Genomic DNA, 72,089 nt, shown 5'->3' on the forward strand with positions numbered 1-72,089 from the left:
ATTCTCATCCCAACTATAAGCAGCGTATTGAAACACTGTCATACCAGAATTATTTACCAATTCAGATCATTTTCTGAAATCAATTCCACTAAATACTCCACAAAACCAGTAGATACAAGAAATATAGGATAACTTGATGTAACATTTGTACCTCAGAAGAAGAAGAATCGAAGACCCAACCTCCTTCATCAGTATCTAGAGATGCCAGATTACCTTCTTTATTCAGAACAAGCAAACCATGTCCTATTATACAATAAAGGGGTCAACTTATGATAAGAACAAATAACAAAAGTTCTTTTAATTTTTGGACAGAAATTGCAATAAATTGAAATAGCAAAAAAATTGTTGTAACGCATAAGAACATCAGTAGAAATGGAAATTAAGAAGAGAAAAAAAAATGAATGAAAGTCATCACAAAGGCAATGCAAAATGAATAATAAAATACAACGTAAAATATATATCAGTATAACCCCATTGCAATTTGCAAATATAATAATGAGGGGATTCCTTCTCCACAAGCTTTGTGACTGATTTTCGTTATTACACTATGAAAGGACTATCACTAAGGGGAAAGGAGAATGTAAAGGACTTCAAAAGCCCCAAATATTCCCCAAAGGCAATGCAAAATGCCTTCGTGATTGAATACCTGCCCACCAAGGAGAATTAAGGAGCTTCAGTGAAAGCAAAAAAAACAAGTCTGAAGGTATAAATATGGAAGAAATAATTGCTTTCCTAAGTAAACATTGTGCTACTTGGTAATCATAAAGGCCTCAACTCAAAATTTGAAGTAGCATGTACTATACCCTGCATCAGGCCTTTTAACTTTGCAAAATTGTCTGCATTCTCCTGAAAAGGCATCAAAGTACCAGTGCGAATAATAATATGCATCCAAGTTACATTATCAAATTAAATCAATAATTGAAAAGTAGGATGATGCGTATCAAATATTTTTTAAAGCAGCCCAGACATCTTCTACCATAACGCTTTGTTTAATTCATCAAAAATAAATTCTGGAACGAGGAGTTTGACAATTTGTAGAAAGCAAGATAGAGACATTGAAATACCTGTGACATTGTTTCTCCAAAGAGACTGCAATTTTTCTCTATCTGATTATGGCAGAATGATTAACAGAAGAAGAAATTTTTAAATTAGCACACGCAGCACACTGCATTGTTGTGATACTCTCTAAATAGAAATTGGCATAGAATAGAATAAAGAGAAGAATTCTATATATCTCATACCTCATCATCACTATCACAATCATATTCACCTTCAAACTGAAAAGTGAGAGCGAGTTAGAGAATGAGAAAGAACAGGTTAAAACTTAAAATATTGTAAATTCACTCCAGCAAGTTATGATCAGATAATCAAATAGTAGCATGAAGGTCAAGTTATGACTAGGTAAACCAATCTATCAATAAATATTTCATGATATCCATGGTACATGTATGCCATTCAGCATGTAACTTAATCCATAATAATCAGTTTATCCCAAGAAAGTAATCCAGCTTCCTCAAGAATAACACTAATAACAAATACCGAACCTGTTGGTACTTGGTTTCCAATTAGAGAATAACACTAATAACAACTAACAAACCCTAACAAAGCAAGATGCAAAATAATAAAGCAAAATGCAAAATAAAAAAGCAAACCCTAACATAGTAAGAAGCAGAAATTACACAAGATTGTAAAACCCCAAATATCAGAACAACAAATCCTCAACAAATTTGCAAAACCAGAAGTTTCATACACACCATTGATCTCTGTTTAGTGCTTATGTCTCAGTTCATCGTCACTACCATCTCAGTTCTCCATCGCGGTTCGTCATCACTAAGGCCAACTTGTCGTTCTTCACTATTTTTCGTCATGGAGAACAAAGAATGAGCGGTTTTGACCCAGACCAACTGAGTGGTTACGAGAGGGATAGAGAGATTCTGAGACAATAGAATGTTGAGCCGGAGTGGTGAGTGGTTCCGATCACATCTTCGCATCTCCACCCCATATCAGTCACCGTCGCACCTCTTTCTCGCCCGTAGCTTAGTTCCCGTCGTAGCTCGCCTCGCCTCCTCTGTTCTGTTACTCTCTACCGGTCGTGGTTCTGTTACTCAATGCCTCCTTGCCATTAGCCGTCGTCTGTCCAGTGCCGGTGCCGTAAATGAGTGTTTGAGAGATTAGAGTGTTTGGTTTTAGAGAAAAAGGGGCAAGGGTTTTTCAAGAGGATTAAAAGGGGAAAAGGATTTTTACTTTTTAGAGACATTAAAATGGTTTCAAATAATTAGAAGGGGAAAGGGAAAGGGTTTTTGCGCGATGGTGCAGTGAGAGGGTTTCTGCGCGATGGTGGGTGGTCAGTGGCGATGGTGAGTGTGGTGAGAGGGTTTCTTCACGGGTCAGTGCAAGGATGAAAGGGCTTTAGAGGGAAGTGATGACCTAGGAGGGAATTGACAAAATTTTCGCTAAGTGTAGGTTTTCTTTCGCGTAAAAGAGGAAAAAAGATATCAAGTGGTATTTTGCTCTGGATACATTAGGCATCATTTTTTAAATGCACCCAAAACTTAAAAAATAAATTACTCTTTAAAAGCATCTCCTTTGATATGAAAAGTGAACCTATAAATATCAACCTACGGCTACACTTTATAAGTGATTTCTATAATACCTAAGGCTACACTGTTTAAATGATGCCGCATTTGTGTATCCTTTTCTCTTATAAAAAGGCAACACGGAAAAAAGCATAGCCTATTCTATGAATAGGCTACGCTTTTCAAATGTAGCTTAAAAAAAGTGTGGTTAAATGGGTATTTTTCTTGTAGTGACTATACCTTCGTACGGAATAAAAATATTCAAAGCTCTGGAGAAGATTTCTGACTGAGCTATCGAAGAAGAAAATGTCTAGAATCGTCTATGCCTCCTAAAACTCCAGTTGGTTAAATTTAAGGGATAGAGGAGCTACATCACCGTCAACTTCTACCGGTCAAAAGTGGTGCCAACGTATAGAAGATGAGGATATGAATACTTTTACCGAATTAGATTTTTGATTGGAGTTACGAATTGCAAGAAATCGAAGTCGGAAGTTTGGTGGGATTTACGGTCTTTCGCGGTTACATTCTTCTCTCTCCCGTTTTCTTTTTCTTTTTCTCTCCTACATATGCTAATCATTTATATATGCATGATTAATTAGTAAGCCGCCTTTGGCTTTCTTTATTAGATAAATACATTTTATATATATGTGCACAATGATAATGCTAATATATATCTAACTTAATGAGAAATATAAACAGCCTTTGATTTCCATGCTTCATAATTAATAATAATAATAATAATAATAATAATAATATATAAACTTATAATGCAATTTAATACTTACGGCAATTATATACAATGTTTATAATAATAATAATAATAATAATAATAATAATAATAATAATATGAATTTAATTAAATTAAAATTATTATAAAATTAGTTCAATTATTGATAATAAAAATATTTTTTCTAAAAATAAAGAATTCTAATTTTATAAAATAAATTATAACTTATTTACATTTATGTTTTTAAAACTGAAGGTCAATAGAAAAGATATATTCTTTATGATTAAAAAAAACTATAATAGAAGAATTAGAATGAGGCTAAATTATTGGTCAGACCATCAGAGTACATTATTTATAGACATACTTAAAACAATACGATACAAACAAAGATTAACATAAAACTAAACAAAAAATAATTTAGATGAATAACTCAGAATATAATAAGATCCATAAAAAAAATATTTATCACCACTGATTAAATACTTGTTGACTTTTAGTTAATTTTTTTCTTGTTTTATATATGGTCCTAAAAATCAACCTTTTGACATAGTTATTATCTAGTTTAAGACATCTAAAAACTTATAAATAATTATTCCATATAAAGAAGCGTTCAGAAGATAAATTAAAGAAGCGTTCAGAAGATAAATAAGGAGAATTAGAAAAATGGTGAAAACATTAAAAAAGAGATTATGAGAGTAAAGAATTAAACAGAAATTATGTGTGAAATTTTTGTATTGGTTAGGGAAATAAGTAGTTGCAAAATAATTTTCAATTATGTTAGTAAGGTTAAAATAGAAATAGAAATTAGACATTAAACTTTATGTATTGGCATTATATATTGTTATAGATATTTTAAATAATTATATATATTAAAAATTAGTTACCAAGTTAGTCATTCATATAGAATAAATATTAAAATATAAAATATATATTAAAAATAAGTTAAACAACACATGTATTAAAAATTTAGACAAACTATTTAAATTAAAAGGAAATTTAAAATTTGAATGGAATGTAAACCTATTTAATTAAAATCAAAGTAATGCTAGGAAGCAATTTTTTTCAGCTAATATCAGTTAATTTTTTAAAAATTATTTTATTTAATTAGTTTTTAAAAATTATTTTATTTAATTGCTTGGGAGAGTGCTAGGAGGAGTTTCAATAACCCTTTTACTTAGTTGGCCCACTTGTGCCTCCAAATTTCTAATGGGGGATCTTGTTTTAGTCATGAAACTAAGAGTGGCCATAGATAGATCAGAGACTATGTTTGCTAAGCTAGAAGGATTCTGCTCAGAATGCTCTGTCTGTTGCTGAGATGATGATGGAAAAGGTTTGCTATTGCTAAACCTGTTTCTTCGACCATTGTTATTATTGAAGCCTTACTTCTGTTGATCATTCCATGAAAAATTTGGATGATTTTTCCATGAAGGATTATGGGTGTTGCCAAAGGCTTCACCCATGTAATTCACCTCTGCCATTGCAGGGTTCTTAGGATCATAAGCTTCTTCTTCAGAAGATGTTTCTTTAGTACTATTGGATGCATTTTGCAATCCATTCAAACTCTGAAAAATCATATTGACTTGTTGGGTCAATATTTTGTTCTGAGCCAGTATGGCATTCAGAGCATCAATTTCAAGAACTCCTCTCTTTTGAGGCGTCCCATTACTCACAAGATTCCTCTCAGAGGTATACATGAACTGGTTATTTGTAACCATTTTAATAAGTTCCTGAGTTTCTGCAGGCGTTTTCTTTAGGTGAATGGATTCGCCTGTAGAGTGGTCCAGTGACATCTTGGAAAATTCAGACAGATCATCATAGAATATATCTAATGTGGTCCATTCTGAAAGCATGTCAGAAGGAAACTTTTTGGTCAGTTGCTTGTATCTTTCCTAAGCTTCATAGAGGGACTCACCATCTTTTTGTCTGAAGGTCTGAACATCCACTCTAAACTTGCTCAGCTTTTGAGGAGGAAAGAACTTGGATAAGAAAGCCGTGACTAGCTTATCCTAAGAGTCCAGGCTATCTCTAGGTTTTGAGTCCAACCATGTTCTAACTCTATCCCTTACAGCAAAAGGGAAAAGTATAAGCTTGTAGACCTCAGGATCAACTCCGTTGGTCTTAATAGTATCATAGATCTGCAAGAACTCAATTAAAAACTGATAAGGGTCTTCTGATGGAAGTCCATGAAACTTTCAGTTCTGTTGCAGTAGAGAAACTAATTGAGGCTTTAGCTCAAAATTTTTTGCTTCTATGACAAGGATTGTGATGCTTCTTCCATAGAAGTTGGAAGTTGGTGTAGTAAAATCACCAAGCATCTTCCTTGCATTGTTGTTTGGTTTGGCCATAATTGTTTCTTTTGCTGCTTCCTTTTCAAAGATTTCAGTGAGGTCCTCTTCAGAGTTTTGTGCTTTAGCTGCTCTTAGCTTCCTCATCAGAGTCCTTTCAAGTTCAGGATCAACTTCAACAAGTATGCCTTTATCTTTGTTCCTGCTCATATGAAAGAGAAGAAAACAAAAAAAAATATGGAATCCTCTATGTCACAGTATAAAGATTCCTTGAGGTGTCAGAGGAAAACAAGAATCGAAAGATGAGGTAGGTAAGGAAGAATTTGAACACACAAAGAGAGATGGAGTTTGAATTGACAGTGGAGGAGGAATGTTAGTGTTTAAATAGAAAAAGATAAGAGAGGGGGGAGAATTTTCGAAAAAAAAAAGAATAAAATATAAAATAAATTTTTGAAAAATTGGTTGTGGTTTTGAAAAAGATAAGAAATAAAGTTGAAAAAGATAAGAAGTTATAAAAAGATTTTGAAATGAGAAAAAAATGTGGTTTGAAAAAGATATGATTTAAAAAGATATGGTTGAAAAGATAAAATTAACAAGATTTGACTTTTAAAAAGTTAATGACTTGATTAACAAGAAACTAAAGGATATGATTCTAAATTTTAAATATTGAATCTCTCTTAACAAGAAAGTAACAAACTTGAAATTTTTGAATCAAGATTTTTGAAAATATGAGAAAAAGATTTTATTTTTGAAAAAGATATGTTTGAAAAGATATGACTTTGAGAAAGATATGATTGAAAATATTTGATTTGAAAAAGATTTGATTTTGAAAAAATAGTAAGATTTGAAAAAGATTTGATTTGAAAACAAAATTCCTCTCCTTGTGTCATCCTGGCGTTAAACGCCCAGGAGCTGCATGTTTTGGGCATTTAATGCCCAATTGCTGCATGGTTTGGGCATTTAAACACCCACCAGGTACCCTGGCTGGCATTTAAACGCCAGTTTTCCTTCTTCACTGGGCATTTTGAACGCCAACTTTTTCTCTGTAATTCCTCTGCTTTATGTTCTTGGATCTTCATTTTGCTAAGTCCTTTCTTCAAGAAGATTTGTTTTCAATTTTGAAAAACAACAAACTGAGTCGAAACATATATTTCTTGGATCAAAACACAAGATATATGCAAGAACATTATGAACGTCAAGATGAACACCAAGAACAATCTTGAAGATCAAGATGAACATCAAGAACTCAGTTTTCTTAATGAAAGAAAACATGGAGGACACCAAACTTAGAACTTTCTCATGTTTGGGCCATATGAATGCAAGAATGCATATGTAGAACATCATGCAGTGCAAATCAATAAATCATGAAGATCAAACAAGGCAATTTATCAAGAACGACTTGAAGATATGATAAACCACTATTTTATGGTTTATATTGTGTTTGATTGAGAGGTTTTTATCAAATTTTTACCCATTTATTCATATGATTTGCATGATTTTACAATTCCTTCCTAGTTTAGTTCTATGGTTGAAAACTTGCTTCATAGAGATCTTTTAATTACGTATTTTAATTCTCCTTTATACCATTCGATGCCGTGATTTGTGTGATTAAGTGTTTCAGGCTTCATAGGGCAGGAATGGCTTAGAAAATGGAGAGGAAGCTTGCAAAAAGGGAAGGAGCACAAGAAATAAAGGAGACAACCAGCGAACAACGACGCGCACACATGGCTGACGCGTGCGCGCGAATTGGACAAAATCACAGCGACGCGTACGCGTGGATTGGAGTTTGCGCAAAACGATGCGAGCGGGTGCCTGATGCGGATGCGTGGAGAGGAAAATCGCTGACCGACGCGTACGCATGACCTGCGCGATCTGCAGAAATTACAGAATACGCTGGAGACAGGTTCGGGCCGCATTTTGACCCAGATTTCATCCCAGAGACACAGATTAAAGTCAGGGAACATACAGAGACTCAGGGGATCAGATCATTCATACATAATTTTAGGATTAGATGTAGTTTTTAGAGAGAGAAATTCTCTCCTCTCTCTTAGTTTTTCAGGATTAGGATTCCTCTTAAAGGATTTAGGATTTATTCTTCTCAATTTCTAGGTTTAATGTTCTTTTTATTTATTTTTCCAATTTAATTTATGAACTTTTCCATGTTAGAATTGATATCTTCATTTAATATAATTTGAGGTATTTCAGACTTATGATTGCTTTCTTTTAGATTTTTCCCTTTTGGCTTTGGTTGATTAATTGGTAACTCTTGAGTTGTCAAACTCATCGTCATTGATAATTAATATCTTTGCTGATTGGTTTAGATTCCTATAACTATAGTCTTTCCTTAGGAGTTGACTTGGACTTTAGGTGTTAAATTGATTTGTCCACTTAACTTACCTTCATAGTTAGAGGTTGACTTAGTGATAGCAAAAATATAATTCTCATCATCATTGATAAGGATAACTAGGATAGGACTTCCAATTTTCATACCTTTCCAAGACTTTTATTAGTTATTTATTTATTAATTCCCTGCAATCTATTTTTCTTATTCAACCCTTTCAAAACCCAAAAATACTATTTTTCATAACCAATAATAAATCATACTTCCCTGCAATTCCTTGAGAAGACGACCCGAGGTTTGAATACTTCGGTTTATAAATTTTATTGGATTTGTTACTTGTGACAACCAAACGTTTGTACGAAAGGATTTTCTGTTGGTTTAGAAGCTATACTTACAATGTGATTATATTTGTGAATTTCTTTACCAATAGGAAATCCATTCGTCAAAATGGCGCCGTTGCCGGGGAATTGCAAACGTGTGCCTTATTATTGGTCATTGTAAATATTTAAAAAAAATTTCAGATTTTTATTTAAAAATTTTTTTATCTTATCTTATCTTGGTTTTAAATTTCAAAAGTAAAAAATTTATTTTAAAAAAATCATATCTTTTTCAAAATCTTATCTTATCTTTTTCAAAATCTTATCTTATCCTTTTTCAAAAGAAAATCATATCTTTTTCAAAATCTTATCTTTTTTTTTCAAAAATCATATCTTTTTCAAAATATTTTCTTTTTGTTAGTTTTTGTTTTTATTTTTTCCTACTACTATGAACTCTCACCCCTTTGGCTATGAGTCTGGTTACAATTATGTTGCAGGAAGATGAGATTACAATGAGAACATACATCTAGGTTGGGACAATCAAAGATGGGAGGAGCCACAAGGATTTGATCAACTCTCATGGTAACAACCACCTCCAATGGACTATCAACAACCGTTCTGTGATACATATCAAGGCAACGGCTATGGTGAGCGCTCTTTTGATTATCAACAACCACCACCATATGCCTATGAACCCCCTCCTCAACATAACCTTGGACCATCATACTCACAAGCCCCTTACCACCACTCACCTCCATATGACCCTGATCCTTATCCACTACACCAACCACCATATGAACCATACCCAGAACCACCACCTCAATATTCACCATCTCCATATCCTTATCAAAAAGAACGACCTCCGTATTATGAACCTGTTTTCCAAAAAATGAACCATCCTATCCACCCCAAACCTCCATGGAGAGCACACTTACCTCTCTCATTGGTCTCACCTCTACACTCCAAAATCTTATATCCCGCATGGACCAACCCTCCACCTCCAATGTTCAACCCTCAAGCTCTAGTTTACTTCCATCTCAACCACAGAAGGATCTCTCCATCATATCACCACCATCCATGGAAGAGCACCCACATCCATCAATCCAAGAGCAACATGATCCCAATGCTGCTATTGACATGGAACAAGAGAGAAGGGATCATCCTCGCGAATCCATACTTCATAAGGAGCTAGATGAGGCACTAAAGGTGAAGGTAGAAGAGACCTTTGTAGATGAAGGAGTAGTTGAAGGGAGTTGTCATAGAAAAGAAACCGTCAAGGAGGAGTACAATTTTATACTTAAACAACTGGATCAAGCTATAAATCGATTACCTTCCCGACGTTCGGACATTCAAAGAACCCCATGGCTTCATGTGGAGAATCTACTGAAGAACGTGGCATGATGGAAAAGTTAGAAACTCCAGTGGACAGTGAGCAACACAATTTTGTATTAGAATAATTGGAAGAAGCTACACCTGCCATTGAAGAGGAAGAAGTAGTTGAAGACTTAGGAGATGCTGACCCTCCATGGGAAAGTCAACTTATAGAGCCTCTTTCAAATACATTTGAAACTGATGTTGAGAAGGGTGTACAACCTCCAAGGCATCTCATGATTGAAGACTTTGAAAGGGATGATCAAGTGATGGATTCGATCATTGATAAATTCTTTTCTACATTTGAATCCTCTCCCATTGGACTTGACATGGAGATGAAGGAAGAGGAAGCACAACCTCTCATGTCCTTGGTGAACAATGAAGAAGAGATTGAATTGGAAGAAATCTACCAAGAGGATGAGGCTGATATTGAAGAAGATTGCAAAGAGGTGGAAGCTGTCAGAGAAGAGCATAAGGGAGTGGAGTTTGCAAGTTCATTCGGAACACCTCTCCCAAGGCCATTACTGTCCAACACAACATTCAAGTGGGTAAAATACATATCCCTAACCTTTAATTTCTCACTTGAATATGGGCTACTTGAGACAGATGGTCAGCTTAGAGCTCTTTGTGGCATTAATAGTAAGAGGAAGATGGTAAGTGGTACGAGTTGTCAGGCAAGGTTCATTAAGGTTTCGCATTCCGCACTGGAATACAAGTGTTGGTGCAGAGCTCAATTGAATGGGTTGAGGATGTTCTTTGGTCGCTGCAGTGAGAATTCAAATTGCGTGCCACCCGGAGGAATCATGATGATCTACACAAAGACGGGTGCAAAAGCAAGGTTTGGGACCCTAGAATTCATTCCAACAATCAACACTCGTGGGGCCTTGTCACTTGCTTTAACTTACTTGAAGGCTTTCTGCGCCTAGTTTGGGATTCCGGAGGCTATTGGAAGTACAAAAATTGGTAGAGATTTTTGGATGAATACAAGCACAAGCCACAATAACAGGAAGCTCATCAAGTGTCCAACTTAAGGACTTTAACTAAAAGTGCTAGGTAGGAGACAACCCACCATGGTATGATCGTTCCTTTTTCAAATATAATTTTATTTAGTTTTGTTTGTTTTTGAGTTTTATTTTCTCTTATTGAACCTGGAATTGTTCATAACATCTGCATCAGCATCTGCATACTGCATTCTGCATTTTGCATAGAAAAAGGGGTGAACGACGCGCACGCGCCGTTTGTGTAACAAAACTGAACAGAGAGTTGCACGAGAGACACGTGGGAGGGGTGCGTGGTGCACAAGCCACCCCACGCGTACGCGTGCCTCACGCGTGCGAGTCCCTTTGATATATACCATCCACGCGTAAGCGTCAACGACGCATACGCGTGGATACCCAAATCGGCGTAAAGAGCACCTAGACAGAGGGTTGTGCTGCCCTTGCGAGGGACTTGTGCGAAAGGCAAAAATTCATTCACGCGTACGCGTCCCTGACGTGTGCGCGTCTTATTCCCTTTATGGCCACCCACGCGTACGCGTGGGGGATGCTTACGCGTCGCATGGCTCGTTCAGTTTTTACGCGTTTGCATCTTTCTTCTCTCCTTTCTACTTCTTTCTTCCTTCTTTCTTACTTTCTTCTTCTTCATTCCTTTAACCTCTCACCCCTCTTCACTTCCATCCTATTTCATTTAATTTATTTGCATACTTTCATCCATTGCATTATTTTCATTAGTGTTAGAAATCTATTTGGGTCATTATTTCCTATATTTTGCTTGTGGATTATTAAGGAATTGTTTGACAATTATATATTATTTTTATAGGGTTGCTTGCATGTTCAATTTAATACTTTTCACAACTTATTTCCCATGCATGCTATGTGTTTGTGAAAATGCCCGTATGGCATTGTGACTTCTTCATTATTCTATCCTTCTACTCTAATGCCTGTTTTTCACCAAACCCTTCCAATATTTTATTAATTAAATATAATTGTCAATACAAATATTATTGTTAGTTTCTTACGATTGATAATACATTTTGGCTTTTAATGCTTGATTTGTGCTACTTATGCCTCTGCCAGCATGCCAATAAACATCTGGCATTTAATTGCCTCAATTTATCATGCTATATTTCCATTGATGTCCTAATTTCAAGGAGTCACGACCATGTGTTAACGACATTCTTCTTTACTTTGGCATGATTATCACTCGTACTGCTCTCTCCCTTGCTCTATCCCTTTGATGTCCCTTTCTCTTATCCCTTTTCAGGATGGCCACCCGGAAGGGTAAAGAAAAAGACTCTACAACAAGCACCAGCTGAGGAACCACAACCCCTACCCACCTGCACATCTTTTCATGCCCTGAGGACGGTGCAATCTTTAAGTGTGGAGAGGTCGATACCGATCTCCATGGGTTAGTTACTCTTCTATCTCAACACCAATGTTTTATTTTCTTTGTTTGTTCATTGTTGCATTTGCATGTTTGTTTGATTTTGTGCATATTTTACCACTTGGTTGAAGTAATATTTTCTTTTTCAAGAAAACTTTCTATAGCATTTCACTAATTTGAATTAAACATTTCGAAAAACTTGCTTGAAGAAATTTTATTTTGGAATATGGTTTAGAGCTCGAACACACAAAACCAGTGAGATTTTGAGCCTATTTGAATTGGTTATATTTTATCAACCAATATTTTATTTTTGGTGTGTGTTTCTCTCTCTAAAAAATTGTAATCTTTGTCTTGCTTAATTCTATATTTTCATTGTTTGATGTATGCATGCACTTATATGATTGAGGCATTGTTTCACTAAGCTTACATACCAATATGGCCTTACCCTTTCATTATCCTTTGCAAACCAATTTGAGCCTATTTTACCCATTTGTTCTTTACTTTAGCTCATTACTAAATATAAGCGAAAAACAATAATGTCCTTAATTTGAATCCTTGGTTAGCTTAGACTAGTAAAAGTGCTCATGATTTAAGTGTGGGGAAGTTTTGTTTGAAAATATTTGGTTTGAGTAATTGGGTGTTGTATATTTTTGTGAAAATGTGCAAAATAATAGTTGAGCACATATTATTGCATTCAATACTTTAATCATATGCATTGAGAAAAAAAAAGGGAAAGAAAAATAGAAAGAAAAAAGTGGAAAAAAAGAAAAGAAAAAGAGCAAATAATAAAAAGGGGACAAAATGCCCCAAAGTAAGTGTTAGTATCAATGCATATGTACTGTACACAAATTTAGGATGCATGAATATGTGGAAAACACAGTTAATGGGAAGTTAGATTTTGTATTCTAATTAAATGGATTGTCTTAAGTTAGGTGGAAAGTTTATGTTAATTAAGGATTCAGATTTTAGTCCACTTTGCCAAATACAATCCTACCTTGACCCTAACCCCATTACAACCCTTAAAAGACCTCTTGATATGTGTATTTTTGCATTAATTCTTTGTTGATTGGTAGAAGAAAAGTAAGCTTTAGAAAGCAAGGTTAGTAGAGAATTGAGAGATCGAACCTTAAACACTTGAGCGATTAGAGTGTATACACTTCCAGTGAGGGTTCGATGCTCGATTCCTTGTTCCCTGCCTTCATGAGCTATTTTCTTCTTGCAAGTTATTTATACTTTATTTTGTGATTTGAATTAGTGAAATCCAGTTCATATTTATTCTTGAAAGATTTATTTACTTTTTCACCAAGTACGTAGAATCATTTTAGCATGTAGTTGCATTCACATTCATAGGTTGCTTTGCATGAGTCTTGCTTTTCCCTACTTATTTATTTTGTCTCCTTGGGCTTAGCATGAAGACATGCTGATGTTTAAGTGTGGGGAGGTTGATAAACCACTATTTTATGGTTTATATTGTGTTTGATTGAGTGGTTTTTATCAAATTCTTACCCACTTATTCATATGATTTGCATGATTTTACAATTCCTTCCTAGTTTAGTTCTATGGTTGAAAACTTGCTTCCTATAGATCTTTTAATTACGTATTTTAATTCCCCTTTATACCATTCGATGACGTGATCTGTGTGATTAAGTGTTTCATGCTTCATAGGGCAGGAATGGCTTAGAGAATGGAGAGGAAGCTTGCAAAAAAGGAAGGAGCACAAGTGATAAAGGAGACAACTAGCGAACAGCGACGCGCACGCATGGCTGACGCATGCGCGCGAATTGGACAAAATCACAACGACGCGTACGCGTGCTTGACGCATACGCGTGGATTGGAGTTCGCACAAAACGACGCGAGCGTGTGTCTGACGCGCACGCGTGGGGAGGAAAATCGCTGAATGATGCGTAGCATGACCTGCGCGATCTGCAGAAATTACAGAATACGCTAGAGACAGTTTCGGGCCGCATTTTGACCCAGATTTTGGCCCAGAAACACATATTAAAATCACGGAACATGCAGAGACTCAGGGGATTAGATCATTCATACATAATTTTAGGATTAGATTTAGTTTTTAGAGAGAGAGGTTCTCTCCTCTCTCTTAGGATTTAGGATTAGGATTCCTCTTAAAGGATTTAGGATTTCTTCTTCTCAATTTCCAAGTTTAATGTTCTTTTTATTTATTTTCCCAATTTAATTTATGAACTTTTCCATGTTAGAATTGATATCTTCATTTAATATAATTTGAGGTATTTCAGACTTATGATTACTGTCTTTTAGATTTTTCCCTTTTGGCTTTGGTTGATTAATTGGTAACTCTTGAGTTGTCAAACTCATCGTGATTGATAACTAATATCTTTGCTGATTGGTTTAGATTCCTATAACTCTAGTCTTTCCTTAGGAGTTGACTATGACTTTAGGTGTTAAATTGATTTGTCCACTTAACTTACCTCCATAGTTAGAGGTTGACTTAGTGGTAGCAAAAATATAATTCTCATCACCATTGATAAGGATAACTAGGATAGGACTTCCAGTTTTCATACCTTTCCAAGAGTTTTATTAGTTATTTATTTATTAATTCCCTGCAATCTATTTTTCTTATTCAACCCTTTCAAAACCCAAAAATACTATTTTTCATAACCAATAATAAATCATACTTCCCTACAATTCCTTGAGAAGACGACCCGAGGTTTGAATACTTTGGTTTATAAATTTTATTGAGTTTGTTACTTGTGACAACCAAACATTTGTATGAAAGGATTTTCTGTTGGTTTAGAAGCTACACTTACAACGCAATTATATTTGTGAATTTCTTTACCAACAGGAAATCCGATCGTCAAGATCATCAAGAACATAATGCATGTGTTTCGAAAATTGCAAGACAGTTAAAATTATGCAATTGACACCAAACTTAAAATTTGGCCCTGGATTCAAACAAGAACCATGAAATATTTTTGAATTTTTATGATTTTATGAAATTTTTTTGAAAGATTTTTGAAAACTTTTTGAAGGTTAAATAAGAAGAAAATTACCTAATCTGAGCAACAAGATGAACCGTCAGTTGTCCAAACTCGAACAATCCCCGGCAACGGCGCCAAAAACTTGGTGCACGAAATTGTCATCTCAATGGTGCCAACAACTTGGTACGCACAATTGTAATATCACTCTTCTTCACAACTTCGCACAACTAACCAGCAAGTGCACTAGGTCGTCCAAGTAAAAAACCTTATGTGAGTAAGGGTCGATCCCACGAAGATTGTTCGCTTAAAGCAAGCTATGGTCACCTTGTAAATCTCAGTCAAGCGGATTCAAATGGTTATGGAGTTTTAATAATTTAAAAGATAAATAAAACATAAAATAAAGATAGAGATACTTATGTAAATCATTGGTGAGAATTTCAGATAAGTGTATGGAGATGCTCTATCCCTCTTGAATCTCTGCTTTCCTACTGTCTTCATTCAATCATTCATACTCCTTTCTATGGAAAGCTGTATGTTGGGGGATCACCGTCGTCAATGGCTACCATCCGTCCTCTCAGTGAAAATGGTCCAAATGCGTTGTCACCGCACGGCTAATCATCTATCGGTTCTCACTCATGTTGGAATGGATCCATTGATCCTTTTGTGTCTGTCACTACGCCTAACACTTGCAAGTTTGAAGCTTGTCATAGTCATCCCATCCCAGATCCTACTCAGAATACCATAGACAAGGTTTAGACTTTTTATATCTCAAGAATGCTGCCAATTGATTCTAGCTTATACCACGAAGACTTTGATTGTGAACCAGAAGGCTAAGAGATATGCATTCAAGCTTGTTTGCATGTAGAACGGGAATGTTTGTCAGGCACGCATTCATAAGTGAGAATGGTGATAAGCGTCACATAATCATCACATTCATCATGTTCGTGTGTGCGAATGGATATCTTAGAACAGGAATAAGCATGAATTGAATAGAAAATAGTAGTAATTGCATTAATACTCGAGGAACAGTAGAGCTCCACACCTTAATCTATGGTGTGTAGAAACTCCACCGTTGAAAATATATAAGTGATAAAGGTCCAGGCATGGCCGTGAGGCTAGCCCCCAATGTCTAAGATCGCATAAACTGATCAAAGATAGATACCAAGATGAAAATACAATAGTAAAAAGTTCTATTTATACTAAACTAGTTACTAGGGTTTACAAAAATAAGTAAGTGATGCAGAAATCCACTTCCGGGCCCACTTGGTGTGTGCTTGGGCTGAGCATTGAAGCTTTCACATGTAGAGGTCTTCCTTGGAGTTAAACACCAGCTTTGGTGCCAGTTTGGGCGTTTAACTCCACCTTTTATGCCAGTTCTGGCATTTTGACGCCAGAAAAAGGTAGAGAGCTGGCATTTTGACGCCATTTTATGTCATCAAAACTTGCGCAAAGTATGGAATATTATATATTTATGGAAATCCCTGGATGTCTACTTTCCAACGCAATTGAAAGCGCACCATTTGGAGTTCTGTAGCTCCAGAGAATCCACTTCGAGTGCAGGAAGGTCAGAATCCAACAGCATCTGCAGTCCTTTGTCGGCCTCTGAATTAGATTTTTGCTCAGGTCCCTTAATTTCTGTCAGAAAATACCTGAAATCACAGAAAAACATACAAACTCATAGTAAAGTCCAGAAATATGAATTTTGCTTAAAAACTAATAAAAATATACTAAAAACTAACTAAATCATACTAAAAACTATATAAAAACAATGCCAAAAAGCGTATAAGTTATCCGCTCATCAAGGGGGGATCTCAAAATCATCTCACAAAAGGCACCTTAAAGAGGTATACAAAGTGGGAGGAGGAGAAGGATCGCCCGTCCTCCCTACTATTATTTTCACACAAGAAGACGTGGTAGGCATCATCCCGGGACATGACAATCCCATGGTCATCACTATCATATTGGCCAATGCTAATCTCCACCGCACACTGGTGGACCAAGGAAGCTCCGCGGATATCTTATTTAAATCCGCCTTCAACAAACTCGGCCTACAAGAAAAAGAGCTTAGAGCAAATCCGAACAGCTTGTTTGGACTAGGAGACACCCCAATCCAACATGTTCATACCCTGGGTCAAAGCTGTCCAACCCAGGATGTTCTTCAGACAAAGCGACCGACCTCTTTAGGTCAGGATGACCCGACCTCTTCTCAAAGAGCTCGGCCAAGTCGCAGGAAAGCCCAATAAAAGGGCCCAAACAGAGGAACACGTCCCAAAATCCAAGGGCAGCCCAAAGCCCATAGAGATAAAGGCGGTTCCCTTGAAGATAAGATGACCTCACTTGAAGATGAGATAAAGATAAGATAAGATAACTAACTTATCTTATCTAAGAAGGTCACCCTACGCCATTATAAATACATTGGAGCACCCAGGTATAACTCATACTCTGATTCTACTCAATACCTGCTTAATACCCTTGCTAACTTAAGCATCGGAGTCCCTTGCAGCTACCCCCACCCTCCGGGGACGAAGGATCAGCAGCACCACCAAAGTCCATCAGATCGGACTCCACAGCTCCGACCAGCATAGAAGATCTCGTCCGAGATCGACCTACAGTTTCAGGTAACCCTCGGAACATTGGTGCCGTTGCCGGGGAACCTGGAAGTCATCCCATCACCATGGCAGATGACCATGACAACGACCACACCTCAGATTTAGAGGAAAGAACGTCGCACAAAAACGCGGATACCACACCAAAAGATACTTTCCAAATCAACAACAAGACGAACTCCCCAAATGAGGAAGCTATGGATGAATTTTAAGACTGGTTAAAACAACTCGAGGAAGAAGCCCTACGCCAACGAGAGGACGAGAAAGACCTACAGAGGGAAATAAGGCGACGCCGAGAATTGGAGAACAAACTCCTAACAGTTGAGGCCGATGTCAAGACGAAAGCCAGCCGATCTACTCCTGAAGATAGCAACCGCAAGGAGCAAGATCCATTCACCAAGGAGATTATGAAGACAAAAATCCCAAAGGACTTTAAACTCCCAGACATGACCTTATACGATGGCACTACAGATCCCAGTCATTATCTCAGCAACTTCAGAAGCAGAATGTATCTCACCGATGCCTCAGATGCAGTTCGTTGCAAAGCCTTTCCAACTACTTTAACAAAAACAGCAATTAGATGGTTCGACAACCTCCCTCTTAGGTCCATCTCAAGTTTCGACGACATGACTAAGAAATTCCTGGCCAGATTCTCCATCCAAAAGGACAAAGCTAAACATGCTCCGAGCTTATTGGGAATCAGACAAGGAAAACGGGAAACCCTGTGTAACTACATGGAGAGATTCAACAAGACCTGCATGGATATACAGAACCTGCCAACAGAAGCCGTTATTCTGGGCCTCATTAATGGCTTGCGAGAAGGGCCCTTTAGTCAATCTATATCAAAAAAGTACCCTACATCTCTGAATGAGGTACAAGAACGAGCGAAAAAGTACATCAACATGGAGGAAAACTCCCAATTAGGAGAGACCTCGAAGGCCAGGTTCACCCCCCGGGATAAAGACAAAGATTCCAGAAAAAAGGAAGATCGACATGGAGAGAAAATAAAAAATACCACAATTACACCCCTCTTCGGGTGTCTCTTGTGGATGTATACAGAGAGGTTTGCAACACGGAAAAAATACCACCAGCTCGACCTCTCAAAGGCAAGAAAGGAGGAGGAAACCGGGCTGAATATTGTGAATACCATCGAATCCGCGGTCACTCTACCAATGAGTGTTTCGACTTAAAAAATGTCATAGCAAAGCTCGTATGAGAAGGAAAGGTAGATCGATATCTGGCCACCCATGATGATGAACAGAGAAAAGGAAGAAAAGCAGAAGATGTCGGACCAACCACATGATCATCTCGAACGCTAGAAAGACATGTCCACATGATACACGGCGGATTTGTCGGAGGACGAATCTCCAAATCATCTCGCAAAAGACATCTCAAAGACGTATATCATGTCACAAGAAAGGAGGAAGCACCCGACATCCCGGCGATCACTTTTACCAAAGAAGACGTATCTGGCGTCGTGATGAGCGGATAATTTGTACGCTTTTTGGCATTGTTTTTAGTATGTTTTTAGTATGATCTAGTTAGTTTTTAGTATATTTTTATTAGTTTTTAGTTAAAATTTACTTTTCTAGACTTTACTATGAGTTTGGGTGCTTTTCTGTGATTTCAGGTATTTTCTGGCTGAAATTGAGGGACCTGAGCAAAAATCTGATTCAGAGACTAAAAAGGACTGCAGATGCTGTTGGATTCTGACCTCCCTGCACTCGAAGTGGATTTTCTAGAGCTACAGAAGCCCAATTGGCGCGCTGTCAATGGCGTTGGAAAGTAGACATCCTGGGCTTTCCAGCAATATATGATAGTCCATACTTTGCCCAAGATTTGATGGCCCAAACCGGCGTTCACAGTCACCCTCAAGATTTCCAGCGTTAAACGCCGGAACTGGCACCAAAGTGGGAGTTAAACGCCCAAACTGGCACAAAAGCTGGCGTTTAACTCCAAGAAGAGTCTCTACACGAAAATGCTTCAATGCTCAGCCCAAGCACACACCAAGTGGGCCCGGAAGTGGATTTTTATGTCATTTACTTATCTCTGTACACCCTAGGCTACTAGTTCTCTATATATAGGACCTTTTACTATTGTATTTTCATCTTTGGATCATTTAAGAGCTTTTGATCATGTTTTTATGATTGAACCCTCTTTGGGAGGCTGGCCATTTGGCCATGCCTAGACCTTGTTCTTATGTATTTTCAACGGTGGAGTTTCTACACACCATAGATTAAGGTGTGGAGCTCTGCTGTACCTCGAGTATTAATGCAATTACTATTGTTCTTCTATTCAATTCCGCTTGTTCTTGTTCCAAGATATCACTTGTTCTTCAACTTGATGAATGTGATGATCCGTGACACTCATCATCATTCTCACCTATGAACGTGTGCCTGACAACCACCTCCGTTCTACCTTAGATTGGGTGAATATCTCTTGGATTCCTGATACACGATGCATGGTTGATCGCCTGACAACCGAGCGCTCACCTGACAACCGAGCCAGCCATTCCGTGAGATCAGAGTCTTCGTGGTATAGGCTAGAACTGATGGCGGCATTCAAGAGAATCCAGAAGGTCTAACCTTGTCTGTAGTATTCTGAGTAGGATTCAATGATTGAATGACTGTGACGAGCTTCAAACTCCTGAAGGCGGGGCGTTAGTGACAGACGCAAAAGAATCACTGGATTCTATTCCAGCCTGATTGAGAACCGACAGATGGATAGCCGTGCCGTGACAGGGTGCGTTGAACATTTCCACTGAGAGGATGGGAGGTAGCCACTGACAACGGTGAAACCCTTGCATACAGCTTGCCATGGAAAGGAGTAAGAAGGATTGGATGAAGACAGTAGGAAAGCAGAGAGACGGAAGGGACACAGCATCTTCATGCGCTTGTCTGAAATTCCCACCAATGAATTACATAAGTATCTCTATCTTTATCTTTATGTTTTATTCGTATATCACCCATATCCATTTGAGTTTGCCTGAGTAAGATTTACAAGGTGACCATAGCTTGCTTCATACCAACAATCTCTGTGGGATCGACCCTTACTCGCGTAAGGTTTATTACTTGGACGACCCAGTACACTTGCTGGTTAGTTGTGCGAAGTTGTGTTTATGCCATGGTATTGAACACCAAGTTTTTGGATTCATTACCGGGGATTATTTGATTTGTGAAAAGTATTGATCACAATTTCGTGCACCACGTCGCATCAGGGCATGACGTCCCCATGGTCATCACTATTATACTAGCAAATGCAAATCTTCACCGCACATTGATAGGCCAGGGGAGCTCTGCCGATATCTTATTCAAAACTGCTTTCGACAAACTCGGCTTAGAAGAAAAAGAACTCATAGCATAGCCGACAGCCTATTCGGGCTAGAAGATACCCCAGTTCAACCGATGGGATACATCTCGCTCCACACAACGTTCAGAAAAGGAAGTCAGTCAAGAACACTCAAAATAGATTACATCGTAGTCAACGTAAGTTCAGCTTACAACGCTCTAATAGGTCGGACAACGTTAAATCAGCTCGGCGCAATAGTCTCGACTCCGCATCTATGCATGAAGTTCCCAACTGCAGGAGGAATAGCCACGATAAAGGCAGATCAGAAGATGGCATGCCACTGTTACAACGAAAGTCTAAACCTCAGAGGCAGAGGAGAAGAATTCCACACAATTGAGCTCGGTGGAGTTCAGAGGTGGGAGGAGCTTTGCCCACAACCTGAAGGAGAAATAGAGAAAATCCAGATCGGGGACACCTCGGACCAAACAACCAACATCTGCACACTCCTAAAAGGAGACATAAAGGAATCACTCATACAGTTTCAACAAGACAACGCCGACCTCTTTGCGTGGAAGGCCGCAGACATGCCAGGCATAGATCCCAAACTAATGTGCCACAAGCTAGCAGTCTACCCAGAATCTCAACCTGTACAACAAAGGCATAGAAAGCTAGGACCAGAATGCTCTCAAGCCATGGAAAAACAAGTACGAGCTCTACTGGAGGCAGGTTTCATAAGAGAAGTCAAATACCCGCTATGACTTGCTAATGTTGTATTAGTAAAAAAGTCAAACGGGAAGTGGAGAATGTGCACTGACTATACCGATCTCAACAAAGCCTGCCCGAAAGATCCTTATCCGCTTCCAAACATCGACGCTCTGGTAGATGCCTCCTCCAGATATAAATACCTCTCCTTCATGGATGTATACTCAAGATACAACCAAATCCCAATGTACACACCCGACCAAGAAAAAACCTCATTCTTAACCCCAAAGGAAAATTACTGCTACATTATTATGCCATTCGGTCTTAAAAACGTGGGAGCCACTTACTAAAGATTAATGAACAAAGTTTTTTAGATCACATCAGAAAGATCATGGAGGTCTATGTAGACGACATGTTAGTGAAGACGCAAAACGAAGAGATGTTATTATCCGACTTGACACAAGTATTCAACACCATAAGACGACACGGCATGAGACTCAATCCCGTAAAATGCACCTTCGCAGTAGAAGCTGGTAAATTCTTGGGTTTTATGATCACACAAAGAGGAATCGAGGCAAACCCGGACAAGTGCAGGGCCGTACTCGACATGAAGAGTCCGACTTGTATCAAAGAGGTACAACAACTCAACGGGAGGTTGGCAGCCTTGTCCAGATTCCTGGCTGGATCAGCAATAAGATCTCTCCCCTTCTACGCCACTCTAAGGAAGGGAAAGGAGTTTGAATGGACAGCAGAATGCGAGCAAGCCTTCCAAGACTTCAAAAAATTCCTGGGACGACCACCTATATTAAGTCGGCCACGGGAAGGAAAACCACTCATATTGTACCTCGCAGTGGGAAATCGGGCAATAGCCTCAACACTGGTCCGAGAAGACAACAGCGGGCAACAACCCATATACTTTATCAGCAAAGCATTACAAGGATCCGAGATGAACTACCAGAAAATAGAAAAGTTCGCTTACGCTCTCATAATAACATCTCGACAACTTCGCCCATATTTCCAGTCTCACACCATTAAAGTTCGGACCAACCAGCCCATAAAAGGGATCTTACAGAAAACAGACTTCGCAGGCAGAATCTTGCAATGGGCAGTCAAGTTGTCCGAATTTAACCTTCAATACGAAGCTCGGACAGCCATCAAATCTCAATATCTGGCCGACTTCATTGCGGAATTGGTGCACAAAATTGTGATCGATACTTTTCACAACTCAAATAATCCCCGGTAATGAATCCAAAAACTTGGTGTTCAATACCATGGCATAAACACAACTTCGCACAACTAACCAGCAAGTGTACTGGGTCGTCCAAGTAATAAACCTTACGCGAGTAAGGGTCGATCCCACAGAGATTGTTGGTATGAAGCAAGCTATGGTCACCTTGTAAATCTTAGTCAGGCAAACTCAAATGGTTATGAATGATGAATAAAACATAAAGATAAAGGTAGAGATACTTATGCAATTCATTGGTGGGAATTTCAAATAAGCGTATAGAGATGCTGTGTTCCTTCCGTCTCTCTGCTTTCCTAGTGTCTTCATCCAATCCTTCTTACTCCTTTCCATGGCAAGCTGTATGCAAGGGTTTCATCGTTGTCAGTGGCTACCTCCCATCCTCTCAGTGGAAATGTTCAACGCACCCTGTCACGGCACGGCTATCCAGCTGTCGGTTCTCGATCATGTCGGAATAGAATCCAGTGATTCTTTTGCGTCTGTCACTAACGCCCCACAATCGCGAGTTTGAAGCTCGTCACAGTCATTCAATCATTGAATCCTACTCAGAATACCACAGACAAGGTTTAGACCTTCCGGATTCTCTTGAATGCTGCCATCAATTCTAGCTTATACCACAAAGATTTCGGTTAAAGAATCCAAGAGATATCCACCCAATCTAAGGTAGAACGGAGGTGGTTGTCAGGCACGCGTTCATAGGTGAGAATGATGATGAGTGTCACGGATCATCACATTCATCAAGTTGAAGAACAAGTGATATCTTAGAACAAGAACAAGCGGAATTGAATAGAAGAACAATAGTAATTGCATTAATACTCGAGGTACAGCAGAGCTCGACACCTTAATCTGTGGTGTGTAGAAACTCCACCGTTGAAAATACATAAGAACAAGGTCTAGGCATGGCCGAATGGCCAGCCTCCCAATGATCTAAGATAGCATAAGAATGAAGATAGCTACCAAGATGATCTAGAGATCTAAAGTGATCAAAAGATTCCAAAGATCAAAAGATGAAAATACAATAGTAAAAGGTCCTACTTATAGAGAACTAGTAGCCTAGGGTTTACAAAGATGAATAATTGACATAAAAATCCACTTCCGGGCCCACTTGGTGTGTGCTTGGGCTGAGCATTGAAGCATTTTCGTGTAGAGACTCTTCTTGGAGTTAAACGCCAGCTTTGGTGCCAGTTTGGGCGTTTAACTCCCATTCTTGTGCCAGTTCCGGCGTTTAACGCTGGGAATTCTGATGGTGACTTTGAACGCCGGTTTGGGCCATCAAATCTTGGGCAAAGTATGGACTATCATATATTTCTGGAAAGTCCAGGATGTCTACTTTCCAACGCCATTGAGAGCGCGCCAATTGGGCATCTGTAGCTCCAGAAAATCCACTTCGAGTGCAGGAAGGTCAGAATCCAACAGCATCTGCAGTCCTTTTTAGTCTCTGAATCATATTTTTGCTCAAGTCCCTCAATTTCAGCCAGAAAATACCTGAAATCACAGAAAAACACACAAACTCATAGTAAAGTCCAGAAAAGTGAATTTTAACTAAAAACTAATAAAAATATACTAAAAACTAACTAGAACATACTAAAAACATACTAAAAACTATGCCAAAAAGCGTACAAATTATCCGCTCATCACAACACCAAACTTAAATTGTTGCTTGTCCCCAAGCAACTGAAAATCAAATAAGATAAAAAGAAGAGAATATGCAATGAATTCCAAAAACATCTATGAAGATCAGTATTAATTAGATGAGCGGGGCTTTTAGCTTTTTGCCTCTGAATAGTTTTGGCATCTCACTCTATCCTTTGAAATTCAGAATGATTGGCTTCTTTAGGAACTCAGAATCCAGATAGTGTCATTGATTCTCCTAGTTAAGTATGATGATTCTTGAACACAGCTACTTATTGAGTCTTGGCCGTGGCCCAAAGCACTCTGTCTTCCAGTATTACCACCGGATACATACATGCCACAGACACATAATTGGGTGATCCTTTTCAGATTGTGACTTAGCTTTGCTAGAGTCCCCAATTAGAGGTGTCCAGGGTTCTTAAGCACACTCTTTTTGCCTTGGATCACAACTTTATTTCTTTCTTTTTCTTTCTCTTTTTTTTCGTTTTCTTTTCTCCCTTTTTTTTTGTTTTTCTCTTTTCTTTTTTTTTTGTATTCACTGCTTTTTCTTTCTTCAAGAATCATTTTTATGATTTTTCGGATCCTCAGTAACATTTCTCCTTTTTCATCATTCTTTCAAGAGCCAACATTTATGAACCACAAATTCAAAAGACATATGCACTGTTTAAGCATACATTCAGAAAACAAAAGTATTGCCACCACATCAAAATAATTAATCTGTTATAAAATTCAAAATTCATGCAATTCTTCTTTTTTCAATTAAGAACATTTTTCATTCAAGAAAGGTGATGGATTCATAGGACATTCATAACTTTAAGGCATAGACACTAAGACACTAATGATCACAAGACACAAACATAGATAAACATAAGCATAATTTTCGAAAAATAGAAAATAAAGAACAAGGAAATTAAAGAACGGGTCCACCTTAGTGATGGCGGCTTGTTCTTCCTCTTGAAGATCCTATGGAGTTCTTGAGCTCCTCAATGTCTCTTCCTTGTCTTTGTTGCTCCACTCTCATGATTCTTTGATCTTCTCTAATTTCATGGAGGAGAATGGAATGTTCTTGGTGCTCCACCCTTAGTTGTCCCATGTTGGAACTCAATTCTCCTAGGGAGGTGTTTAGTTGCTCCCAATAGTTTTGTAGAGGAAAGTGCATCCCTTGAGGCATCTCAGGGATTTGATGATGAGAGGGGTCTCTTGTTTGCTCCATCCTCTTCTTAGTGATGGGCTTGTCCTCATCAATGGGGATGTCTCCCTCTATGTCAACTCCAACTGAATAACAGAGGTGACAAATGAGATGAGGAAAGGCTAACCTTGCCAAGGTAGAGGACTTGTCCGCCACCTTATAGAGTTCTTGGGATATCACCTCATGAACTTCTATTTCTTCTCCAATCATGATGCTATGGATCATGATAGCCCGGTCTATAGTAACTTCGGACCGGTTGCTAGTGGGAATGATTGAGCGTTGGATAAACTCCAACCATCCTCTAGCCACAGGCTTGAGGTTGTGCCTTCTCAGTTGAACCGGCTTCCCTCTTGAATCTCTCTTCCATTGGGCACCCTCTTCACAAATGACTGTGAGGACTTGGTCCAACCTTTGATAAAAGTTGACCCTTCTAGTGTAAGGATGTTCATCTCCTTGCATCATGGGCAAGTTGAATGCCAACCTTAAATTTTCCGGACTAAAATCCAAGTATTTCCCCCGAACCATTGTAAGCCAATTCTTTGGGTCCGGGTTCACACTTTGATCATGGTTCTTGGTGATCCATGCATTGGCATAGAACTCTTGAACCATTAAGATTCCGACTTGTTGAATGGGGTTGGTAAGAACTTCCCAACCTCTCCTTCGGATCTCATGTCGGATCTCCGGATATTCACTCTTTTTGAGTTTGAAAGGGACCTCGGGGATCACCTTCTTCAAGGCCACAACTTCATAGAAATGGTCTTGATGCACCCTTGAGATGAATCTCTCCATCTCCCATGACTCGGAGGTGGAAGCTTTTGCCTTCCCTTTCCTCTTTCTAGAGGTTTCTCCAGCCTTGGATGCCATAAATGGTTATGGAAAAACAAAAAGTAATGCTTTTACCACACCAAACTTAAAAGGTTGGCTCGTCCTCGAGCAAAAGAAGAAAGAAGAGAGTAGAAGAAGAAGAAATAGAGGAGATGGAGATGGCCTTGTGGTTCGGCCAAAAGGGGGAGAAGTAGTGTTTAGGTTGTGTGAAAATGAAGGAGTGAAGAAGGGTTTATATAGGAGTGGGGGGTTATGGTTCGGTCATGTATGGGTGGGTTTGGGAGGGTAAGTGGTTTGAATTTGAATGGTGGGGTAGGTGGGGTTTGATGAAGGATGGATGTGAGTGGTGAAGAGAAAGATGGGATTTGATAGGTGAAGGGTTTTTGGGGAAGAGGTGTTGAGGTGATTGGTGAATGGGTGAAGAAGAGAGAGAGTGTGGTGGGGTAGGTAGAGATCCTGTGGGGTCCACAGATCCTGAGGTGTCAAGGAAAAGTCATCCCTGCACCAAGTGGCGAGCAAAATTGCTCTTTGTGCCAATTCTGGCGTTAAACGCCGGGCTGGTGCCCATTTCTGGCATTTAACGCCAACTTCTTGCCTTTTCCTGGCGTTTAACGCCAGTCTGGTGCCCCTTTCTGGCGTTAAACGCCCAGAATGGTGCCAGACTGGGCGTTAAACGCCCATCTGCTAGCCTTACTGGCGTTTAAACGCCAGCAAGTTCTCCTCCAGGGTGTGCTATTTTTCTTTCTGTTTTTCTTTCTGTTTTTGCTTTTTTAATTGATTTTGTGGCTTCTCATGATCATCAACCTACAGAAAACATAAAATAACAAAGGGAAATAGATAAAATATAACATTGGGTTGCCTCCCAACAAGCGCTTCTTTAATGTCAATAGCTTGACAGAGGGCTCTCATGGAGCCTCACAGATGCTCAGAGCAATGTTGGAACCTCCCAACACCAAACTTAGAGTTTGAATGTGGGGGTTCAACACCAAACTTAGAAGTTGGTTGTGGCCTCCCAACACCAAACTTAGAGTTTGACTGTGGGGGCTCTGTTTGGCTCTGTTTTGCGAGAAGCTCTTCATGCTTCCTCTCCATGGTGACAGAGGGATATCCTTGAGCCTTAAACACAAAGGATTCTTCATTCACTTGAATGATCAATTCTCCTCTATCAACATCAATCACAGCCTTTGCTGTGGCTAGGAAGGGTCTGCCAAGGATGATGGATTCATCCATGTACTTCCCAGTTTCCAGGACTATGAAATCAACAGGGATGTAATGGTCTTCAACTTTTACCAGAACATCCTCTACAAGTCCATAAGCTTGTTTTCTTGAGTTGTCTGCCATCTCTAGTGAGATTCTTGCAACTTGCACCTTAAAGATCCCTAGCTTCTCCATTACGGAGAGAGGCATGAGGTTTACACTTGACCCTAAGTCACACAGAGCCTTCTTAAAGGTCATGGTGCCTATGGTACAAGGTATTGAAAACTTCCCAGGATCCTGTCTCTTTTGAGGTAATTTCTGCCTAGACAAGTCATCCAGTTCTTTGGTGAGCATAGGAGGTTCATCATCCCAAGTCTCATTTCCAAATAACTTGTCATTTAGCTTCATGATTGCTCCAAGGTATTTAGTAACTTGCTCTTCAGTGACATACTCATCCTCTTCAGAGGAAGAATACTCATCAGAGCTCATGAATGGCAGAAGTAAATTCAATGGAATCTCTATGGTCTCATTTTGAGCCTCAGATTCCCATGGTTCCTCATTGGGGAACTCATTGGAGGCCAGTGGACGTCCATTGAGGTCTTCCACAGTGGCGTTCACTGCCTCTTCCTCCTCTCCAATTTCGGCCATGTTGATGGCTTTACACTCTCCTTTTGGATTTTCTTCTGTATTGCTTGGAAGAGTGCTAGGAGGGAGTTCAGTAATTTTCTTGCTCAGCTGACCCACTTGTGCCTCCAAGTTTCTAATGGAGGATCTTGTTTCAGTCATGAAACTTTGAGTGGTTTTGATTAGATCAGAGACCATGGTTGCTACGTCAGAGGTGTTCTGCTTAGAACTCTCTGTCTGTTGCTGAGAAGATGATGGAAAAGGCTTGCCATTGCTAAACTTGTTTCTTCCACCATTATTGTTGTTGAAACGTTGTTGAGGTCTCTGTTGATCCTTCCATGAAAGATTTGGATGATTTCTCCATGAAGGATTGTAGGTGTTTCCATAGGGTTCTCCCATGTAATTCACCTCTTCCATTGAAGGGTTCTCAGGATCATAAGCTTCTTCTTCAGATGAAGCTTCCTTAGTACTGCCTGGTGCATTTTGCATTCCAGACAGACTTTGAGAAATCATATTGACTTGCTGAGTCAATATTTTGTTCTGAGCCAGTATGGCATTTAGAGTGTCAATCTCAAGAACGCCTTTCTTCTGATTAGCCCCATTGTTCACAGGATTCCTTTCAAAAGTGTACATGAATTGGTTATTTGCAACCATTTCAATTAGTTCTTGAGCTTCTGTAGGCGTCTTCTTCAGATGAAGAGATCCTCCAGCAGAGCTATCCAAAGACATCTTGGACAGTTCAGACAGACCATCATAGAAAATACCTATGATGCTCCATTCAGAAAGCATATCAGAGGGACACTTTCTGATTAATTATTTGTATCTTTCCCAAGCTTCATAGAGGGATTCTCCTTCCTTCTGTCTGAAGGTTTGGACTTCCACTCTAAGCTTACTCAATTTTTGAGGTGGAAAGAACTTTGCCAAGAAGGCATTGACTAGCTTTTCCCAAGAGTTCAGGCTTTCTTTAGGTTGAGAATCCAACCATATTCTAGCTCTGTCTCTTACAGCAAAAGGGAATAGCATAAGTCTGTAGACTTCAGGGTCAACCCCATTAGTCTTGATAGTGTCACAGATTTACAAGAACTCAGCTAAGAACTGATGAGGATCTTCCAATGGAAGTCCATGGAACTTGCAATTCTGTTGCATTAGAGAAACTAATTGAGGCTTAAGCTCAAAGTTGTTTGCTCCAATGGCAGGGATAGAGATGCTTCTCCCATAGAAGTCGGGAGTAGGTGCAGTAAAGTCACCCAGCACCTTCCTTGCATTGTTGGCATTGTTGTTGTTTTCGGCTGCCATGGGGTCTTCTTCTTTGAAGATTTCTGTTAGGTCCTCTACAGAGATTTGTGCCTTAGCTTCTCTTAGCTTTCGCTTCAAGGTCCTTTCAGGTTCAGGGTCAGCCTCAACAAAAATGCTTTTGTCTTTGCTCCTGCTCATATGAGAGAGAAGAGAACAAGAAAATATGGAATCCTCTATGTCACAGTATAGAGATTCCTTGAGGTGTCAGAGGAAAAGAAAAATAGAAGGAAGAAGTAGAGAATTCGAACTTATCAAGAAAGATGGAGTTCGAATTGTGCATTAAGGAATAGTGTTAGTCCATAAATAGAAGGATGTGAGAAGAGGGAAAGAAATTTTCGAAAATTAAATAAAAGATTTTAAAAACATTTTGAAAAACATTAATTGATTTTCGAAAACCAAGATTGAGAAAGAAGTAAAGTGATTTTTGAAAGAGATTTTGAAATTAGAAATCAAAAAGATTTGATTGAGAACTATTTTGAAAAAGATGTGTTTAAGAAGATATGATTGATTTTAAAAAAAATGTGATTGAGAAGATATGATTTGAAAAACATTTTAAAAAGATTTGATTTTAAAAATTAATAACTTGGCTAACAAGAAAAGATATAATTCAAACATTAAACCTTTCTCAACAGAAAAGGCAACATACTTGAAATGTTGAAGCAAATCATTAATTGATAGCAAGTATCCTTGAAAATGGAAAGAAATTGATTTTGAAAACATATGATTGAAAAGATATGATTTGAAAAAGATTTGATTTTGAAAAACTTTGAAAACTTGAAAAAAATTTGCATTAAAAACAAAATCTTCCCTCTTGTGCCATCCTGGCGTTAAACGCCCAGAATGGTGCACATTCTGGCATTTAACGCCCAAACTACTACCCTTTTGGGCGTTAAACGCCCAGCCAGGCACCCTGGCTGGTGTTTAAACGCCAGTTTGCCCTTCTTCACTGGGCGTTTTGAACGCCCAGCTCTTTCTGTGTAATTCCTCTGCAGTATGTTCTGAATCTTCAATTCTCTGTATTATTGACTTGAAACGACACAAATTGAAAATATTTTTGGATTTTTAATGATGAGGAATAATCAAAATGCAACTAAATAACAATGCATGCAAGACACCAAACTTAAAATGAAGCACTAGACTCAAACAAGAAATATTTTTGGATTTTATGATTTTGTAATTTTTTTTTGTTTTTTTCGAAAATTAAGTGGAAAAGAAAACAAAGATATCAAAATTCTTAATGAGAATTCCAGGAATCATGCAATGTTAGTCTAAAGCTTTAGTCTAAAGAAATTAGACATGGCTAGCCAAGCTTCAGCAGAACATTGCATTCAAGAGCTAAATTGATGAAGATCAATCAGCTTTGGTGATGATAAGAACATCACCTTGAAACACTAGAATTCATTCTTAAGAACTCTGAAGAAAATACCTAATCTAAGCAACAAGATGAACCGTCAGTTGTCCAAACTCAACAATACCCGGCAACGGCGCCAAAAACTTGGTGCACAAAATTGTGATCAATACTTTTCACAACTCAAATAATCCCCGGTAATGAATCCAAAAACTTGGTGTTCAATACCATGGCATAAACACAACTTCGCACAACTAACCAGCAAGTGTACTGGGTCGTCCAAGTAATAAACCTTACGCGAGTAAGGGTCGATCCCACAGAGATTGTTGGTATGAAGCAAGCTATGGTCACCTTGTAAATCTTAGTCAGGAAAACTCAAATGGTTATGAATGATGAATAAAACATAAAGATAAAGATAGAGATACTTATGCAATTCATTGGTGGGAATTTCAGATAAGCGTATAGAGATGCTGTGTTCCTTCCGTCTCTCTGCTTTCCTAGTGTCTTCATCCAATCCTTCTTACTCCTTTCCATGGCAAGCTGTATGCAAGGGTTTCACCGTTGTCAGTGGCTACCTCCCATCCTCTCAGTGGAAATGTTCAACGCACCCTGTCACGGCACGGCTATCCAGCTGTCGGTTCTCGATCATGTCGGAATAGAATCCAGTGATTCTTTTGCGTCTGTCACTAACGCCCCACAATCGCGAGTTTGAAGCTCGTCACAGTCATTCAATCATTGAATCCTACTCAGAATACCACAGACAAGGTTTAGACCTTCCGGATTCTCTTGAATGCCGCCATCAATTCTAGCTTATACCACGAAGATTCCTGGTAAAGAATCCAAGAGATATCCACCCAATCTAAGGTAGAACGGAGGTGGTTGTCAGGCACGCGTTCACAGGTGAGAATGATGATGAGTGTCACGGATCATCACATTCATCAAGTTGAAGAACAAGTGATATCTTAGAACAAGAACAAGCGGAATTGAATAGAAGAACAATAGTAATTGCATTAATACTCGAGGTACAACAGAGCTCCACACCTTAATCTGTGGTGTGTAGAAACTCCACCGTTGAAAATACATAAGAACAAGGTCTAGGCATGGCCGAATGGCCAGCCTCCCAATGATCTAAGATAGCATAAGAATGAAGATAGCTACCAAGATGATCTAGAGATCTAAAGTGATCAAAAGATTCCAAAGATCAAAAGATGAAAATACAATAGAAAAAGGTCCTACTTATAGAGAACTAGTAGCCTAGGGTTTACAAAGATGAGTAATTGACATAAAAATCCACTTCTGGGCCCACTTGGTGTGTGCTTGGGCTGAGCATTGAAGCATTTTCGTGTAGAGACTCTTCTTGGAGTTAAACGCCAGCTTTGGTGCCAGTTTGGGCGTTTAACTCCCATTCTTGTGCCAATTCCGGCGTTTAACGCTGGGAATTCTGATGGTGACTTTGAACGCCAGTTTGGGCCATCAAATCTTGGGCAAAGTATGGACTATCATATATTGCTGGAAAGCCCAGGATGTCAACTTTCCAACGCCATTGAGAATGCGCTAATTAGGCTTCTGTAGCTCCAGAAAATCCACTTCGAGTGCAGGGAAGTCAGAATCCAACAGCATCTGCAGTCCTTTTTAGTCTCTGAATCAGATTTTTGCTCAAGTCCCTCAATTTCAGGCAGAAAATACCTGAAATCACAGAAAAACACACAAACTCATAGTAAAGTCTAGAAAAGTGAATTTTAACTAAAAACTAATAAAAATATACTAAAAACTAACTAGAACATACTAAAAACATACTAAAAACTATGCCAAAAAGCGTACAAATTATCCGCTCATCAGGAATTTACGGACACACCGGAAATCCCCACAGAATGGAATCTATATGTGGATGGCTTCTCAAATAAAACGGGAAGTGGCGCAGGTGTAATAATTGAAAGCGACCAGGGAACCCAAATCGAACTCTCCCTCAAATTCGGGTTCCCTGCCTGAAACAATCAAGCAGAATATGAGGCACTGCTAGCTGGTTTAAAACTGGCTAGGGAGGTTGGAGCTCAAAAGCTTGTCATTTTCAACGATTCACAGGTAGTTGCCTCACAAATAGTAGGAAGCTACCAAGCCAAAGATCCCACTATAAAAAAATACTTGGACAAAACCAGGGAACAGCTTGGACAATTCGGAGAGTATGAGATTCGTCACATACCCCGAGAACAAAATGCCCGGGCCGATGCACTCTCAAAACTAGCCAGCACCAAACCAGGAGGCAACAATAGAAGTCTTATCCAAGAAATTCTACAGAATCCATCAATCTCAGAAGAAGAAAAAGTCCTAGCCATAACAGGTTACGATCAGGGATGGATGACTCCCATAATTAATTACCTCAGAACAGAAGCCCTCTCTACAGATGAGAAAGGGGCAAAGAGATTAAAAACGGAAGCACAATACTATATCATCATAAATAATACTTTATACAAAAGAGGAATTTCAATACCATTGCTAAAATGCGTGCGGACTTCCAACACAAAAGATGTCCTAGAAGAAGAACACATTGGCATTTGTGGCAATCACCTCGGAGCGCAGACACTTGCCAAAAAAGTACTTCGGGCAGGATTTTATTGGCCAACTCTACAAAAAGAAGCCATAGAATTTGTAAGGACATGTTCACCATGCCAGAAACATGCTAACTTTCACACCGCCCCGCCATGGGTATTTATCAGCGTAACCTCACCTTGGCCATTCGAAAAATGGGGACTCAATCTCTTCGGACCTTTCCCTCAATGATCGGGACAAGTCAAATTTCTCATAATAGGAGTAGACTACACAAAATGGATCGAGGCAGAATCCCTAGCCAACGCCACAACTCAAAGAAGTCTGAAATTCCTATATAGAAACATCGTCACAAGGTTCGGAGTTCTATACTCCATCACTACTGACAATGGTACCCAGTTCACAGACGCAGGCTTTAGAAAACTAGCAGCCGACTTGAATATAAAACAACAATTCACCTCTGTTGAGCACCCCCAAGCCAATGGGCAAGCTGAAGCTGCTAACAAAGTTATATTAGTAGGGTTAAAATGGAGATTACAGGATGCAAAGGGAGCCTGGGCTGAGGAGCTCCCGCAAGTCTTATGGGCATATCGAACGACTCTATATTCCACGACAAAAGAGTCACCTTTTCGACTAGCTTACAGAACGAAGGCAATGATCCCAGTGGAGGTCGAAGAAGGATCACTCAGAGTAATCCATTTTGACAAAAAATCCAATTCCCAACTTCAAAGGGAAGAGCTCGACTTACTTCCGGAAATCCGACAAAGAGCTCGGATAAGGGAAGAAGCGTTGAAATGACGAATGGCCTCTAGATACAACCAAAAAGAAATACATCGGGCCTTTGCTGAAGACGATCTCATCCTAATTCGAAACGACATAGGAACAACTTGACCTGGAGAAGAAAAGCTGACAGCAAACTGGAAAGGACTGATAAACCACTATTTTATGGTTTATCTTATGCTATGATTGAAAACATGCTTCTTTGATCTTATATTTGCTTATTGTTAATCCTCTCTTATTACCATTAGATGCCTTGATATGTGTGTTAAGTGTTTTCAGATATTATAAGGCAGGAATGGCTTAGAGGATGGAAAGGAAGCATGCAAAAGTGAAAGGAATGCAAGAAGTTGGAGAAACTGCTAAGCTGTCCAGCCTGACCTCTTCGCACTCAAACGGCTATAACTTTAGTTAAAGAGGTCCAAACGACGCGGTTCTAGTTGCGTTGCAAAGCTAACGTCCGGGGCTTCGATTTGATATATAATTTGCCATAGTTGCCTCGACGCCAGGCGACGCGAACGCGTGGGTCACGCGGACACGTGACCTGGCAAACACCCAATCCGTGCGGTCGCGTGGACGACGCGGCCGCGTCACTTTTCCGCGACCTGTACGGACCAGAAAGTGCTGGAAGTGATTTTTGGGCTGTTTCTGACCCAGTTTTCAGCCCAGAGAACACAGATTAGAGGCTATAAAGTGGGGGAATGCATCCATTCATAATAAGGCACTCATAATTCACTTTCCATGATTTAGATCTAGTTTGGAGAAAGGTTTTCTCCTCTCTCTCTTTAGGATTAGGATTTAGGATTTAGGATTTCTTTTTGTTTTAAGAGTAACTCTGGATCCCAGGTTCAATGTTCTTTTACTTTATATTTATTTCCTATTTTCGGATACTTCATTGCTTGTATTAGATATACTGCCTATTTGGCCTATGCCACTTTCATGATGATTTTCTTATTTAATGATATTTGAGGTATTTTAGTTTATGATTGTCCCTTTTTATTATTCCCAATCTGAGGATATTGTTATTCTAGTAGATTTAGCTTTTCCCCTTTTGGCTTTGGTTAAATAATTGGTGACTCTAGAGTTATTAAACTCATTGTTGAATGAAAATTGGAATTCATCCACTTAACTTACCTTCATAGTTAGAGGTTAACAAAGTGGGAGAAAAAATCCAATTCTCATCACAATTGATAAGGATAACTAGGAAAGGACCTCCAGTCTTTATACCTTGCTAAGAGTTTATTTTACAGTTATTTATTTATTTTTATTGCTTTGAAAATATGCTTGTGCCCATTGCCCAAATTCTCAAAACCCCCAATTTACAATCTCCATAGCCAATAATAAGAACATACCTCCCTGCAATTCCTTGAGAAGACGACCCGAGGTTTAAATACTCGGTTATCAATTTTAAAGGGGTTTGTTACTTGTGACAACCAAAACGTTTGTACGAAGGGATTTCTGTCGGTTTAGAGACTATATCTACAACGCGACTGTTTTTATGACATTCTTTACTGGCAAAAATCCCGACGTCAAGGACCCTTCCGAGTCATAGAAGTACTGGGAAAGGGCTACTACAGGCTTTCCGAACTCGACGGGCGAGAGCTTCCTAGGTCATGGCATGCCTGCAACCTAAGAAGGTACTATAGCTAGGGATGATAAAAGATCTTGGATAAGGCGCACTCTTTTTCCTGAAAAAGGTTTTTTAACGAGGCGCCCAGCCAAGACCTACAAATCACCCGACTTAGGAAATTAACTCCTCATGTATATTTGCATTCTTTTTTAATAAAATTTGTTTAGATTCTCTACAAACGCTCAAGTCGTATTATTCTAAAAACATTCATCGTCCGATTATAAAGCTACAGATTGACAGAAAGTGAAAACCAAATTCACTGCGCGATCACGATAAAAACGAGGATTAAAACCCAAATTCTACAAAATCGGCAGAGATAAAAACAGAATAATGCAAGAAGTTATAGAAAGTGATCCATAGAAAGGACCTGATGAGGTCCTAATAAAATAGATTGCTATAAAATAACTTAAAGACTGGCCCGCACGAAAAGTCGGACCAACCACAACAACTCAAGTTATAAGTAAAGCCCTGGAAAGAGGTCTGGCCAACCCTATAAAAGAGGATTACTATAACTTTGAAGAGCCCGACATGAGGAAGTCGGACTCCTACAGATAAGTTACAAAAGATAATCCCTAAAAGAGACCTAAACAAGGTCCAAGAAAGAGGATTATCAAGTAGCTCGACAGGGCCCGACGTGACAAAGTCGGCCCAGAATGATAAGTTACAAAGGATAATCCCTGAAAGAGACCTAAACAAGGTCCAAGAAAGAGGATTATCAAGTAGCTCGACAGGGCCCGACGTGACAAATTCGGCCCAGAAAGATAAGTTACAAAAGATAATCCCTAAAAGAGACCTAAACAAGGTCCAAGAAAGAGGATTATCAAGTAACTCGACAGGGCCCGACATGACGAAGCCGGCCGAGAAAGATGTAAAAATACAAAAGGTAAATCCCCAAAAGAGATCTAAACAAGATCCAAGAAAAAGGATTACCTAGTAACGGAATAGGGACCGACATGAAGAAGTCGGACTAAAGCTACAAAAAGTTATAAAAAGTAATCCGTAAAAAAAAAGGTCCAAATAAAACGAATTATTAGAAATAACTTCCAAAGGGACCAACTTGACGAAGTCAGCCCAGAAAGCTACAAAATTTATACAAAGTAGTCCATATAAAAGAGACCGGACAAGGCCCAAACAAAATGGATTACTCAAAATAACTTGGGGCAGACCAATCAACATGAAGAAGCCAGCCCAGGGCGACCAAAAGCGACAGAGTTATAAACAGAAAACCCAAAGGGGTTACTAGAAATAACTCAAGAAAAGATCAACTAAGATAATAAACCAACAGAAGGCGCGCGTCAAAAGGGAGATAACTCGACCCGAAAGACCATGACCTCGCCAAAATCAATCTACAAAAGTATTCTATCAAAGAATACTCAAACAAACAACTAGACTTAAAAGGGACGACATCATCATCATCATCGGGATCGTCAAGGACAATCTTAACATCCCTAACAATATTGTCTAGACTAATAAGGGAAAGGTCGAGATCTGGCACAAGAACTCGGAATTGCTCTTTCAGATTCTCATAAGCAGCAGTTACGCTACCCACAAGATGACCCTGGAGCTCGGAATAATCTACCCGGACCGACTCTAGCTCCTCCCGAAGACGCATCATTTCTCGGTAAGACGTGACGTAGCTTTCTTTGTGCTTCAAAGCCACATCCTCAGCCAATCGCATAGAGGCCGCCAGGGCAAGAGAGCTGGCCTTCTCCACATCCAGTTCCTTCTTCAGTTTAGTCACATCCACTTCAAACTCCTCCTTTAGACCCTTCATCCGATCAAATTCTTGCTTAGCTTCCTCCATAAAAGCTTTGGTAGCATGTAGAGGCAGATTTTGGGCAGTGCGATACAAAGCAGCTCCCATATGAGCCATCTTAACACTACTCCGAGTTATGAAATCCAAGTGATGAATGAGAGATACATCATCCATTGAAAGAGCACCATAAGGAGCGATCTGCTGGTCCACAAAACCAATAGGATCAAAATCCGGGTCATCTAGATTGAAAGGTTCAACAGTTCGAGGTCTTTTTGGAGGAGGGGCAGCCGAAGAAGAAACTACAGCAGCAGTAGAAGATTGAGGGGGATCCACTAAACGGACCCGAGGTATAGGGATCATTCTCCTCGGGCCAGGAGAGCTCGGCACGGATGGCTTCAAAGGAGCTTGGAAAATTCCTTCCCTATCACCCCGGGCCGAGATGTTTTGAGCTGCAGTAGCTTTCCTCGCCTTCTTGAAAGCCTTCATCGCATCATTATTCTTGGCAATCTCTGAGAAAAAAAACAATTTATCACACTGGGAGAAAAGTAGGAAGAAAACAAGAAACAAAATATATCAAGGCAATACCCAAAGCAGTTCGAATGAGGGACGGGTCTCCTAAAGATTTTTTAGTATCCAAATGAGGAGGTTCCCCCCAAATCTCCTCCAAAACATTCACAAAGGCCTGCTCGACTTCACTCAACATCTCCCAAGTATATCGGGATACCACTACATTCCTCTGCCACTCTAAAGGAAAGCAGGACTCGTTATTTTCATCTAGAAAGAAAGGTCGGGCTCCTTCAACAGCCCGGACCTTAAAGAAGTAATTCTAAAATCCTGGAAAGATTTGTAATACATGGAAAAAACCTTGTGCCCCTGGGCAGACCTAAAAGAAATCCAAGAAGCCTTCTTCTTGGCAGTCCCAGGCTTGGTCAACACAAAAAGATACAGAAAAAGAGTTTGAGAAGGTGTAACACCAAATTCTTGACAAACAAGCTGAAAAATCTTGATGAATCCCCACGAATTCAGATGGAGCTGCGAAGGGGCCACATTACAGAACCATAGTAGGTCAGTTTCAAAAGAGGTGAAAGGAAAGGTGATGTTCATTGGGCCAAAAAAGTAATCATAAGCATAGAAGAAAGGACGCTCTCCCTGGGTCAGGACCGGGAAGCAAACACTATCACCAGAATCAAGTGCTACTAACTCGTAATTGCTCTCCTGATCCTCACTGCTACAGACACGATGATGTCTTCTAAGCGTCACATAAAATTCAGAATCGGCTAGAGAAACACACAGCAAGACAAGAGAGTCCAGCCAATCAGACATCCCTTCAGGAACCAGAGAAGATGCCTCGACAATATTTTTCAGGAAGACATGGCCAACTAGTCCTATAAACAAGAAAAAGATTGGATTACTAAAAAGGTAAAGACATCCTAGACGAAATCAAAACAACTCAGACAGCACAATCCAGCACGGTACAGCAGATAAAAAGGAAAACCCCAGACACAACCCAAGGTCCTAAGGCATCCTTTGGAGGCAATCAGGGAATAAAGATTCAAAAAAATCTACAAGACTAATGTCTCAACAGAAACTCTTTCTAAGAAAAAAAAGTGAAGAAGATCAAAAAGCCATCAAAAGGAGCAAACTTCCTCAAAACAACAAAGGAAAGCAAAACAGGAGTAGCATACAAAGCCCTAAAAAATTAAATCAAGAGAAGACACCCAGAAGCATACATAAGGACAAAAAAAAGACCAGAAGGCGTGCATCACAGTGATAAACCGAGCATAATAATATACAAAGATTCAAGCTTTCCAACATGCACTCAGTCAGAACTTCAAAAAACAAATACAGAGCAGAAAAATAGACGATGGAAGAAAAAGAAAAACCAACCTGAAGAAAGGAGAAGAACGCGGAAGAAGGTCGAAGACGAAGAGGCCAGAAGTTGCCGTCGGAAGCACTCATGATCGCCAAAACCATGTTGAGGCACCAAGAAACGTAAGCTTTCAAGGGAAAACAGAAGGAGAGAAAGAAAAGGGGAGTTACGAAATAAAGAAGAGAAACCGTTTGGAGAAATGTTCAAAAAGATCAAAGAAACGAAACTTCAAAAACCAATTACTGGGGCATTAAAAACCCTCGCACGTTCCCAAGGCCAGGATGTTCAACCAAAAGTGCGCATTTTTAAAGTAAGCGAAACATTCTGCATTCAAAAAAGAACCCTAGAAAAGACAAAATCGATGAAATGCTCAAGTTCGGCTTCACCTGAAAAAGATTAAAAGATTTCAACCTCAAAAGGAAGACCGAGCTCGAGCAGGGGCACTGTTCATATCCTGGGTCAAAGCTGTCCGACCCGGGATGTTCTTTAGACAAAGCGACTGACCTCTTCAGGTCAGGATGACCCGACCTCTTCTCAAAGAGCTCGGCCAAGTCACAGGAAAGCCCAATAAAAGGGCCCAAACAGAGGAACACGTCCCGAAATCCAAGGGCAGCCCAAAGCCCGTAGAGATAAAGGCGGTTCCCTTAAAGATAAGATGAGCTCACTTGAAGATGAGATAAAGATATCTTATCTAAGAAGGTCACCCTACGCCATTATAAATACACTGGAGCACCCAGGTATAACTCATACTCTGATTCTTCTAAATACCTACTTAATACCTTTGCTAACTTAAGCATCGGAGTCCCTTGTAGGTACCCCCACCCTCCGGGGATGAAGGATCAGCATCACCACCAAAGTCGATCAGATCGGACTCCACAGCTCCGACCAGCATAGAAGATCTCGTCCGAGATTGACCTACAGTTTCAGGTAACCCTCGGAACACAACCCCTTGGATATATCTGACTACACACAACCTTTGGAAAGGGAACCCGGTCAAGGACACTCAACATAGACTACATCATAGTCGACGTGAGCTCAGCTTACAATGCCTTGATAGGTCAGACAATGCTAAATCAGCTGGCCACAGTAGTTTTAACTCCACATATGTACATGAAGTTTCCAACCCCAAAAGGGATCGCCACGATAAAAGGAGACCAGCAAACTGCGCGATGCTGCTACAATGAGAGTCTGAACCTTAGAGGCAAGGGAGAAGAAATCAACACTATCGAACTCAGGGGAGTTCGAGGTCGAGAAGAACTTCGTCCACAGCCTGAGGGCAAAATCGAAGAAATCTAGATTGGAAACACCCCAGACAAGACAACAAACATTGGGGCAACTTTGAAAAAAGACATAAAAGGCCCTCTGATACAGTTCCTAAGGGATAATGCCGATCTCTTTGCATGGAAGGCCGCGGACATGCCGGGCATAGACCCCCAAATTAATGTGCCACAAACTAGTAGTATACCCAAGATCTTAGCCAGTACAACAGAAGAGTAGAAAGCTCGGACCGAAAAGATCCCAAGCTGTGGAAGAACAGGTGCAAGCTCTACTAGAGGCAGGATTCATAAGAGAGGTCAAGTACGCATTATGGCTAGCCAACGTTGTTTTGGTGAAAAAGTCAAATAAGAAGTGGCAGATGTGTACCGACTATACTGATCTCAATAAAGCCTGCCCAAAAGATCCCTATCCACTCCCAAGCATAGACACTCTAGTGGATGCCTCCTCCGGATACAAGTAACTCTCTTTCATGGATGCTTATTCAGGATATAATCAAATCTCGATGTATCCACTTGATCAAGAAAAAACCTCATTCTTAACCCCAAAAGCAAATTATTGTTACGTCGTTATGCCATTCGTACTAAAAAACGCAGGAGCTACTTACCAAAGATTAATGAACAAGGTCTTCACAGACCATATCGGGAAACTCATGGAGGTATATGTAGACGACATGTTGGTAAAAACACAAAGTGAGAAATCGCTACTGTCCAACCTCACCAAAGTGTTCGACACCATAAGAGAGCATGGCATGCGACTTAATCCCGCAAAGTGCACCTTCGTAGTAGAAACTGGCAAATTCTTGGGTTTCATGTTAACATAACAAGGAATTGAGGCGAATCCGGATAGATTCCGAGCCATACTTGACATGAAGAGTCTGACCTATGTCAAAGAGGTACAACAACTCAACGGGAGACTAGCAGCCTTGTCCAATTTCTAGCCGGGTCGCCCATAAGATCTCTCCCCTTCTACGCCACTTTAAGGAAGGGAAAGAGGTTCGAATGGACAACAGAGTGCGAGCAGGCTTTCCAGGATTTCAAAAGGTTCCTGGGACGACCACCTATTCTAACTCGACCACGGGAAGGAGAACCACTTGTATTGTACCTTGCAGTAGGAAATCGGACAATAGCCTCAGCACTAGTCAGAGAGAATGAAAGTGGACAACAACCCATCTACTTCATCAGCAAAGCCCTACAAGGGTTCGAATTGAACTACCAAAAATAGAAAAGTTTGCATATGCTCTCATATTAACCTATCGACGACTCCGTCCATATTTTCAAGCCCATACCATCAAAGTCCGGACCAACCAGCCCATAAAAGGCATTCTACAGAAGACAGACTTAGCTGGAAGAATTCTATAATGGGCAATCAAGCTATCTGAGTTTAATCTGCAATATGAAGCTCGGACGGCCATCAAGTCACAGTATTTAGCCGACTTTATCGCTGAGTACACTGACACCCAAGGAACTCCTACAAAATGGAATCTTTATGTAGACGGCCCTTCAAACAAAACCGGGAGTAGTACGGGGGTAATAATAGAAAGTGATAAGGGAACCCAAATTGAACTCTCCCTAAAGTTCAAGTTCCCTGTTTCAAACAACCAAGCCGAATACGAGGCATTACTGGATGGTTTGAGGCTGGCCCTAGAGGTGGGAGTCCAAAAGCTTATCATCTTCAGCGATTCACAAGTAGTCACCTCACAAATAAAAGGAAACTACCAAGCCAAAGATCCCCCCATGAAAAAGTACCTAGACAATTCCAGGGAACATCTCAAACAACTCGGGGAATATGAGGTCTGCCATATACCTCGGGAACAGAATGCTCGAGCTGATGCACTCTCAAAACTAGCCAGCACCAAATCAGGGGGCAATAATAGAAGCCTCATCCAGGAAATACTACAGAGTCCATCAATTTCAGAGGAAGAAAAGGTCCTATCCATATCAGGACAGGATCCTGGATGGATGACCCCCATAATCAACTACCTCAAATCAGAGACACTCCCTACAGATAAGAAGGAGGCGAAGAGACTAAGACGAGAAGCATAATACTACACCATCATAAACAACATCCTATATAAGAGAGGGATTTCAACACCCCTATTTAAATGTGTGCCGACCTCTAACACAAATGAGGTTTTGGAAGAGATACACAGTGGCATATGTGACAACCATTTCGGAGCACGAGCTCTCACAAAAAAAGTACTCCTAGCCGGATTCTTTTGGCCGACTTTGCAAAAAGAAGCCACCGATTTTGTTAAAATATGCCCACCATGTCAGAAACATGCCAACTTCCACATCGCCCCACCAGAGGAACTCATCAGCGTAACATCACCTTAAAAGGTTATGGAAAAACAAAAAGCAATGCTTTTACCACACCAAACTTAAAAGGTTTGCTCGTCCTCGAGCAAAATAAGAAAGAAGAGAGTAGAAGAAGAAGAAATAGAGGAGATGAGATGGCTTTGTGGTTCGGCCAAAAGGGGAGAAGTAGTATTTAGGTTGTGTGAAAATGAAGGAGTGAAGAGGGGTTTATATAGGGGTGGGGGGAGGGTGATGTTTGGCTATGTGAGGGTGGGTTTGGGAGGGAAAGTGGTTTAAATTTGAATGGTGAGGTAGGTGGGGTTTTATGAAGGATGGATGTGAGTGGTGAAGATAAAGATGGGATTTGATAGGTGAAGGGTTTTTGGGGAAGTGATGTTGAGGTGATTGGTGAATGGGTGAAAAAGAGAGAGAGTGGTGGGGTAGGTGGGGATCCTGTGGGGTCCACAGATCCTGAGGTGTCAAGGAAAAGTCATCCCTGCACCAAGTGGCGAGCAAAAATGCCCTTTGTGCCAAATCTGGCGTTAAATGCCGGGCTGGTGCCCATTTCTGGCGTTTAATGCCAACTTCTTGCCTTTTCCTGGCGTTTAACGCCAGTCTGGTGCCCCTTTCTGGCGTTAAACACCCAGAATGGTGCCAGACTGGGTGTTAAACGCCCATCTGCTAGCCTTACTGGCGTTTAAACGCCAGTAAGTTCTCCTCCAGGGTGTGCTATTTTTCTTTCTGTTTTTCTTTCTGTTTTTGCTTTTTCAATTGATTTTGTGACTTCTCATGATCATCAACCTACAGAAAACATAAAATAACAAAGGGAAAATAGATAGAATATAACATTGGGTTGCCTCCCAACAAGCGCTTCTTTAATGTCAGTAGCTTGACAGAGGGCTCTCATGGAGCCTCAAAGATGCTCAGAGCAATGTTGGAACCTCCCAACACCAAACTTAGAGTTTGAATGTGGGTGTTCAACACCAAACTTAGAAGTTGGTTGTGGCCTCCCAACACCAAACTTAGAGTTTGACTGTGGGGGCTCTGTTTGGCTCTGTTTTGAGAGAAGCTCTTCATGCTTCCTCTCCATGATGACAGGGGGATATCCTTGAGCCTTAAACACCAAGGATTCTTCATCCATGCACTTCCCAGTCTCTAGGACTATGAAATCAGCAGGGATGTAATGGTCTTCAACCTTTACCAGAACATCCTCTACAAGTCCATAAGCTTGTTTTCTTGAGTTGTCTGCCATCTCTAGTGAGATTTTTGCAGCTTGCACCTCAAAGATCCCTAGCTTCTCCATTACAGAGAGAGGCATGAGGTTTACACTTGACCCTAAGTCACATAAGGCCTTCCTGAAGGTCATGGTGCCTATGGTACAAGGTATTGAAAACTTCCCAGGATCCTGTCTCTTTTGAGGCAGTTTCTGCCTAGACAAGTCATCCAGTTCTTTGGTGAGCAAAGGGGGTTCATCCTCCCAAGTCTCATTTCCAAATAACTTGTCATTTAGCTTCATGATTGCTCCAAGGTATTTAGCAACTTGTTCTTCAGTGACATACTTATCCTCTTCAGAGGAAGAATACTCATCAGAACTCATGAATGGCAGAAGTAAATTCAATGGAATCTCTATGGTCTCAGTGGGAGCCTCAGATTCCCATGGTTCCTCATTAGGGAACTCATTGGAGGCCAGTGGTCGTCCATGGAGGTCTTCCTCAGTGGCGTTCACTGCCTCTTCCTCCTCTCCAAGTTCGGCCATGTTGATGGCCTTGCACTCTCCTTTTGGATTTTCTTCTGTATTGCTTGGAAGAGTACTAAGAGGGAGTTCAGTAACTTTCTTGCTCAGCTGACCCACTTGTCCTTCCAAGTTTCTAATGGAGGACCTTGTTTCAGTCATGAAACTTTGAGTGGTTTTGATTAGATCAGAGACCATGGTTGCTAAATCAGAGGTGTTCTGCCTAGAACTCTCTGTCTGTTGCTGAGAAGATGATGGAAAAGGCTTGCTATTGCCAAACCTGTTTCTTCCACCATTATTGTTGTTGAAACCTTGTTGAGGTCTCTGTTGATCCTTCCATGAGAGATTTGGATGGTTTCTCCATGAAGGATTATAGGTGTTTCCATTGGGTTCTCCCATGTAATTCACCTCTTCCATTGAAGGGTTCTCAGGATCATAAGCTTCTTCTTCAGATGAAGCCTCCTTAGTACTACCTGGTGCATTTTGCATTCCAGACAGACTTTGAGAAATCAAATTGACTTGCTGAGTCAATATTTTGTTCTGAGCCAATATGGCATTCAGAGTGTCAATCTCAAGAACTCCTTTCTTCTGATTAGTCCCATTGTTTACAGGATTCCTTTCAGAAGTGTACATGAATTGGTTATTTGCATCCATTTCAATTAGTTCTTGAGCTTCTGTAGGCGTCTTCTTCAGATGAAGAGATCCTCCAGCAGAGCTATCCAAAGACATCTTAGACAGTTCAGAGAGACCATCATAGAAAATACCTATGATGCTCCATTCAGAAAGCATGTCAGAGGGACACTTTCTGATTAATTGTTTGTATCTTTCCCAAGCTTCATAGAGGGATTCTCCTTCCTTCTGTCTGAAGGTTTGGACTTCCACTCTAAGCTTACTCAATTTTTGAGGTGGAAAGAACTTTGCCAAGAAGGCATTGACTAGCTTTTCCCAAGAGTTCAGGCTTTCTTTAGGTTGTGAGTCCAACCATATCCTAGCTCTGTCTCTTACAGCAAAAGGAAATAGCATAGGTCTGTAGACCTCAGGGTCAACCCCATTAGTCTTGACAGTGTCACAGATTTGCAAGAACTCAGCTAAAAACTGATGAGGATCTTCCAATGGAAGTCCATGGAACTTGCAATTCTGTTGCATTAGAGAAACTAATTGAGACTTAAGCTCAAAGTTGTTTGCTCCAATGGCAGGGATAGAGATGCTTCTCCCATAGAAGTCGGGAGTAGGTGTAGTAAAGTCACCCAGCACCTTCCTTGCATTGTTGGCATTGTTGTTGTTTTCGGCTGCCATGGGTTCTTCTTCTTTGAAGATTTCTGTTAGGTCCTCTACAGAGAGTTGTGCCTTAGCTTCTCTTAGCTTTCGCTTCAAGGTCCTTTCAGGTTCAAGATCAGCCTCAACAAGAATGCTTTTGTCCTTGCTCCTGCTCATAAGAAAGAAAAGAGAACAAGAAAATATGGAATCCTCTATGTCACAGTATAGAGATTCCTTGAGGTGTCAGAGGAAAAGAAAAATAGAAGGCAGAAGTAGAAGAATTCGAACTTATCAAGAGAGATGGAGTTCGAATTGTTCATTGAGGAATAGTGTTAGTCCATAAATAGAAGGATATGAGAAGAAGGGAAGGAATTTTCGAAAATTAATTAAAAAACATTTTAAAAACATTTTGAAAAACACCAATTGATTTTCGAAAACCAAGATTGAGAAAGAAGTAAAGTGATTTTTGAAAAAGATTTTGAAATTAGAAATCAAAAAGATTTTGATTGAAAACTATTTTGGAAAAGATGTGGTTAAGAAGATATGATTGGTTTTAAAAAGATGTGATTGAGAAGATATGATTTGAAAAACATTTTAAAAAGATTTGATTTTGAAAATTAATGACTTGGCTATCAAGAAAAGATATGATTCAAACATTAAACCTTTCTCAATAGAAAAGGCAACATACTTGAAATGTTGAATCAAATCATTAATTGATACCAATTATCCTTGAAAATGGAAAGAAATTAATTTTGAAAAAGATTTGATTGAAAAGATTTGATTTGAAAAAGATTTGATTTTGAAAAATTTTGAAAACTTGAAAAAAATTTGAATTGAAAACAGAATCTTCCCTCTTGTGCCATCCTGGCGTTAAATGCCCAGAATGGTGCACATTCTGGCGTTTAACGCCCAAAACACTACCCTTTTGGGCGTTAAACGCCCAGCCAGGCACCCTGGCTGGCGTTTAAACGCCAGTTTGCCCTTCTTCACTGGGCGTTTTGAACGCCCAGCCTTTTCTGTGTAGTTCCTCTGCAGTATGTTCTGAATCTTCAATTCTCTGTATTATTGACATGAAAAGACACAAATTAAAAATATTTTTGGATTTTTAATAATGAGGAATAGTCAAAATGCAACTAAAATCAAATAACAATGCATGCAAGACACCAAACTTAGCAGTTTGTATACTGCTGACACTAACAAAATGAGAATGCATATGAGACACAACAAAACACTCAAGTCAAGAGAATTCAAAGATCAGAGCACGAAAATCATCAAGAATTTCTTGAAGATCCTTAAGACACATGAATGAATGCACTAAGAACAGAAACATGCAATTGACAGCAAACTTAACATGAGACACTAAACTCAAACAAGAAATTTTTGGATTTTATGATTTTGTAATTTTTTTGTGTTTTTTCGAAAATTAAGTGGAAAAAGAAAGAAAATAAAGATATCAAAATTCTTAGTGAGAATTCCAGGAATCATGCAATGTTTAGTCTAAGACTCCGGTCCAGGAATTAGACATGGCTTCACAGCCAGCCAAGCTTTCAAAGAAAGCTTCGGTCCAAATCACTAGACATGACCAATGGCCAGCCAAGCCTTAGCAGATCACTGCTCCAACAGCAAGATTGATAGAAATCAACAAGCTCTTGTGATGATAAGTTGAAACCTCGGTCCAATAGAATTAGACATGGCTTCACAGCCAGCCAGACTTCAACAGATCATCGTGAAACACTAGAATTCATTCTTAAGAACTCTGAAGAAAAATACCTAATCTAAGCAACAAGATGAACCGTCAGTTGTCCAAACTCAACAATCCCCGGCAACGGCGCCAAAAACTTGGTGCACGAAATTGTGATCATCAATGGCGCCATCAACATGGTACGCACAATTGCAATCTCACTTCCTTATCACAACTTCGCACAACTAACCAGCAAGTGTACTGGGTCGTCCAAGTAATAAACCTTACGCGAGTAAGGGTCGATCCCACAGAGATTGTTGGTATGAAGCAAGCTATGGTCACCTTGTAAATCTTAGTCAGGCAAACTCAAATGGTTATGAATGATGAATAAAACATAAAGATAAAGATAGAGATACTTATGTAATTCATTGGTGGGAATTTCAGATAAGCGTATGAAGATGCTTGGTCCCTTCCGTCTCTCTGCTTTCCTACTGTCTTCATCCAATCCTTCTTACTCCTTTCCATGGCAAGCTGTATGCAAGGGTTTCACCGTTGTCAGTGGCTACCTCCCATCCTCTCAGTGGAAATGTTCAACGCACCCTGTCACGGCACAGCTATCCATCTGTCGGTTCTCAATCAGGCCAGAATAGAATCCAGTGATTCTTTTGCGTCTGTCACTAACGCCCCGCCCTCAGGAGTTTGAAGCTCGTCACAGTCATTCAATCATTGAATCCTACTCAGAATACCACAGACAAGGTTTAGACCTTCCGGATTCTCTTGAATGCCGCCATCAGTTCTAGCCTATACCACGAAGATTCCGGTTAAAGAATCCAAGAGATATCCACCCAATCTAAGGTAGAACGGAGGTGGTTGTCAGGCACACGTTCATAGGTGAGAATGATGATGAGTGTCACGGATCATCACATTCATCAAGTTGAAGAACAAGTGATATCTTGGAACAAGAACAAGCGGAATTGAATAGAAGAACAATAGTAATTGCATTAATACTCGAGGTACAGCAGAGCTCCACACCTTAATCTATGGTGTGTAGAAACTCCACCATTGAAAATACATAAGAACAAGGTCTAGGCATGGCCGTGAGGCCAGCCTCCCAGTGATCTAAGAACTAGATGTCCGAAGATGAAAATACAATAGTAAAAGGTCCTATATATAGAGAACTAGTAGCCTAGGGTTTACAGAGATGAGTAAATGACATAAAAATCCACTTTCGGGCCCACTTGGTGTGTGCTTGGGCTGAGCATTGAAGCATTTTCGTGTAGAGACTCTTCTTGGAGTTAAACGCCAGCTTTTATGCCAGTTTGGGCGTTTAACTCCCATCCTTGTGCCAGTTCCGGCGTTTAACGCTGGGAATTCTGAGAGTGACTTTGAACGCCGGTTTGGGCCATCAAATCTTGAGCAAAGTATAGACTATCATATATTGCTGGAAAGCCCAGGATGTCTACTTTCCAACGCCGTTGAGAGCGCGCCAATTGGGCTTCTGTAGCTCCAGAAAATCCACTTCGAGTGCAGGGAGGTCAGAATCCAACAGCATCTGCAGTCCTTTCTAGTCTCTGAATCAGATTTTTGCTCAGGTCCCTCAATTTCAGCCAAAAAATACCTGAAATCACAGAAAAACACACAAACTCATAGTAAAGTCCAGAAAAGTGAATTTTAAACTAAAACTAATAAAAATATACTAAAAACTAACTAGAACATACTAAAAACATACTAAAAACAATGCCAAAAAGCGTATAAATTATCCGCTCATCAACAAGCAGAAGCTGCCAACAAAGTCATACTAGCCGGGTTAAAACGGAGACTATAGGACGCAAAGGGAGCCTGGGCTTAAGAGCTCCCACAAGTCCTATGGGCATATCAGACAACCCTACACTCCACCACAAGAGAATCACCTTTCTGATTGGCTTATGGAATGGAGGCAATGATCCCGGTAGAAGTTGAAGAAGGATCCCCTAGAACGATCCTCTACAATGAAGAGGCCAACTCCCAACTTCAAAGGGAAGAGTTCGACCTACTTCCAAAAATTCCAGAAAGAGTTCGGATCAGGGAAGAGGCGTTAAAGCGCCGAATGGCCTCAAGATACAATCGGAAGGTAGTACAGCGAAGTTTTTCCAACAACGACATCATCCTAATCCAAAATGATATCGGAACAAGTCAACCTGGAGAGGGGAAGCTAGCGGCTAACTAGAAAGGACCCTACCGAGTCATAGAGGTACTGGGAAAAGGCTACAATAGGGTGTCCGAACTCGAGGGGCGAGAGCTACCAAGGTCATGGCACGCCTGCAACCTAAGAAGGTATTATAGTTAGGAGGTAATAAAAGATCCTAGGCCAAGATGCACTCTTTTTCCTGAGAAGGTTTTTTTAACGAGGCGCCGAGCCAAGATTGGCAAAATTACCTGACTTAGAAGGGTAAGCACCCACATGTATATATTTTTTCCTATATGCCTATTTTCTATTGTGAATAAAATTTTCCTGATTTTCTACAAAAGTCTCTTTACCAAGACGCATTAATCTGAACGCAAAAAATCATCGCCCGATCATGACAAAGCTACAGATCGGCAAGGTGAAAACCAAATTCACCGCCTGATCAAGATAAAGCTATAGGTCGGCAAGGTGAAGACCAAATTCACCGTCCGATCACAACAAAATCGACAAGATGAAAAAGTGACAAAAACAGATTAATGCTAGATGTTTTAAAAAGTAATCCATAGAAAGAGGCCTGACGAGGTCTGAGAAAAAATGAATTGCTAAAAATAACTTGGGATGGACCGACATGAAGAAGTCAAACCAATCGACCGAAGCGACAAAAAGTTATAAAAAGTAATCCATAGAAAGAGGCCTGACAAGGTCTGAGAAAAAATGGATTGCTAAAAATAACTTAGGATGGACCGACATGAAGAAGTCGGACCAGACTAATTAAAGCGACAAAAGTTATAAAAAGTAATCCATAGAAAGAGGCCTGGCCAGCCCTTATCAAAAGTGGATTACTAGAAATAACTTAGAAGGGTCCGACATGAAGAAGTCGGCCCAAGCCGATTAAAGCTACAGAGTTATAAAAAGTAATCCATAAAAGAGACCCAGCGAGGTCCAACTAAAAATGGATTACTAAAAATAACTCGAGAAGGACCGACATGAAGAAGTCGGACCAATCAGATTAAAGCAACAGAGTTACAAAAAGTAAATCCATTGAAAGAGACCCCGCGAAGTCCAATTAAAAATGGATTACTAGAAATAACTCAAGAAGGTTTGACAAGAGAAGTTGACCAATAGAAGGCGTGCGTTAGAAGGGACACAACTCGATCCAAAAAAGCGATAACCTCACCAAAATTGGTTTACAAGTGTTCTATGAGAATATTAAAAAGAATAGTTGAACAAAGCTTGCCTCAAAGGTCACTTCGACTGAAACAGGAAATAAACAAACATAAAGGCAATCAAAAAAGAAGTTGGTTAGCAAACGCTCCAACACTCTAAAGATTCCAGAGTTGCAAACAAAACATATCAAGAGGAATAAAGCTACTATAATGAAGACTCAGAAGGCCACCTGAAAGTCGACCTCAAGAGTTCGAAATCATTTCTTTTTCCTAAATAAAGTTGCTAAGAAAAGCAACTAAAAATTCAAAAGTCAAACCATTCAAAATTACAAAAAGTCAAAAAGAGTTCAAAGACCCACAAGACCATAAAACAAATCAAAAACTACAAAGGATTCTAAGACTCCCCAATGGCAGCATCTCGGGTGAAGGAGGACGAGTTGCGAGCGGGACAACATCAATGGTTCCATCCGGCCGATTCAGGATCTGAACATCAGGGTCTGACTTGGGATGGCCGACCTCAGCTGTAGGAATCGGAGACGTCAGGGCAACAGAAGCTTTGGTCAATGGCGCAGGAGGAGGATTTACATCTTCATCATCTTCATCAGGGGCAGGGATGATCTTACCAATCTCCACAATGTTGTCCAAACTGAAGAGAGTCAGGTCGAGCTCGGGAGCAAGAACTCAAACTTGAGCCTTCAAATTCTCATAGGCAGTAGTCACACTGTCCACAAGATGGCCCTGAAGCTCAGTATAATCAGCTTGAGCAGACTCCAACCTCTCCCTGGCCTCCAACAACTTGCCATAAGTCCGGACATAGCTTTCCTTATACTTTTGCGCCATCTCCTCAGCCAAAGCTGTAGAAGCCACTACAGTAGTTGCCCGAGTTTTCTCAGTTTCCAAATCTTTCTCCAGCTTTGCCACCTTTGCATCAAGTTCTTCCTTCAAACCTTTGATCCTATCATACTCCAACTTGGCATCCTCCATAAAGGCCTTCGTCGCATGAACCGGACCATCCTGAGCGGTCCGGAACAAGGCTGCCCCCATGTGCGCCATCTTAACGCTAATTCGGGTAATAAAGTCTAGATGGCAAATAATGGATACATCATCCGTATGAAGTCGGCCATAAGGAGAAATTTGATTGTCAACAAACCCCACAACATCAAAGTCAGGGGCATCCAAATCAAAGGGTTCAACAGTTCTCTATGTTTTTGGTGGAGGGCTGGCAGAAGGAGAAGAGGTGACACCAGATGTTGATCGGGGAGGATCAACCAAATAGACCTGAGGAGTTGGGATAATTTTCCTCGGCCCAGGGCCGCTGGAGGTCAGTTTCTTAGGGGGAACCTGAGAAGAACCTTCCCCTGCAGCCTGGCCTGAGATATTCTGAGCCGCGATCGCTTTTCATGCCTTCTTAAAGGCCTTCATAGAATCATTCGTCTTTACCATCTCTGAAAACACAGCACAAACCAGAAAGTGCAAAATGAGAAAAGGGATGAATTGACAAAACAAAATAATAAAACAAAATGAAAAAACCCAGCAAAAAAATTGGCAAACTACCTAATTCAGCCCGGAGAAGTGAGGGGTCCCCTAAAAACATCTTTGTATCGAGATGTGGAGGTTCCCCCCAATTCTCCTCCAACACATGCACAAAGGCCTGCTCGACCTCATCCAACATGTCCCATGAATATCTAGACACTACCACTTTCTTTTGCCAGTTTAAGGGGAAAGCCGGCTTATTGTTCTGCTCCAAGAAGAAAGGCCGAGCTCCTTCAACAGCTTGGACCTTGAAAAAATAGTTCTTAAAATCCCTAAAGGACTCATCATACATAGAAAAAACTTTCTTTACTTGAGCAGCTCGGAAAGAGATCCAGGAGGCCTTCTTCTTAGCTATCCCAGGCTTTGTCAAGACAAAAAGGTAAAGAAAGAGAGTTTGAGAAGGTCGGACATCTAATTCCTGACACAACAACTGAAAGATCTTTATGAAACCCCACGAGTTCGAATGGAGTTGGGATGGAGCTACGTTACAGGACCACAATAAGTCGGTCTCAAAGGAAGTAAAAGGAATAGTAATGTTCATTTGTCTAAAAAAATAGACATAAGCGTAAAAGAAGGGACATTCCCCCTGAGTCAGAGAAGGAAAACAAACCCTCTCGTCAGGGTCAAACGCTACCAACTCGTAATTCTTCTCCTGAGCTCTACTACTATAAATCCTGTGATGTTTCCTATGCTGCACACAGTACTCAAAATCAACCACAGAAACACACATCAAGACAAGGGAGTCCAGCCAGTCAGACATGCCCTCGGAGACTTTGGTGGATGTCTCGATAATGTTTTTGCGATAAGACATGGGTCAAGTAGTCCTACAGCAAGAAAAATGAAAAATGGGTTACTCATCAAAATAGCTCGGGGAAATGAAGAAACAGCTCGGACAAAAGCATGAAGTCAAATACAGTAGTTGAGAGGGAAAACCCTAGGACCTATAACAAGGACCAGTGGCACCCTTTGGAGGCAGTAACAAGGCAAGAACCCGAAAAGTAGAAAAATTTGAATCGACAGAACAGCCTAAAGACCTAAAACCCTAGCACAATTCCACAAGAAGATACAAAAAAATCCTATCCTGGCAGAAGATGATCCATGCAAAACCACAGAAGAAACTATCATACCACACAGAAATCATAAAAAAGATGCAATCTTTTTTACAGAGTAACAGTTTGGTGCACGAAATTGTGATCTCTTATAATGGCATTCAACTTGGTGTGCGCATTTACTAACTCGCACAACTAACCAGCAAGTGCACTGGGTCGTCCAAGTAATAAACCTTACATGAGTAAGGGTCGATCCCACGGAGATTGTTGGTATGAAGCAAGCTATGGTCATCTTGTAAATCTCAGTCAGGCGGATAATAAATGGTTATGGAGTTTTTGAATAATAATAATAAATAAACAGAAAATAAAGATAGAAATACTTATGTAGATCATCGATGGAAATTTCAGATAGGCATATGAAGATGCTGTGCTCCTTCTGAATCTCTGCTTTCCTACTGCCTTCATCCAATCCTTCTTACTTCTTTCCATGGCAAGCTGTATGTAGGGCATCACCGTTGTCAATGGCTACATCCCATCCTCTCAGTGAAAAAGGTCCAAATGCTCTGTCACGGCACGGCTAATCATCTGTCGGTTTTGGATCATGTCGAAATAGAATCCCTTGATTCTTTTACATTTGTCATTGATGAGCGGATAATATGTACGCTTTTTGGCATTGTTTTTAGTATGTTTTAGTATGATATAGTTAGTTTTTAGTATATTTTTATTAGTTTTTAGTTAAAATTCACTTTTCTAGACTTTATTATGAGTTTGTGTGTTTTTCTGTGATTTCAGGTATTTTCTGGCTGAAATTGAGGGACCTGAGCAAAAATCTGATTCAGAGACTAAAAAGGACTGCAGATGCTGTTGGATTCTGACCTCCCTGCACTCAAAGTGGATTTTCTGGAGCTACAGAAGCCCAATTGGCGTGCTCTCAACGGCGTTGGAAAGTAGACATCCTGGGCTTTCCAGCAATATATGATAGTTTATATTTTCCTAAGATTTGATGGCCCAAACCGGCGTTCAAAGTCACCCTCAGAATTCCCAGCGTTAAACGCCGGAACTGGCACAAGGATGGGAGTTAAACGCCCAAAATGGCATAAAAGCTGGCGTTTAACTCTAAGAAGAGTCTCTACACGAAAATGCTTCAATGCTCAGCCCAAGCACACACCAAGTGGGCCCGGAAGTGGATTTTTATGTCATTTACTCATCTCTGTAAACCCTAGGCTACTAGTTCTCTATATATAGGACCTTTTACTATTGTATTTTCATCTTTGGATCTTTGGAACCTTTTGATCTTTAGATCTTTTGATCATTGGGAGGCTGGCCTCACGGCCATGCCTAGACCTTGTTCTTATGTATTTTCAATGGTGGAGTTTCTACACACCATAGATTAAGGTGTGGAGCTCTGCTGTACCTCGAGTATTAATGCAATTACTATTGTTCTTCTATTCAATTCCGCTTGTTCTTGTTCTAAGATATCACTTGTTCTTCAACTTGATGAATGTGATGATCCGTGACACTCATCATCATTCTCACCTATGAACGTGTGCCTGACAACAACCTCCGTTCCACCTTAGATTGGGTGGATATCTCTTGGATTCCTGATACACGACGTATGGTTGATCGCCTGACAACCGAGCGCTCGCCTGACAACCGAGCCAGCCATTCCATGAGATCAGAGTCTTCGTGGTATAAGCTAGAATTGATGGCGGCATTCAAGAGGATCCAGAAGGTCTAAACCTTGTCTGTGGTATTCTGAGTAGGATTCAATGATTGAATGACTGTGACGAGCTTCAAACTCCTGAGGGCGGGGCGTTAGTGATAGACGCAAAAGAATCACTGGATTCTATTTCGGCCTGATTGAGAACTGACAGATGGATAGCCGTGCCGTGACAGGGTGCGTTGAACATTTCCACTGAGAGGATGGGAGGTAGCCACTGACAACGGTGAAACCCTTGCATACAGCTTGCCATGGAAAGGAGTAAGAAGGATTGGATGAAGACAGTAGGAAAGCAGAGAGACGGAAGGGACACAGCATCTTCATGCGCTTGTCTGAAATTCCCACCAATGAATTACATAAGTATCTCTATCTTTATCTTTATGTTTTATTCGTATATCACCCATATCCATTTGAGTTTGCCTGACTAAGATTTACAAGGTGACCATAGCTTGCTTCATACCAACAATCTATGTGGGATCGACCCTTACTCGCGTAAGGTTTATTACTTGGACGACCCAGTACACTTGCTGGTTAGTTGTGCGAAGTTGTGATAAAGAAGTAAGATTGCAATTGTGCGTACCATGTTGATGGCGCCATTGATGATCACAATTTCGTGCACCAAGTTTTTGGCGCCGTTGCCGGGGATTGTTGAGTTTGGACAATTGACGGTTCATCTTGTTGCTTAGATTAGGTATTTTTTTCAGAGTTCTTAAGAATGAATTCTAGTGTTTCAAGGTGATGTTCTTATCATCACCAAAGCTGATTGATCTTCATCAATTTAGCTATTGAATGCAATGTTCTGCTGAAGCTTGGCTAGCCATGTCTAATTTCTTTAGACTAAAGCTTTAGACTAACATTGCATGATTCCTGGAATTCTCATTAAGAATTTTGATATCTTTATTTTCTTTTCCACTTAATTTTCGAAAAATCCAAAAAAATTACAAAATCATAAAAGCCAAAAATATTTCTTGTTGAGTCTAGAGTCTCATATTAAGTTTGGTATCAATTGCATGTTTCTGTTCTCCTTGCATTCATGCATGTGTCTTCATTAATCTTCAAGTTGTTCTTGATGATTTCATTGCTCTAACATTTGAATTCTCTTGACTTGAGTATTTATGTGTCTCATATGCATTCTCATTTTGTTAGTGTCAGTAGTATACAAACTGCTAAGTTTGGTGTCTTGCATGCATTGTTATTTGATTTTAGTTGCATTTTGATTATTTCTCATTATTAAAAAAATCCAAAAATATTTTTAATTTGTGTCTTTTCAAGTCAATAATACAGAGAATTGAAGATTCAGAACATACTGCAGAGGAATTACACAGAAAAAGCTGGGCATTCAAAATGCCCAGTGAGGAAGGCAAACTGGCGTTTAAACGCCAGCCAGGGTGCCTGGCTGGGCGTTTAACGCCCAAAAGGGTAGTGGTTTGGGCGTTAAACGCCAGAATGTGCACCATTCTGGGCGTTTAACGCTAGGATGGCACAAGAAGGAAGATTTTGTTTTCAAATCAAATTTTTTTTAAGTTTTCAAAATCTTTTCAAAATCAAATCTTTTTCAAATCATATCTTTTCAATCAAATCTTTTTCAAAATCAATTTCTTTCTTTTTTTCAAAGAAGCTTGCTATCAATTAATGATTTGATTCAACATTTCAAGTATGTTGCCTTTTCTGTTGAGAAAGGTTTAATGTTTGAATCATATCTTTTCTTGTTAGCCAAGTCATTATTTTTTAAAATCAAATCTTTTTAAAAATGTTTTTCAAATCATATCTTCTCAATCACATCTTTTTAAAACCAATCATATCTTTTTAAATTTCTAATTTCAAAATCTTTTTCAAAAATGACTTGATTTCTTTTCCACTATTGGTTTTCGAAAATCAATTAGTGTTTTTCAAAATGTTTTCAAAATCTTTTACTTAATTTTCGAAAATTACTTCCCTTCTTCTCACATCCTTCTATTTATGGACTAACACTATTCCTCAATGAACAATTCGAACTCCATCTCTCTTGATAAGTTTGAATTCTTCTACTTCTGCCTTCTATTTTTCTTTTCCTCTGACATCTCAAGGAATCTCTATACTGTGATATAGAGGATTCCATATTTTCTTGTTCTCTTCTCTTTCATATGAGCAGGAGCAAAGACAAAAGTATTCTTGTTGAGGCTGATCCTAAACCTGAAAGGACCTTGAAGCGAAAGCTAAGAGAAGCTAAGGCACAATTCTCTGTAGAGGACCTAACAGAAATCTTCAAAGAAGAAGACCCCATGGCAGCCGAAAACAACAACAATGCCAACAATGCAAGGAAGGTGCTGGGTGACTTTATTGCACCTACTCCCGACTTCTATGGGAGAAGCATCTCTATCCCTGCCATTGGAGCAAACAACTTTGAGCTTAAGCCTCAATTAGTTTCTCTAATGCAACAGAATTGCAAGTTCCATGGACTTCCATTGGAAGATCCTCATCAGTTTTTAGCTGAGTTCTTGCAAATCTGTGACACTGTCAAGACTAATGGGGTTGACCCTGAGGTCTACAGACTTATGCTATTCCCTTTTGCTGTAAGAGACAGAGCTAGGATATGGTTGGACTCACAACCTAAAGAAAGCCTGAACTCTTGGGAAAAGCTAGTCAATGCCTTCTTGGCAAAGTTCTTTCCACCTCAAAAATTGAGTAAGCTTAGAGTGGAAGTCCAAACCTTCAGACAGAAGGAAGGAGAATCCCTCTATGAAGCTTGGGAAAGATACAAACAATTAATCAGAAAGTGTCCCTCTGATATGCTTTCTAAATGGAGCATCATAGGTATTTTCTATGATGGTCTGTCTGAACTGTCCAAGATGTCTTTGGATAGCTCTGCTGGAGGATCTCTTCATCTGAAGAAGACGCCTACAGAAGCTCAAGAACTAATTGAAATGGTTGCAAATAACCAATTCATGTACACTTCTGAAAGGAATCCTGTGGACAATGGGACTAATCTGAAGAAAGGAGTTCTTGAGATTAATACTCTGAATGCCATACTGTCTTAGAACAAAATATTGACTCAGCAAGTCAATTTGATTTCTCAAAGTCTGTCTGGAATGCAAAATGCACCAAGCAGTACTAAGGAAGCTTCATCTGAAGAAGAAGCTTATGATCCTGAGAACCCTTCAATGGAAGAGGTGAATTACATGGGAGAACCCTATGGAAACACCTATAATCCTTCATGGAGAAATCATCCAAATCTCTCATGGAAGGATCAACAGAGACCTCAACAAGGTTTCAACAATAGTAATGGTGGAAGAAACAGGTTTAGCAATGGCAAGCCTTTTCCATCATCTTCTCAGCAACAGACAGAGAGTTCTAAGCAGAACACCTCTGACTTAGCAACCATGGCCTCTGATCTAATCAAAACCACTCAAAGTTTCATGACTGAAACAAGGTCCTCCATTAGAAACTTGGAGGCACAAGTGGGACAGCTGAGCAAGAAAATTACTGAACTCCCTCCTAGTACTCCCCCAAGCAATACAGAAGAAAATCCAAAAGGAGAGTGCAAGGCATTCAACATGGCCGAACTTGGAGAGGAGGAAGAGGCAGTGAACGCCACTAAGGAAGACCTCAATGGACGTCCACTGGCCTCTAATGAGTTCCCCAATGAGGAACCATGAGAATCTGAGGCTCCCACTGAGACCATAGAGATTCCATTGGATTTACTTCTGCCATTCATGAGCTCTGATGAGTATTCTTCCTCTGAAGAGGATGAGTATGTCATTGAAGAGCAAGTTGCTAAATACCTTAGAGCAATCATGAAGCTAAATGACAAGTTATTTGGCAATGAGACTTGGGAGGATGAACCCCCTTTGCTCACCAAAGAACTGGATGACTTGTCTAGGCAGAAATTACCTCAAAAGAGACAGGATCCCGGGAAGTTTTCAATACCTTGTACCATAGGCACCATGACCATCAAGAAGGCCTTGTGTGACCTAGGGTCAAGTGTAAACCTCATGCCTCTCTCTGTAATGGAGAAGCTAGGGATCTTTGAGGTGCAAGCTGCAAAAATCTCACTAGAGATGGCAGACAACTCAAGAAAACAAGCTTATGGACTTGTAGAGGATGTTCTGGTAAAAGTTGAAGACCATTACATCCCTGCTGATTTCATAGTCCTAGAGACTGGGAAGTGCATGGATGAATCCATCATCCTTGGCAGACCCTTACTAGCCACAGCAAAGGCTGTGATTGATGTTGATAGAGGAGAATTGATCATTCAAGTGAATTAAGAATCCTTTGTGTTTAAGGCTCAAGGATATCCCTCTGTCACCATGGAGAGGAAGCATGAAGAGCTTCTCTCAAAACAGAGCCAAATAGAGCCCCCACAGTCAAACTCTAAGTTTGGTGTTGGGAGGCCACAACCAACTTCTAAGTTTGGTGTTGAACCCCCACATTCAAACTTTAAGTTTGGTGTTGGGAGGTTCCAACATTGCTCTGAGTATCTGTGAGGCTCCATGAGAGCCAACTGTCAAGCTAATGACATTAAAGAAGCGCTTGTTGGGAGGCAACCCAATCTTATTATATTTATCTATTCTCTTTTGTTATTTTATGTTTTCTGTAGGTTGATGATCATGAGAAGCCACAAAATCAATTGAAAAAGCAAAAACAGAATGAAAAACAAAAGGAAAAATAGCACACCCTGGAGGAAGAACCTGCTGGCGTTTAAACGCCAGTAAGAATAGCAGATGGGCGTTTAACGCCCAGTCTGGCACCATTCTGGGCGTTTAACGCCAGAAAGGGGCACCAGACTGGCGTTAAACGCCAGAAAAGGGCAAGCACTTGGCGTTAAACGCTAGAAATGGGCACCAACCCGGCGTTTAACGCCAGAATTGGCTAAGAATGCATTTTTGCACGCCACTTGGTGCAGGGATGACTTTTCCTTGACACCTCAGGATCTGTAGACCCCACAGGATCCCCACCTACCCCACCACTCTCTCTCTTTTTCACCCTTTCACCAATCACCTCAACACCTCTTCCCCAAAAACCCTTCCCCTATCAAATCCCATCTTTCTCTTCACCACTCACATCCATCCTTCATAAAACCCCACCTACCTCACCATTCAAATTCAAAACACTTTCCCTCCCAAACCCACCCATACATGACCGAACCACCACCCTCCCCCCACCCCTATATAAACCCATCTTCACTCCTTCATTTCCACACAACCTAAACACTACTTCTTCCCCTTTGGCCGAACCACAAAGCCATCTCCATCTCCTCTATTTCTTCTTCTTCTACTCTCTTCTTTCTTCTTTTGCTCGAGGACGAGCAAACCTTTTAAGTTTGGTGTGGTAAAAGCATTGCTTTTTGTTTTTCCATAACCATTTATGGCATCCAAGGCCGGAGAAACCTCTAGAAAGAGGAAAGGGAAGGCAAAAGCTTTCACCCCCGAGTCATGGGAGATGGAGAGATTCATCTCAAGGGTGCATCAAGACCACTTCTATGAAGTTGTGGCCTTGAAGAAGGTGATCCCCGAGGTCCCTTTTTCACTCAAAAAGAGTGAATATCCGGAGATCCGACATGAGATCTGAGGAAGAGGTTGGGAAGTTCTTACCAACCCCATTCAACAAGTCGGAATCTTAATGGTTCAAGAGTTCTATGCCAATGCATGGATCACCAAGAACCATGATCAAAGTGTGAACCCGGACCCAAAGAATTGGCTTACTATGGTTCGGGGGAAATGCTTGGATTTTAGTCCGGAAAATGTAAGGTTGGCATTCAACTTGCCCATGAAGCAAGGAGATGAACATCCTTACACTAGAAGGGTCAACTTTGATCAAAGGTTAGACCAAGTCCTCACAGTCATTTGTGAAGAGGGCGCCCAATGGAAGAGAGATTCAAGAGGAAAGCCGGTTCAATTGAGAAGGCATGACCTCAAGCCTGTGGCTAGGGGATGGTTGGAGTTTATCCAACGCTCAATCATTCCCACTAGCAACCGGTTCGAAGTTACTATAGACGGGGCTATCATGATTCATAGCATCATGATTGGAGAAGAAATAGAAGTTCATGAGGTTATAGCTCAAGAACTTTATAAGGTGGCGGACAAGTCCTCTACCTTGGCAAGGTTAGCCTTTCCTCATCTCATTTGTCACCTCTGTTATTCAGTTGGAGTTGACATAGAGGGAGACATCCCCATTGATGAGGACAAGCCCATCACCAAGAAGAGGATGGAGCAAACAAAAGACCCCTCTCATCATCAAATCCCTGAGATGCCTCAAGGGATGCACCTTCCTCCACAAAACTATTGGGAGCAACTAAACACCTCCCTAGGAGAATTGAGTTCCAACATGGGACAACTAAGGGTGGAGCACCAAGAACACTCCATCCTCCTCCATGAAATTAGAGAAGATCAAAGAATCATGAGAGAGGAGCAACAAAGACAAGAAAGAGACATTGAGGAGCTCAAGCACTCCATAGGATCTTCAAGAGGAAGAACAAGTCGCCATCATTAAGGTGGACCCGTTCTTTAATTTTCTTGTTCTTTATTTTCCTGTTTTTCGAATTTTAGTGCTTATGTTTATCTATGTTTGTGTCTTGTGATCATTAGTGTCTTAGTGTCTATGCCTTAATGTTATGAATGTCCTATGAATCCATCACCTCTCTTGAATGAAAAATGTTCTTAATTGAAAAAGAGAAGAATTGCATGAATTTTGAATTTTATAATAGTTTAATTATTTTGATGTGGTGGCAATACTTTTGTCTTCTGAATGTATGCTTAAACAGTGCATATGTCTTTTGAATTTGTGGTTCATGAATGTTGGCTCTTGAAAGAATGATGAAAAAGGAGAAATGTTACTGAGGATCTGAAAAATCATAAAAATGATTCTTGAAGCAAGAAAAAGCAGTGAATACAAAAAAAAAAAGAAAAAGAAAAAAAAGGGAGAGAAAAAGAAAAAAATAAAGTTGTGATCCAAGGCAAAAAGAGTGTGCTTAAGAACCCTGGACACCTCTAATTGGGGACTCTAGCAAAGCTGAGTCACAATCTGAAAAGGTTCACCCAATTATGTGTCTGTGGCATGTATGTATCCGGTGGTAATACTGGAAGACAGAGTGCTTTGGGCCACGGCCAAGACTCAATAAGTAGCTGTGTTCAAGAATCATCATACTTAACTAGGAGAATCAATGACACTATCTGGATTCTGAGTTCCTAAAGAAGCCAATCATTCTGAATTTCAAAGGATAGAGTGAGATGCCAAAACTATTCAGAGGCAAAAAAGCTAAAAGCCCCGCTCATCTAATTAATACTGATCTTCATAGATGTTTTTGGAATTCATTGCATATTCTCTTCTTTTTATCTTATTTGATTTTCAGTTGCTTGCAGACAAGCAACAATTTAAGTTTGGTGTTGTGATGAGCGGATAATTTGTACGCTTTTTGGCATTATTTTTAGTATGTTTTTAGTATGATCTAGTTAGTTTTTAGTATATTTTTATTCGTTTTTAGTTAAAATTCACTTTTCTGGACTTTACTATGAGTTTGTGTGTTTTTCTGTGATTTCAGGTATTTTCTGGCTGAAATTGAGGGACCTGAGCAAAAATCTGATTCAGAGGCTAAAAAGGACTGCAGATGCTGTTGGATTCTGACCTCCCTGCACTCAAAGTGGATTTTCTGGAGCTACAGAAACTCAATTGGCGCGCTCTCAAAGGCGTTAGAAAGTAGACATCCTGGGCTTTCCCGCAATATATGATACTCCATACTTTGCTCAAGATTTGATGGCCCAAACCGGCGTTCAAAGTCACCCTCAAAATTCCCAGCGTTAAACGCCGGAACTGGCACAAGGATGGGAGTTAAACGCCCAAACTGGCATAAAAGCTGGCGTTTAACTCCAAGAAGAGTCTCTACACGAAAATGCTTCAATGCTCAGCCCAAGCACACACCAAGTGGGCCCAGAAGTGGATTTTTATGTCATTTACTCATCTCTGTAAACCCTAGGCTACTAGTTCTCTATATATAGGACCTTTTACTATTGTATTTTCATCTTTGGATCTTTGGAACCTTTTGATCTTTAGATCTTTTGATCATTGGGAGGCTGGCCTCACAGCCATGCCTAGACCTTGTTCTTATGTATTTTCAACGGTGGAGTTTCTACACACCATAGATTAAGGTGTGGAGCTCTGCTGTACCTCGAGTATTAATGCAATTACTATTGTTCTTCTATTCAATTCCGCTTGTTCTTTTTCTAAGATATCACTTGTTCTTCAACTTGATGAATGTGATGATCCGTGACACTCATCATCATTCTCACCTATGAATGTGTGCCTGACAACCACCTCCGTTCTACCTTAGATTGGGTGGATATCTCTTGGATTCCTGATACACGACGCATGGTTGATCGCCTGACAACCGAGCGCTCGCCTGACAACCGAGCCAGCCATTCCGTGAGATCAGAGTCTTCGTGGTATAAGCTAGAATTGATGGCGGCATTCAAGAGGATCCGGAAGGTCTAAACCTTGTCTGTGGTATTCTGAGTAGGATTCAATGATTGAATGACTGTGACGAGCTTCAAACTCCTGAGGGCGGGGCGTTAGTGACAGACGCAAAAGAATCACTGGATTCTATTCCGGCCTGATTGAGAACCGACAGATGGATAGCCGTGCCATGACAGGGTGCGTTGAACATTTCCACTGAGAGGATGGGAGGTAGCCACTGACAACGGTGAAACCCTTGCATACAGCTTGCCATGGAAAGGAGTAAGAAGGATTGGATGAAGACAGTAGGAAAGCAGAGAGACGGAAGGGACACAGCATCTTCATGCACTTATCTGAAATTCCCACAAATGAATTACATAAGTATCTCTATCTTTATCTTTATGTTTTATTCGTATATCATCCATATCCATTTGAGTTTGCCTGACTAAGATTTACAAGGTGACCATAGCTTGCTTCATACCAACAATCTCTGTGGGATCGACCCTTACTCGCGTAAGGTTTATTACTTGGACGACCCAGTACACTTGCTGGTTAGTTGTGCAAAGTTGTGATAAAGAAGTAAGATTTCAATTGTGCGTACCATGTTGATGGCGCCATTGATGATCACAATTTCGTGCACCAGTCATCATGCCCAACAATCGCGAGTTTGAAGCTCGTCACAATCATTCAATCCCGGAATCCTACTCGGAATACCACAGACAAGGTTTAGACTTTCCATATTCTCATGAATACCACCATCAATTCTAGCTTATACCACGAAGACTCTGATCTCACGGAATGGAAGGCTCCGTTGTCAGGCGAGGGCAACCATGCGTCGTGCATCAGGAATCCAAGAGATACACACTCTAGCTTTCGCTTGTAGAACGGAAGTGGTTGTCAGGCACGCGTTCATAGGAACGGATGATGATGAGTGTCACGGATCATCACATCCATCAGATTGAAGTACGAGTAGTATCTTAGAACAGAAATAAGATTGAATTTGAATAAAAGATAGTAGCAATTGCATTAGAACTCGAGGTACAGCAGAGCTCCACACCCTTAGTCTATGGTGTGTAGAAACTCCACCGTTGAAAATACATAAGTGATGAAGGTTCAGGCATGGCTGAATGGCCAGCCCCCAAAACGTGATCACAGGATCAAAAATACAATCCAGGATGTCTAATACAATAATAAAATGTCCTATTTATACTAGACTAGCTACTAGGGTTTACAAAAGTAGGTAATTAATGCAGAAATCCACTTCCGGGGCCCACTTGGTATGTGCTTGGGTTGAGCTCGAGCTTTACACGTGCAGAGGCTTCTTTTGGAGTTGAATGCCAAGTTTTAACGTGTTTTTGGCGTTCAACTCTGGTTCGTGACGTGTTTCTGGCGTTTGACTCTAGAATGCAGCATGGAACTGGCGTTGAGCGCCAGTTTACGTCATCTAATTACGAATAAAGTATAGACTATTATATATTGCTGGAAAGCACTAGATGTCTACTTTTCAACTCCGTTAAGAGCGTGACATTTGGAGTTTTGTAGCTTCAGAAAATCTATTTCGAGTGTAGGGAGGTCAGAATCCAATAGCATCAGCAGTCCTTTGTCAGCCTTTTATCAGAGTTTTGCTCAGGTCCCTCAATTTCAGCCAGAAAATATCTGAAATCACAGAAAAATACACAAACTCATAGTAAAGTCCAGAAATATGAATTTAGCATAAAAACTAATGAAAACATCCCTAAAAGTAACTATATCATATTAAAAACTACCTAAGAACAATGCCAAAAAGCGTATAAATTATCCGCTCATCACAACACCAAACTTAAATTGTTGCTAGTCCCCAAGCAACTGAAAATCAATTAGGATAAAAAGAAGAGAATATACTATAAATCCCAAAATATCAATGAATATTAATTCTAATTAGATGAGCGGGAATTGTAGCTTTTTGCTTCTGAACAGTTTTGGCATCTCACTTTCTCCTTTGAAGTTTAGAATGATTGGCATCTATAGGAACTTAGAATTTCAGATAGTGTTATTGATTCTCCTAGTTAAGTTTGTTGATTCTTGAACACAGCTACTTTTATGAGTCTTGGCCGTGGCCTTAAGCACTTTGTTTTCCAGTATTACCACCGGATACATAAATGCCACAGACACATAGCTGGGTGAACCTTTTCAGATTGTGACTCAGCTTTGCTAAAGTCCCCAGTTAGAGGTGTCCAGAGTTCTTAAGCACACTCTTTTTGCTTTGGATCACGACTATAACCACTCAGTCTCAAGCTTTTCACTTGGACCTGCATGCCACAAGCTGATGGTTAGGGACAGCTTGATTTAGCCGCTTAGGCCTGGATTTTATTTCCTTAGGCCCTCCTATCCATTGATGCTCAAAGCCTTGGATCCTTTTTACCCTTGCCTTTTGGTTTTAAGGGCTATTGGCTTTTTCTGCTTGCTTTTTCTTTTTCTTTCTAATTTTTTTTGCCATTTTTTCGCAAGCTTTTGCTTTTTCACTGCTTTTTCTTGCTTCAAGAATCAATTTTCATGATTTTTCAGATTGTCAATAACATTCTCTTTGTTCATCATTCTTTCAAGAGCCAACAATTTTAACATTCATAAACAACAAGATCAAAATTATGCACTGTTCAAGCATTCATTCAGAAAATAAAAAGTACTGTCACCACATCAATATAATTAAACTAAATTCAAGGATAATTTCAAAATTCATGTACTTCTTGTTCTTTTGCATTAGAAACAATTTTCATTTAAGAGAGGTGAAGGATTTATGGAATTATTTATAGCCTTAAGATATAGTTACTCAATACTAATGATCATGAGGTAGAGACACAAAACATAAACACACATATAGCATAAAAACCGAAAAACAGAAAAAATAAGAACAAGGAATGAGTCCACCTTAGTGATGGTGGCGCTTTCTTCTTGAAGAACCAATGATGTCCTTGAGTTCTTCTATGTCTCTTCCTTGCCTTTGTTGCTCCTCCCTCATTGCTCTTTGATCTTCTCTAATTTCATGGAGAATGATGGAGTGCTCTTGATGTTCCACCCTTAATTGATCCATATTGTAACTCAAATCTTCTAGAGAAGTGTTGAGTTGTTCCCAATAGTTGTTGGGAGGAAAGTGTATCCCTTGAGGCATCTCCGGGATTTCTTGGTGATGAGCTTCCTCATGTGTCTCTTGGGTTCCATGAGTGGGCTCTCATGTTTGCTCCATCCTTTTCTTAGTGATGGGCTTGTCCTCCTCAATGGGGATGTCTCCTTCTATGATAACTTCAGCTGAGTAACATAGGTGGCTGACGTTAGGATTTTTGCCAGTAAAGAATTTCATAAAAATAGTCGCATTATAGATATAGTCTCTAAACCGACAGAAATCTCTTTGTACAAACGTTTTGGTTGTCACAAGTAACAAACCCCTAAATAAATTGATAACCGAAGTATTTAAACCTCGGGTCGTCTTCTCAAGGAATTGCAGGGAAGTATGTTCTTATTATTGGTTATGAGTTTGTAAATTGGGGTTTTGGAAGTAAGGGGGCAGTATGTTGCACAAAAAATCATAAGAAAAATAAATAAATAACTATAAAATAAACTCTTGGCAAGGTATGGGAACTGGAAGTCCTATCCTGGTTATCCTTATCAATTGTAATGAGAATTGGATTTTTCTCCCATTTTGTTAACCTCTAACTATGAAGGTAAGTTAAGTGGATGAATTAATTCTAATTCTCAAATAATAATGAGTTTGATAACTCAAGAGTCACCAATTATTTAACCAAGGCCAAAAGGGGAAAAACTAAATCTACTAGAATAACAATATCTTCAGATTGGGGATAATAAAAAGAAACAATCATAAACTAAAATATCTCAAATAACATTAATTTAAAAGAGTAATCTGTAACATGGAAGAGTTCATAAATTAAATTGGGATAAATAAAAATAAAGAACCTGGGATTGAGAGTCACTCCTAAAACTAAGAGAAGTCCTAAATCCTAATCCTAAGAGAGAGAGGAGAGAACCTCTCTCACTAAAAACTACATCTAAAAATATGAAAAGTGAATTATTGGAGCATAATTATGAATGGATGCATTCCCCCATTTTATAGCCTCTAATCTATGTTCTCTGGGCCGAAAACTGGGTCAGAAACAGCCCAGAAGTCACTTCCAGCGCTTTCTGGTCTGTACAAATCGCGGAAAAGTGACGCGGCCGCATGGCTCACGCGGTCGCGCGGGTTGCGTTCCTTCCAGGTCACGCGTTCGCGTCGACTGGCGTCGGGGCAGCTATGGCAAATTATATATCAAGTCGAAGCCCCGGACGTTAGCTTTCCAACGCAACTGAAATCACGTCGTTTGGACCTCTGTAGCTAAATTTATAGCCGTTGGAGTGCGAAGAGGTCAGGCTGGACATCTTAGCAATTTTTCTAACTTATTGTATTCCTTCCACTTTTGCATGCTTCCTTTCCATCCTCTGAGCCATTCCTGCCTTGTAATCTCTGAAAACACTTAACACACATATCAAGGTATCTAATGGTAATAAGAGAGGATTAATAATAAGAAAATATAAGTCCAAAGAAGCATGTTTTCAATCAAAGCACAAAATCAGGAAGGAAAATATAAAACATGCAAATAGTATGAATAAGTGGGTAAAGAGTTGATAAAAACCACTCAATTGAGCACAAGATAAACCATAAAATAGTGGTTTATCAACCTTCCCACACTTAAACATTAGCATGTCCTCATGCTAAGCTCAAGAGAAGCTATAAAGATGAAGAGGAATGATAAAATATATGAGATGCAACCTATAAATGCAACTAAATGCAACATGTTTCTACCTACTTGGTTAAAAGTAAACAATTCTTTTAAGAACATATATGAACTGGATTTCACTAATTCAAATCATAAAAATGAAGTACAAATAGACTTGCAAGGAGAAAATAGCTCATGAAAGCCGGGAACAAGGGATTGAGCATCGAACCCTCACTGGTAGTGTGTACACTCTAATCACTCAAGTGTTTAAGGTTCGATTCTCTCAATTCTCTACTAACCTTGCTTTCTAAGGCTTGTTTTTCTTCTACCAATCAACAAAAATTTAATGCATAAATGCACATATCAAGAGGCCTTTTAAGGGTTGTAATGGGGTTACGGTCAAGGTAGGATTGTATTTGGCCAAGTGGACTAAAATCTGAATCCTTAATTAACTGAAACTTTCCCACCTAACTTAAACAATCCATGTAATCATAATACAACATCTAACCATCCATTAACCATGTTTTCCACATATTCATGCATTCTAATTTCAAGTACAGTACATATGCATTGCCTTCACTACTTACTTTGGGGCATTTTGTCCCCTTTTTCTTATTTGCTCTTTTTCTCTTCTTTTTTTTTTCAATGCATATGATTAAATTATTGGATGCATGAATCATGTCCTAAACATTTCTTTCATATTTTCAAAAAATTCTAACATACTCAATTCTCAAACCAAATGTTTCAAAATTCACTTCCCCACACTTAATTCATGATCACTCTCACTAGTCTAAGCTAACCAAGGATTCAAATTAAGGATATTATTGTTTTCCGCTTAGAGTTAATGATGTGCTAAAGTAAAGAATAAATGGGTATAATAGGCTCAACATTGGTTTGCAAGGGATAATGAAAGGTAAGGCCATATGGGTATGTAAGCTCGGTGAAACAAATGCCTCAATCATGTAAGTGCATGCATACATCAAATAATGGAAATATAGAATTAAGCAAGACAAAGATCACAATTTTAGAGAGAAAAATACACATTAAAACAAAATTTTGGTTGATAAAATGCAACCAATCAAATAGGCTCAAATTCTCACTGGTTTTATGTGTTCGAACTCTAAACCATGTTCCAAAATAATATTTCTTCAAACAAGTGTAACATTAAATTTTATTCAAATTAGTGAAATGCTCTAAAAGGTTTCTTGAAAAAGAAAATATTACTTTAACCAAGTGGTAAAATATGCAAAAATCAAACAAGTATGTAAATGCAACAACTAATCTACAAAGAAAATTTAAACATTGGTGTTTGAGACAAGAAAGTACTAACCCATGGAGATCGGTATCGACCTCCCCACACTTAAAGATTGCACCGTCCACGGTGCATGCTGAGATGTGCAAGTGGATGGGTTGTTCCAACTGATGCTTTTCTAAGATTTTGCAGATGGACTTGTCTGTCTCCCCATGTAAACGTCTTCCGGTTCCCTTTTGGGTGACCATCCTAAAAGAAAAAGGGAAGAAAAGTAACCCAGAAATAAAGATAAGAAAATAAATAAAGTATGGGTGGGGTAATGCCAAATGATAAGGGTCTCATTTACATGGAAGCTTCAACATGTACGTGAGAAAATAATAGAAGCCATGGCATACCAGTGGTATAAAATTTGTAACACAGGGGAGGAGAGTGGGTAATAGAAGTATCAATACAAGTTCATGCCAATGCAAATGGAGTGAAAGTATCATAAAAGATTGGCATTGGCAGATAATTAATATCATCCCACAGTATAAAACAAGTTACCAAAATAAATTCAAGAAAAGATGCAACAGTTGAAGTGGAAAAATAAAAAATTCAGAAAAGAAAATAAAAATATGCACAAATTTAAAATGCAATGAATGAGATATGCAAATAAATTAAAATAAAATAAAAAGAAAAATAAGAAGAATGAGAAGGGAAAGAAGTGAGTGAGGGAGGAAAAATTAGGATTGGGGAAGAAAAGATAAGATATTTTGGCATATAAGGTTAAGGTGTGCGACGCTGGCGACGCGACCGTGTGGAGCACAATAAGGTCAAGCGACGCGGACGCGTGGGTCATGTGATCGCGTGGCTCGATTTGTGCTAGTGGCGCGAGTGCAGCCTCGCGCTCGCACAACTCTCTGTTCAAAATCTTATTAGTGCCAAATTTCAAGTGACGCGATCGCATGGGGCATGCGATTACGTGAGTGGGCTTTAAAGGAATATGACGCGGTCGCGTGGGTCACGCGGCCGCGTGGGAAGGATTATGCGTTCAGCACCAATCTAGCACCACTCTCGCACAACTTTCGGGTGTGCACCACTTTGACGTCGAAATCTTGGTCACGCGGCCACGTGGGTCACGCGGTCGCGTGAGAGGCCATTATTCCCATGCGACGTAGACGCGTCAGCGACGCGGTCGCGTGGGTTGATTTGTGCCATTGGCACGCCTCCAGCCACGCTCTAGCGTGACTCTCTGTTCGTTTTTATTTTTTTCTCTTCTCCCCTTGCGACGCGGACGCGTCGTTGATGCGGTCGCGTCACGTAGCGATTTTTATTTTGAAATAGAATGCAGAATGTAGTGTTAATATGAATGTGATGCAAAACTCCAGGTTCAATATAATAAAATAAAATAAAACTCGAAAACAATTAAAACTAAATAAAAATGAAAAAGGAACGATCATACCATGGTGGGTTGTCTCCCACCTAGCACTTTTAGTTAAAGTCTTTAAGTTGGACATTTGATGAGCTTCCTGTCATGGTGGCTTATGCTTGTACTGATCCAGGAATCCCCACCAATGTTTGTATCTCCAGTAACCTCCGGGGTCCCAGACTAAGCACGTAAAGCCCTTACTAAGCTTAAAACAGATTCTTAGGCTCCAGGGATGACAAATGTCAGAATAGATTCCAGGATCCCAAACCTTATCTTTACACTCGTTTTTGTCTTGATCTGCATTTTTCCAGCCGGGTGAAAGGTGATCTGAATTCTCACTGCAGCGACCGAACAGCTTCCTAGACCCATTCAGTTGAGTTCTATACCAACCTTTGCGTTTAAACTTAAAGCTTCCAACCATAATGAACCTTACAGGATAATTCTTACCACTGGCCATCTTCCGCTTACTCTTAATGTCACAAAGAGCTCTAAGTTGACCATCTGTCTCCAGTAGTCCGTATTCAAGTGGAATTAGAAAGCTAAGGGATATGAACTTCACCCACTTGAATGTTGTGAAGGATGATGGTAACTTAGGGGGAGGTGTTTCTAATGAACGTGCAAGCTCCACTCCCTTGTGCTGTTCTTCGACATCTTCCACCTCTTGGCAATCTTCTTCAATATCAACCTCTTCCTCTTGGTGAATTTCTTCCAATTCAATCTCTTTTTCAGTGTTCACCAAGGGTAAGGGAGGTTGTACTTCTTCTTCTGTAATCTCCATGTCAAGTCCAATGGGAGAGGATTCAAATGTAGATAAGAATTCATTAATGATTGAATCCATCTCTTGGTCGTCTCCTTCAAAGTCTTCAACCATGATATGCTTTGGAGGTTGTACACCCTCCTCAACAT

The 72,089-nt window shown here is 39.9% G+C and overlaps 1 protein-coding gene and 2 non-coding genes across 3 annotated transcripts in view; 1 reads left to right on the forward strand and 2 right to left on the reverse strand.

The window, feature by feature from the left end:
- The window catches only part of LOC112794439 (uncharacterized), a 15,609-nt gene extending 13,741 nt beyond the window's left edge, over positions 1-1,868 (reverse strand). The window contains exons 1-6 of the mRNA XM_072231617.1: positions 1,800-1,868; positions 1,242-1,277; positions 1,065-1,106; positions 804-846; positions 152-243; positions 1-35 (exon numbers count right to left, since the gene is read on the reverse strand). The exon at positions 1-35 is cut by the window's left edge and continues 31 nt beyond it. Of these exons, the coding sequence (XP_072087718.1) occupies positions 1-35; positions 152-243; positions 804-846; positions 1,065-1,106; positions 1,242-1,277; positions 1,800-1,868 (317 nt within the window). The remainder of the gene's footprint in view (positions 36-151; positions 244-803; positions 847-1,064; positions 1,107-1,241; positions 1,278-1,799) is intronic.
- Positions 1,869-29,045: 27,177 nt separating this feature from the next.
- LOC112711321 (small nucleolar RNA R71) lies at positions 29,046-29,153 on the forward strand. Its single transcript, XR_003157432.1, has one exon. It is a non-coding gene; the product is annotated as a small nucleolar RNA R71 (small nucleolar RNA).
- A 28,870-nt stretch (positions 29,154-58,023) lies between these two features.
- Positions 58,024-58,131, reverse strand: LOC112712439 (small nucleolar RNA R71). The gene has a single exon (XR_003157798.1). It is a non-coding gene; the product is annotated as a small nucleolar RNA R71 (small nucleolar RNA).
- Positions 58,132-72,089: the final 13,958 nt, after the last annotated feature.

Source organism: Arachis hypogaea, chromosome 1 (genome assembly GCF_003086295.3).
Source record: "Arachis hypogaea cultivar Tifrunner chromosome 1, arahy.Tifrunner.gnm2.J5K5, whole genome shotgun sequence".
Lineage (NCBI taxonomy): Eukaryota > Viridiplantae > Streptophyta > Magnoliopsida > Fabales > Fabaceae > Arachis > Arachis hypogaea.